General features: G+C 34.3%; 1 protein-coding gene and 1 pseudogene across 1 annotated transcript; one reads left to right on the top strand and one right to left on the bottom strand.

Moving 5' to 3' along the window:
• The first annotated feature begins 1,351 nt into the window (after nucleotides 1-1,351).
• Nucleotides 1,352-6,556, top strand: LOC141549796 (S-adenosylmethionine synthase pseudogene; annotated as a pseudogene).
• Nucleotides 6,557-20,210: 13,654 nt separating this feature from the next.
• Nucleotides 20,211-39,143, bottom strand: CA3 (carbonic anhydrase 3). Its single transcript, XM_074296293.1, is given in 8 exon segments — nucleotides 20,211-21,213; nucleotides 23,303-23,458; nucleotides 26,275-26,337; nucleotides 28,618-28,710; nucleotides 31,491-31,609; nucleotides 38,121-38,163; nucleotides 38,165-38,319; nucleotides 39,021-39,143. Coding segments are annotated over 8 exon segments (783 nt in total). The 5' UTR covers nucleotides 39,055-39,143; the 3' UTR covers nucleotides 20,211-21,093.
• Nucleotides 39,144-58,896: the final 19,753 nt, after the last annotated feature.

The raw sequence follows: 58,896 nt of genomic DNA, 5'->3' as shown, positions 1-58,896 counted from the left end.
TTTCACATAGTAAGAGATCCCAGTGATTTTGTTATGATAATGATTAGGAGCTGATAAAACAGAATATGAGTATTTACATTTCCCTTGTCCTCCTCAATTTACTCATTTGTGAATGGGTTGGCTGAGGTAGAGTGGTAAGTATTATGATCTATTATTTTATAATCTATTTTTTCCCTTTAAATAAAGTTCTATGGCACTTATCTGTCTTACAGAATGAGAGCTCCCATTTCAGCTTAAAGAACAGGATGAGATTTTGTGTATTTTTTGGGAAAGTATATTCTCTTTTTGATTGAAGAAGAATGAATTCTGGCTTTCAGAGTTCAAAAGGACTTTGAAGGATCTCTACCTGTAGGAGAATTTCTTCTATAACATTTCTGACATAATTCCCCAATCTTTACATGAAGTAATTAGGGATATGAGATGTTCCAAGATAGCTCTGCCCAATCAACTTTTAAATCTTTCTCATTTTGAAGGCATTTTTTTTTCACATATCAAGCCAAAATCTGTCCTTGTAATTTCCACCCATTGTTCCTGCTTCTATGGCATACAAAGACTTTAATTGTAGCATACAAAATACCATATTTAACCAAGAGCCATAAAAATATGCATAGAATTCAGAACTGGAAGAGATTTTAAAACTCATCTGATCCAACTCCTTTGCTTTACAGATAAGAAAACCTGAGGCCCAGAGAAGAGAGGAAGTCACTTTTCAAAGGTTACTAGCAATAAATAGCAACAAAAGGCCTTGAAACGATATGTTCTGATTGCATATCCATAGCTTTCATTGCACTTCTTTTCCTGGCTCTATTTATAGTCTTCCTTGAAATTGGATTACATGAGATTTATGATAATTAGGCCTCACTAAGCATGTTCTTTAATTGCTTCTCATTTGGGGTTAATAACAGTTTAAAATCTATAAAGTGTTTAAAAGTTTGCAAAGCACTTTACAGACTTTATGTCATTTGAGCCTAATAGCATCTTTGTGAAGATGCTACTATTATCATCCTCATTTTCATATGAAAAAACTGAGGCAGTTAGAAATTCTGACTTGTTTGGGGTCACATAGCTAATTAAGTTTATGAGGTAGGATTTGAACTCTGATCTTTCTGACCCCAAATTAAGCATTATAAACTCTGTCACTTAACTGCTTTCTAATAATTGTAAGAAATAGAATATCAAATGCTTAAATGGAGGGAAAAGGATGTTAATTTTAAATAGAACTACAATCATAGAACTTCAGATTTGGAAGAAACCTTCAAGGTCATCTGCTTTAACCCAGGTCTAGGCAGAAATTCTAGAGGGCACAACATGCCCAACAAGTAGCTATCCAGGCTCCACTCAAAGATCTGCAATGACAGGTAACCTAGCATGTTGTGAGATATTTCATTCTGCTCAAAGTATTTGAAGTTTTTTTGTGATAACTTGATATTATGATCAATCTTTGATCTCATTGATATGGGAATAGTTCACAAACTTTCCATGTCTATTCTTCTTTGTAATTCTTGTCCAGTCCTTCCGTAGAACCTTTTTAGAGGAGCTAACCAACTCAATAACAGCCTTCTTCTAGAGAATACTTAAACAATTGCTTATTTGTTAATTTTAATACATGGCATTATGTTGATCCTTATTAAATTTAACCTTATCAGATTAATTTATTCATTGATATGGGAATAGCTCATAACCTTTCCATGATTATTCACCCTTATAATTCTTGTCCAGTCCTTCCATAGTGTCTTTCTAAAGGATCTAAACAATACAATAATAGCTTTCTTCTAGGGAATACTTAAACAATTGTTTGTTTGTTTGTTTTTAATCTGAATATATAGCAATATGTTTATCCCTATTAAATTTGATCTTAATTTGATTTATAGAGGCAGTATATCAAAGTGGGTAGAATTAGCTTCAACTTTAGAAAGACTTGGGTTCAAGTCCATATTATGACACATAGTAGTCTTTACCTGTAAGTACTCTGAGCAGCTCTTAATATGCCAATGGGCATTGGTAAAGGAAATTTCCCTACCTCGGTGTTTCTCCCACAACTATCTTTTCCTTATAAGACTTTATGCACTGGTTATCTGTATAAACTGGATCCCAATTCTAGCATGTAATGTGTCACTTATCCCTCCCAATTTAGTGTCAGCCATACGTTTAACAAGCAAGATACACACACACACACACACACACACACACACACACACACACACACACACACGTCTTCACTGAAACCATTGAGATAAATGCCAAATAACTAGCCAATCAGTCAACTAGCATTTATTAGTCCTTACAATGTGCCAAGTACTGTGCTAAACAGAGGAATACAAGGAAAGGTAAGTGATCCTGTTCTCAAGGAACTCACTACAATCCTATGAGTAAAACATGGAAACAACCATGTGCAAACCAGATATCTAAAGAATAGATGTTGGGACCGACTCAGAGGTAAAGCATGAAAATTGAGGATTAAGGAAAAAATTTTGATTATTGGACTTTAGCTGAGACTTGAGGAAAATTAGTAAAGCCAAGAGAGGGAGATGAAAAAAGAATTACAGAACAAGGGACAACCAGTGAAAATGTTCAGTTATGAGAAAGAGTGCTTTGTGTAAAGAGCAAAAAGGAGGCTGCCAAATTATAGTAGGGAATAAGAGCCAAGGACTTTGTATTTGATGCTAGTGGCAATGCTGACTGACTGACCTAATTTCATTTGCTGTGCCATGGATTCCTTTTCTGTAAAATGAGTATAATATCTGTATTGTGAATAAAGTTGCACCAAGGATAGAATCCTGAGTCATACTCATTTCAAACTTCTCTCCAGTTTGATCAAGATCTATTAATCAACATTGTTTGTTCAACCAATTGTGAATACCTAATAGTACATATAATATATATATATATGTATATATATATATATTATAGTCAAGGTTATCCATGACTATAACAATATCATTTATTAGATGTCTTCCTGAAAGCTATGTATAAAAAGACTTGTCTAAGATCACATAGTCACAAAGTAGGAGGTAGAATTTGCAATCAGGTCTTCTGTTTCTAAATTCAGTGTTCTTTCTACTTCATCATGCTTCCTGGTTGGTTTCCCTTTTCCCAATTGTTTTCCTCCACTAACCTTTGAAGTTTCTTGGATCTGCCAGTCTCATAATCTTATCAAAAAATAAAATGAGATTAGACTGGCACTTCTTATTCTTAATGAAGTCTTAGTCACACTAGCTCAAATTCTGCCAGTAATCAGTCACACTATTGCCCTATTGTTTGGAGACACACTCTTTTCTTTTAAAAAAAGGAAAGAGGAGAGAAAAGTGAAAATATTTTTTCCTTCTTGGGTCCTGCAACACCTCTCCCACTCACCATGATCTTTCCTTTTTTTTTTTCTTTTTCTTTTTCTGAGGCTGGGGTTAAGTGACTTGCCCAGGGTCACACAAATAGGAAGTGTTAAGTGTCTGAGACCAGATTTGAACTCAGGTCCTCCCGAATTCAAGGCTGGTGCTCTATCCACTTCGCCACCTAGCTGCCCCACCATGATCTTTCAAAAAAGAAAAAAAAAAAAGCTAAGCTATCATATGGTCCAGTTCTCTCAGTAAGTTAGGATGTAATTAGTCTAAAAGTGGCAACTTGAATGAATCAAGAACAACTGGGGCCTAGAAGGCCCTCTGGAGAGGCCTCAGGAGCCTTCTCATCCATGTTCCTCATTTTATAGACTAGATATAAACCTCAAGATATCTCAGATTTCTTTCTTAAGATCAGACCTTAAATACAAACCAATCTGGTTCTAATTGGCCACTAATAGGCCAACCCCCATTTGGTCCTTGTTTGGGTTCTGGTTGACTCTGATTAAATGTAAATAGCTGTCAATAGGAGTGTTCTCAAGAATTTGGTTATCACTAACCAAAAGCATTCTTAGATCAAAGGGCCTCAATCTCATAGATTCCAAAGCCAGAAGATTTAGAATTACTGACTTAATGTTAGAACAGAAGCCCCCTAAAGTCTGGGAACCTTAAAATTATTGCTGTCTCCCTAACAAGCTATATTACATCACTGGCATCAATTACCTGAAGTCTCAGTCCACTTCAAGAAAGAGGGACAACCACCAACAACAGATAAGCACAGGAGGCCTCCCAAGGTTGATTGATTTGCCTAAGATTATGCAAGTAATAAGAGCAAAGTTAAAAATTCAGCTGAGGTCTTCTAAGGCCAGAGTTAATAGTCCTTTCCACTTTTCAAGTTGAAACCTTGAGTTTCAACTGCTTGTTACACATTTTTATTCTAATACTTCCCAGGGTTATGAGCACTCTCCGGACAAAGAAAATGGAAGAAAGATGATCTTGAAAGTTACTTCTATGATCCTATAATCTGAAGCTCCTAAAGGGAGTTTTCATTGTTAATATCCCATCCACCCTGAAGGAGCATCCCTGAGATGCTCTTATCCCCAATAAAGGTTAAAAAAAAAAAAAAAAAAAAAAAAGCTCAAGACTTGGGATGGAAAATGTCATCTAAATCTAGAAAGAGAACTATGGAAACTGTGAATCGCATGTGAATTGAAACACAGTATGAGAAATGTATGATCATTTGTTTGGTTTCCACAGAAAATTTAATTAGAGAAATGAAATTTGAATTAGAAAACTGAAGCACAAGGACATCAAGGAATAAATCAAGGGTGGAGGTTACTTTCCTCCAAAAGAATGTAAGCTCCTTGGGGGCAGGGATTGACTTTTGTAATCAGGGATTCTGACCTGAGATTTGATAAGAATCTTTTGTTCTTTGTCCTTAGATCTCTATTACCTCCCCCATTCTAGAATGTAAACTCCTTCTAGCCTTGGACAGGCTATATACTGAGGGGTGGAGATTCACTTTGGATAACTCTGCTAACATCCAATTAATGAGGAATCAGGAGAGGGACTTTGAGGCTTCCGAATAGGAAATAAAACGTTGCCTTTGAAGTTTCTAAGGTGTATCTACTCATCTGGCCACCCAGCCTTGCCAGAATGTAAAATAAATCTTTCCTGCATTCACCTGTGAGTCGTTGGAGTTCTTGATATGATACTTTGTTTCTTATCACAGTATTTTCACCTTTTTTTAGTTCATTTTCTTTCTCATGATTTCTTTCCCATTTTGGTCTTATTTTTCTTGCACAACATGACAAATAATTGAAATATATTTAAAAGAATTGCACATATCAGAATCTGTATCAAAATGATTACTGTCTTGAGATGGGGGGGGAACTGGGGAGGGAAGTGAAGAAGGGAGAAAAATTTGGGACATAAAGTTTCACAAAAATGAATGTTAAAAATTATTTTTACATGTATTAGAAAAATAAAATACTATTGAAAATAATAAAAATAAAGTTTTTTTTTTTTTTGTGTGTTTTTTGTTTTTTTTTAAAGAGGCGTAATATGGACTCAAGAAAATCTGAGATCAAATCTGGCCAGACATTTACTAGCTAAGTGACCTAGGGCAAATTATTCACGTTCTGTCTCCCTCAGTTTTTACAACTTCTGATAAAATTTGTGACCAGATTAGTGATGCAGACCTTGATGCTAAAGGTGCTTGTGCAACAGTTGCTAAGGGTAGAATAATAATTGCTAGTGAAATCACATGCAGAGCGGCTGTTGACTATCAGAAAGAGGTTAAGGAAACATTTAAGCATATGGGCTTAATGGGATGATTCTGCTAAAGAGTTACAAGACTTGCAATGTTCTAGTAGCCTTAGAGCAGCAATCACCAGATATTGCTCAAGGGGTTCATCTAGATGGCAAAGAAGATGATGCAACATCTATTGGTGCAGGAGAGCAGGGATTGATGTTTGGTTTTGCTATTAATGAAACTGAAGAATACATCTTAACTATTATGTTAGTTCACAAGCTCATCACCAAACTTGCTGAATTGTGCTGCAAAGGCCTTGGTTATGCCCAGATTCTAAAACTCAAGTCGCTGTGCAATATATATACAGAATAATAGTGCTGTTCTCCCCATGAGAGTCCATGCAAATGTGGTATCTGTTCAACATATTGATGAAATGAGGGATGCTCTAAAGGAAAAGGTGATCAAAGCTGTTGTACCTGCAAAATACTTGGATGAAGATAAGATTTACCAGCTGCAGTCTCCTGACACAATTATCATTGGTGGCCTCAGGGTGATGCTGGTCTAAGTGGAAGGAAGATCATTGTGGATACCTATGGTGGTTGGGGTGCTCATGGAGGGTGTGCTTTCTTGGGAAAATTTTACACTGAAGTAGAACATTCAACTGCTTATGCTGCCCATTGGGTGGCAAAATCCCTGGTTAAAGGTGGTCTGTGTTGCAGGTACTTGTTTGGTTTTCTTACACTACTGGTATTTTCCATCCATTATCCATCTCTTATTTTTCATCATGAAATCTCTCAGAAGAGGGAAAGAGAGCTCCTGGATATTGTGAAGAATAACTTTGACCTCTGTCCTTGGGTCATTGTCCAGGATCTGCATCTGAAGAAGCCCATTTATCAAAGAGATTGCAGGCTATGATCACTTTGGTAAGGACAACTTCCCATGGGAAGTGCCCAGAAAGCTTAAATATTAAGTGTTAGGCTTTTCCCCTCAGACTTATTGACACTGGTTACAGAAAAGCCTTCAAGCTCTGAAGAAAAGGGCCCTTCTCTCTAAACTTCCCCTGTCCTCTTTCAGCTTTTGCAATCACTTTTGTCCAATGATGTGATTTTAGTTTTTGTGGCGGCTGTAAGTTGGACTCTGCTATTCTGTCCCGGTGTTTTGCTCACTATTATAATGGACTTAGTGAGCACAGGTGATCCTTTTAACTGCCTATGGATGGACAGGCAGCATTGTCTAATAAATGATGCTTTAAGATTGAACTTGTGTCCTCTATCTATGTCCAAAATCTTAACTGCATTGACTCGTCAAACGATGGAAAATGTCTTTGTAAGGTGCACATTGAGTACTTGTAGTTCCATTTATAGCCTCTGTCCAAAAATGCCACCGCTCTGTCAGCATGATTTTGTAATGTCTCAGGCTCTATTATAACTGTGAAGCCTTCCTTCCCTCATCCTCCCTGTAACCTGACCCCTTTCTAATTATGTGGCTTTTTGTCAGGGAGTGTTCCCTACCATTTCAATTTGCTTGTAATCAAGTTCCAGTTAGAGTTCTAGCCTGACTTCATGAAAAAGGCAAAAGGCAGTTACTAGTTGAACCACCTTTTGGTGCTTATACTCTTAATGACTCTCTCTTAAATGGTACCAAATCTTAAAATCTCTCTGCTTGGCTGTACATAATAACATGTTTTATTGAGTAAACCAATCCTATGCACCAACTTTCTAGTTAAGCTTGGTAGTCTTTTTTTTTTTTTTTTTGTCTGAAGCAATTGGAGTTAAGTGACTTGCCCAGGGTAACACAGCTAGGAAGTGTTAAGTGTCTGAGACCACATTTGAACTCAGGTCCTCCTGACTTCAGGGCTGGTGCTCTATCCACTCCCCTAGCTACCCTGAGGATCTGTAGGTCATACACTTTAGTACCCATTAACTTTTTCTTTATAAGAAAGATTAGTTGTTCTATATGACACAAGAACTACTCCCATGATTTTTAACTGTTTTATTTTCAAAATCAGGTCTAAAGAGCTTTCTGAGCAGTTGGTGTAGATACAGAGAAACCAGCTTCCTTCAGAGAGCAATGCTTTTGGTGGGGAGAAGGAAATCCTTTCATACTTAAACATTTTCCAATTGCTTATTTATTATATTCTGGGGTGTACAGAGAAGCTATCACCTCAAAGAGCAGCTTTTAAAAAATCCTTAATGATTTCTTGTTGTGCCACAGTTCCCTCTTATTGTCCTGCCTCAGTTTCCCTAAATTGGTTCTGCCTCAGTTTCCCTAATTGTTCAGCCTCAATCTCCTTACTTACAATCTCCTCCCTGTTCGTGAAGACTGATATAATTCAGGGATATTTGCTCTAAGTTTATAATGTGTCAATATGTAAACTCAGAAAGGGGAACTCCAGACTTTGTGTCTGTAGTCAGACACTTTCTTAATTCCTAGTTTGTTAGAATTTATGGTCCTACCCCCCCCCCCCCAACCTGTCAGAGCAGAGTTTGGACTCCACCCCCTGCCTTTGTTTAGCTACTGTTTTAATATGTCCTTGAGAACTCCAATTGGCTGCTGAATGCTGGCTGGATGCTGGCTGGATACTGGCTGGATACTGGCTGGATGCTGGATTCTTGGAGATGATCTCATTCAGCCCTGGGACCAAACCATGGATCCATTTGATCCCAGGAAATATCTCTCTTTCAAATATTAAAATCTCTCTAAGCTCTATCTTGCCTCAGTTTCCTGGAATTACATTCTTTGACCATGTTTCCAGCATTCCCATGTAGGCCAGGATGTCCTATGGAAGGAAGGACCTTAATAACACCTACACAGAGGGCCTGGCTGGTGTTAACAGAAGGGAAGGCAAAGCTGGAGCAGCTGGCCATGGAGGAAGCTGACCTGGTTGGTGTGGTATAGAGAAGCCAACTTGTTTATATATCTAGTCCAGGGTTGCTGCCCTAAGTAGAAAATGCCTTTCAAGATCTGTTTTTCAGAAGTTTGTTATATATTTTTGGTTCTCAATTTCAATAGTTTAATGAAGATCTAAATAAAATGTTAGGTTCTACCTTTAAAAAAATAAATAAACGATTATATAACTACAAGCAATTTTTCCTTCGCATTCATTATTAGTCTTAACACATTCTGACCTATAATAATCCTAATATTCTTCCTGTAGACTTCTGTTATTATTTTATGTTCATTTTTATCTGCCCTTTAATCTTCAACATATATTTAAAAATTGAGCTGGTTAGGAGTAGCTAGATGGTGCAGTGGATAGAGCACTTGGACCTATAGTCAAGAGGATCTGAGTTCAAATTTGACTTCAGACACAACATTAGCTGTGTTTCTTACTCCTGGCAATTATTTAACTTAATTGCTTTAACTGGAATTGCCTGGCAGTGGAACAAAACTTCAAAATCAAGAAACAAAATTGAGTTGGCTAAATAAATTCTCTGTGTATCCACATTGGTTTCTTTAAACAGGTCCCTCTTTTATTCAACATCAGAATCATCTCTCTCAGCCTAACTTTTCTTGTAGAATTATATCCTCTAGGATCCTTCCTACAGTACATACCTTTAAATGCTTTGAAATTTGTTGTCCCAAAATATAGGTTGTGCATCAGGCTGTATCTTCTGCTTTCTCTTCCTTATGGAACTCTAAAATGATATGCTTACTTCCTCCCAAGTTTTCTGTCAAATCTACTTTTATAGATTACATAGATCTTGTCTCCTTCAAAACTCATGTCAGGGCCTACTTCCTACATGGAGCTTTTTATAAGCTTTCTAGATGGCCTATTTCTCTCCTTTTTTACCTTCCCCCTTACACTAATTCACTAATTACCTTTTATTTATTTTGTATGCTTTGTGCATATATATGCATAAATATATATATACATATATATATTTGTTTTAGTTTGGAGTTTGATTTGGTGAGATTTTGTTTTATGTTGTTTTGTTTTGTTTATTAAATGGATTCATTGGTTTGAGGCTGATCAATTCAAAACTATTTTGCTGCCATCTACTGTCCTTTGTGAAAGCAACATACAAAGGTAACGAAACCTTATCTCATTGTATTTATTACAATCTCACATTATATACACACATACAATGTGTGTATATAATACAATCTCATTGTATTATATACACACATTGTATGTGTGTATATAAGTGCAACATTAGGGCAAGTTTTCAAAAATCATCAATCTATTTCTCACAATTTGCATTTTACAGTATCTTCTTTGAATTATTCATGTTTTATCCTGATGCTCCCCAGGCCACAGAATCTCGGACTTTGCTCTTAAGAGCAGAGCTAGTAAGAGGTAGGACTTTAAAAGCTTAAAAGACCAATAATTTTTTTCTAAAATAATATCCCCAAAATTTTAATGCAGTTTTACACTAAATAGTCTTAGTGTTGTGGATAAGACCATATATATACAACAATATGTCATTCAGGCTTTCTTTGAATATATCCAATGAAAGGGGAAACCAATTGCTTCACTAGCAGCCCACATTTGGGCAGCTCCAATTGATGCTAATTTTTTCCTAGAATCAAGCCTAAATTTAATTCTTTGCAACTTCCCCTATTAAATGCTCTGTTCTGAAATAACTACACTCAGAGAAGGAACACTGGGAAGTGAATGTAAATTGTTAGCACTACTGTCTATCTACCCAGGTTACTTATACCTATGGAATCTAATACTTAATGTGCAACAAGAAAATGGTATTTACACACATATATTGTATCTGGGTTATATTGTAACATATGTAAAATGTATGGGATTGACTGTCATCAGGGGGAAGGTATGGAGGGAGGGGGGATAATTTGGAAAAATGAATACAAGGGATAATATTATAAAAAAATTACTCATGCATATATACTGTGGAAAAAATTCTAAATAAAATAAAAATAATAAAAATAAAATAAAAATAAAAAGCTCTGTTCTTTGGGGCTAAGCTTAACAAATTTAATTCATCTCTCACTTAATAATCCATCAAATAAATAAATGAAGGACATGCCCTTCAAGCTGTTTTCTTCCTCAAGCTAAACATCTTCAGTTTATTCTAAGTAACAAATTTATTTTCACTCTGAACCTTTTTTTTCCTTTCTAAATCTTTCCATCTTCCTATCCTCAATGAGACTTATCTTCCTTGCAGTGGATGAAACAGAATTCTCAGTCTTCCTCTTCAGAATTGATTGTACTTTTACTCTTAACTCCCTTACCCTGACTTACTGATCATGGTGGAGAGAGTTGGAATATTCCTTGCTCTATATTGCTATTTTCAACTTCTGTCTCAACTATTAGCAATTAGTACTTTCTCTTCCTTTGAAGAAAATTCAATCCATATTTATCACCCAATCAAGATTCTGATAACTGTTACCTACTTCCAGAATCCTCCCTTCCCTTCCTCAATATCTGGATCATGAGCTATCCTCCCCAACTTCTGACCTGATTCTAGGGGTCTTCAGTATACATGTTGATATTCTCTTTCTACACTTTCTATACTGTCCTACTCTCTCAAGTTTCTTGCCTTCTTGTTCTACTGCTAAATTTTTCTCATCAACTCCCATGGATTTAGTTATCATCTCCAAGCTTCTCAGATCTATTTATCCAGCTATAACCCTTCTCCTGACCATCAGTCTCATTTTTCCAATTGCTTATTGGACATTTCAAATTGGATGTCCCTAACATTCTAAAATTAACATGTCCAAAATTTAACTCATTATTTTTGCCCTTAAACTTCCCTTCTTCCTAAATCCACTCTTACTGCTAAGGGCACCACCAGGATCCCACATATCCAGGCTTCAACTTGGGTATCATCTGCCAAAACTAGTCTCAGACTCTCACTAACCTGAGTGAGTCAAAACTTATCCACTTCACTTTTCTCAATTATAAAATGAGAATATTTATATCATCTACCTCACAGAGTTCTTTTGAGGATGAAAAGAGATAATATTTGTAAAAAGTGCTTAGAGATTCAAGCACATTATAAGTGCTCTTTCCTTTCCCTCACCCCTTCTCACTCCCTTTATCTAATTAATCTTCTGCCAACTCCTGTCATTTCCACCTTTGTGACATCTCCTGTATATACCTTGGGTCCTTTGACACTGCTACCACACAGGTGCAAACCCTCATCATCTCACACAAACACACACACAAAATCATTCAATGAATTCCAATAACCCTCTTATCTCCAGGATAAAATTTAAAACTCTCTAGTTTTTAAGGCTTTTTAACCTGACACCCTCCTACTTTTCTAATCTTCTTACATCTTACTTCCTTTCCCATATTATTCTGTGATACAGTAACACAGACTTCCCTGATGTTCTTTGGACAAGACATTTCATCATCAGATTTTGATCATTTTAATCATCGCCCATGTCTAGAAATATGACATAGTGACATACTTCTCCAATAACGATAAAAAATTAAATATCTACTTTCAAATAGTTAGGTGAACATCATCATATAGTGCCGTAAAGTTTATAAACTATTTTATATATGTCAACTCATATGATCCTCAAAATAACTCCTTAAAGCAGATGCTATATCATTCCCTGTTTTTAGATGAGGAAAATGAAGCTGATAGGGTTTAGGTGACTTGTTTAGGGTCATGCAGCTAGTCAGTGCAAGACAGGATTCAAACTAAGGTCTTTTTGATTTCAAGTCCAGTGCTTTATCTACTGTGCTACCTAGTTGCCTATGCAATGTAACGCTATTTAAATGTGATTTTTTTATTTGATTGGATTTTTCTCTTCTTCATATCTAGTCTCTCAGTAGGACCTTTATGTTAAGCCAATTGCAGACTAATTCAACATTTTTTAGCCCAGCTAGATTTTCATTTAATTATAAACTGTATAAGGATATAGAAGTTTTTACTTTTAATCCCAGACCTGAAACTGTGAATATTGTCCAATATGTTATTTCAATATTGTTTCCTTGAAATGTTTTTTAAATCTTCATCAAATGATAGATAGGGAACAACATTTGGTTTCTGGGAGAAATGAGATAAAAAGCCCCAACTCTCCCAGTTCCAAATGGACTATTACTATTCTTGGTCCTAAAGTGATTAGTATCATAAGGTGAGTTAAATGGAATGTCTTGATTACAGGTTCATTCATTTCCTCTGCAATTTTGTTATGTGAAACTCTGGAACTCTCTAGGGAGTTTAGCAGGAACACAGACTATAACCAGAAATAAAACAGGATTTTAAAAATATACTCTGACCATAATAAAAGATATGTGTCTATAGATGTTTTTATGCACATGTGTAATATATGTGTTGTATGTATTTTTATTTTTAAATACATGTATACATTTTGTACACACAGAGACATATATATGTCCAAAGGTAGCAGAATATTTCAGTTGAATATGTCATTGCATATTTGCATTCAGGTATGCTTTTTGTTACATAATTAGAAGCTACTCTTTGGGGATTTCAAAAGGTAGAGAAACAAATAGCCCCCAGGCTATGCACTAAAATGGCTAAAATCCTAACAGCTGCATTTTAATAAAGAAACCAGAAGATGGCAGCAGAAAAAAGCGCATTGCAAATCCTGTACTTGGAAACAGACATCAATCAAATCAGTTCATTGCCTCAAGACATCAGCAGAGCTCCGCTCTTCAGGGAAGCATCTTCTGATTATTCAGCAAAATAAATGTATTCTTGGTAACTCGTGAGCAATGGTTTTGAGTGGGTGCATGACTTAATCATGAGGTAATTTTTCAAGGGATCCAAGTATGTATATATTCTAAGTATATCCTTAGATACAAAAGATGAAAGTGTCATTTTATATAAATAACATATGACATGTGAACTTTCATTACATTGTCTTACCTTGATTACTACTCATGATGTTAAGGTGATTCTCAGTTTTCAAAGGCTCTGTCAGGCAAATTCCTAGACTAGAAAGGCATCAAGAATGGTCCCAGTGACCAATATGTCTATTGTCCAAGGTCCAGATTAAGCAAGTGAAGACAGGGACTAGAAGGATTCCACAGGGTTGAGGTTTTCAGCCTCAGATATTCTTGAAGACCAGTCAGAAAGATGTCAAATGTGAGATGGGGTTGGGGGGGGGGTGATGTATGTGGAGGGGAGTTCCCACACCAATGAAATCACAGATAATTGAAGGAGAGTTCATTTTTTAAAAATGCATTTACTTTAACATTAGGTTAAATACTGGTACTGATAGCTGAGGACACATCACTTGATCCTTTAAAGTCTTAATTAAACCAATAATTTTTAGGGTTGAAGTATAAACAGATGATATATTTTATTATCTCTTGAAGATAAGGAATAAGATTACATATTTTATTGACGGTTTTTAAAAGAAGAAATTAAGTGTTATATTTTAAGCAGCATGTCCCCAAACTCTTAGTAACTAAGACCTCAGTAACTCAGTAAGTATTGACTCTGGTGACTTCACTTTGAACATATAACACAAGAAGAAAGGTTATGTATAGGAGATAAGGTATTTATAAAGGAAAAGTGAGAGTTCCAGTGGAAGTTGACAGTAGGAGTTGATAGCAACATCCTCATATCTACTTTCAGCCTATATCTATTTAAATAAAAATTAATCTTATATTTTCATATTTTATATGATTCTTAACCCTGGAGCAGTCTACCAACTATGGATTACTTCTGAGACTATTTTTAAATGCATAAAATAAAGATTTACAAAGAATACCAATTGTAACCAAATTGAATTATCCAAAAAAAAAAAAAAAAAAAGTTTGTAGATCTTAGATTAAGAACCCTGCTTTAAATAAACTATAATGTGCCAAAAAATAGGCAAGTGGAATTAAAGAATTCCTGCAAAAGAAACACAGATTGGAGATAATACCAATAATATGAGAATAATTAAATAATAAGAAAATGACAATCCTGACCCTGAGAAAATGACAGACCTGACCCTGTTTCTTCTCCTAGTGCAAATTCTTTATCAATCACATGATGAGGTAAACAGTGAGGATCTAATCTGATCTCTGAAGAAGAGGAGCATAAAACTCTAAAATGATCAATGTCATCTTAAATATGAATTTTAGTCACTATTATTAAGAATAAACTTTTCCCTAGGTATGTATTAGCTGATGATGTTATCTAGGATTCAAAATTAGAAGACATTTAGAAACTAAGCTTTTGTTGCTAAAAATCAAAAAATATAAAAAAGTTTCATTTAGAAACTTTAAGAAGTCTCATTTTAAAAATTATATTAAAAACATGGAGACTTTTCTAATCTTCTAAAAATTCTTCCAAATAAAGCATTTCTACAGGCATTGAACTAATTTAGTTTAAAAAAATTAAAATGCAAAAAATCTACTGAGGAGTTTCCAGGAGCATCTACTTGACATCTGGGGAAAATGGAAATTTACTAGTCAGATTTCAATGAAAGTCTTTGCCCTGGTGGCAGATGGTGATTAAACATGCTTTAAATTATGCTTTATTAAATGTAGCCACACTGAACTTTTTTCATTTGGTTCTAAACATCATGATGTGCTGTTTTCTTTCAGTTATAATAACCATTAAAGTTAAGTATCAAAAGAAAGTGAACTTAGAACCACACTCTCAAATTACTATATCACAAATAAAGCAATATGTTTTTTAAATAATGGACTACATATATATTATTGAAATTTAAAATATTATTAATAACATTTTAGCAACTACTATAATAATGAAAGAAAAGTTTTTATATTGCCAAATACGTTAACTTTTTAAAAATATATATTAAATTTATCTTGACCTTATCTTTTTAATCTGTTTTGTACATTATTATAATGAAAATATATGCAGTAGAACATTTATAGCATTGGATCACAGGATCCTAAGTCAGACCTGGGAAGATCATCACTTTTCAAATTAGCAAGACTCGGACTGTCAAAGTAACTCACACCATTTCAAGGATAGGATTTGAACAGATATCCTAGTCACTCCAAATTCAGTGTTCTTTCTACCATATCATAAATAAATATACATATATCAGTGTTTTGTGCTGAAAAAATTAACTGCTATATGATTTTTTAAAAGTTTGGAGACCATTGGATAGATGTCTAGTCAGTAGTCATACATAGTAACTCATCAGTTTTGTCCCAATAGAACACACTTTCAGAATTTCAACTAAAATTTCTGAGTCAAATGCATTTTTATCATTTGTGACTATCAACTATAACCATAAACTACTATCCTGTTGTTCAAAAAGACAAAATATTGGAGCTACATAGACACAATCCATTTGTTCATTATCTCTATTCATGACACCATATAATTGTAATGCTATTAAGGTAACTAGGTGTGCTATGTTTGCATTGAACTTTGAACTTGGAGTCAAAAAGAGATCTGAATTCAAATCTCAATTTAAATATTGATTGGCTGTGTGAGCCTAGGAAAGTCATGTGATCTCCTCTCTAAACTTCAAGTTGCCTCAACTTCAAATGGGTAAGAATAGCACTTAATTTGCAAGATTGTTTGGAGGATTAAATGAGACATCAGGTAAATTGCTTTGTAAACCTTAAAACACCATGTAAATGCTGGAAATTATTATTTTTTAAAATTCACTTTCCTATAACATTTTACAATTTTTTAAAGGTCTTTTGCATAATATTCTTTTTGATTTTTGGACACAGCTACTTGAGATTGACAGAGATTACCATTTTTCCCCTCTAAATTTCACAATGTCAGGGACTTTATTTTATCTCTATTTTTCTCTCTCAGAGCATAGCACAATGCTCTGCACACAGTAGATATTTAATAAATGTTTGTTTAATTCAATTGGATTCCTTATATAAGGAAACTAGGAATACTAACTAGAAGAGATGAAACTTTCCCAAACTTATGGCTGATGTGTGTCAAAGAGTTAGTTCTAGAATCCAGAGCTATGCTCCTAAGCCAGTATTTTTTACACTGAATTTAAATGTGTATGGGTGATTTCATCCTATCTCTCCAAAAGTATTTTATTATAATGTCACTATGTTACCATCACCACAAAATAGTATATACTGGCATTTACTGTCTCCTAAATATCCTTTAACTTATCAGTTGTTGCCATGAAAAACTTTTAAACTTTTAAAATGTAAACTATGGCTTAAGTGTCTCTAGAAAAGCAAGTAACTTCCCCTGACATTAGATAAACTGTGAATACCAATTGTAACTCCAACCTACCATCCCTGATTTAGGAGTCCAGTCAGTACTTTGTCTATTAGGCCTATTGCCTAAAAAAACAAAATCCCAAACTACTTTTGTTTCTATTTTACCATTAGCACCCTTTGTTGTCCTGTGAGAGGCAAAAGTCAGTCAAAAAACATTAATTAAGCTTCTATTTCATGGCAGACAGTGTGCTATGTGTTGGATTTTTTTTTTTTTTTTTTTAATAAGGCTAAAGACAATTTCTGTTGCAAAGGATTTCAGTCTATTGGGAAAGACAACAAACAAATAATTATGTACAAGCAAGAAATGGATAGAAAAAGTTGGAAATAATCAAAATGGGGAAGAAGACAACATTGTGATTGATAGACAGTTGACCCCAATCAAAAAGACCCTCATTCAAATCCTGCTTCTGATACTGACTCTGCAGCTATAGGCAAACCTCTTAACCAAAGGAACTCCCTAAAAATATAAATTCAGAGCAGTTTCTAATCTGAATTGATAGAGAGATTTCCCTATACATATAAAACCATGTATGTTCAGGATTTTTTTTTAAGCCTGATATAAACACCTACACTTATGCAATAGAATTTGTAATTACCCAAATGTTTTTTGAAAATACTTTTGAATGCTCATTATTTCCCCCATAACAGATATTGGGAGCTGAATATCACAAGAGAAGAATTAGCCTTCCACATTAGCACTAATGATGGAAGTTTACACCTGCTAATTTCAAGGGATTTAATTAAGACATCCAATTTCACACTGACCAACCTGGTTTCACTTCACCCAAGTGGAAGATAATCTATTAAATGACTTTAGCCTCATAGGAATCTATCACCAGATTTAACTCCAGGGCCCCTCAGGACTCTTCTGACCCAATATCTTCTCATTCCTTGGGGCAATTAAATTATTATTTTTATTTTTAAAAACAGTTGGCATACTAGCTGATGATGAGAGGAGGACATTTCAAGGCATTTTATACTATTCCGTGAGGACACTAAAGTTCTAGTGATATTATGTCAAGATACTTTCAGAGGAATAAGACCAATTAACTCATGCAAATTTAAGAAGTTGTAAGGAATATGACTTTTTACTGAACCAAGTAGGTTATTGTCTTATTCTAAAAGATTGTCAAATGTCCCACTTGCTTTTGCTTTATTCATTCAAAATAAATTGCATTTATTAAGTGGCTATTATATACAGGGCATTGTGCTAGACCCTAAGGAATACAAAAACAAAACAGACTCCACCCTCAAGTTTACATTTTATTGGAAAAAATATGACTATGGACAAATAAATTCAAAATAGAAAATATAAGATAAAGTAATTTGGGCTAGATTAAAAGAACATTAGCCTTTGAAGGACTCAGGAAAATGTAGGGGATAGTATAAGAGCTTGGCTTTAAAGGGTCTTAGGGACCCTCAGAACTGAGATGGAGATGGAGTGGGTTTCATGCATGAAAATAGTCTGTGAAAAAGCATAGTGATGAGAGACAGCATGTTATGTTATATGTGTGTTATGTTACGTTATGTTATATGTGTGTTATGTTATGTTATATGTGTTATGTTATGTTATATGTGTGTTGTGTTATGTTATATGTGTGTTATGTTATGTTACATGTGTGTTATGTTATATGTGTGTTATGCTAGGATATATATATCTTGTAACAGCATATAGATCAGCATAACTGAAACATAGAGTATGTAAGAACAATTGTAATAGCTGTAAATTTAAATTAGAACTAGATTGGGAAGAGCTTTAAATATCAGAATGTGTATTTGCCCTACAAGCTATTGGGACTTCTTGTACTATGGTCAGACTTCTGCATAAGGTATATCTACTCAGCAACTATATACAGGATGTTTTGGAGATGAAAAGGGGCCAGTTAGAAGACTGAAATACTTAAAGAAAAAAAGAAGGTCTGAATTAGGGTGTTCTTGTTGTTCAGTAGTTTTTAGTCATGTCCAACTCTTTGTAACCCCATTTGGGATTTTCTTGGTAAAGATAATGAACACATTTGCCATTCCCTTCTCCAGCTCATTTTTACAGATGAAGAACTGAGGCAAACTGGGTTAAATGACTGCTAGTAAGTATCTAAGGTCATAGTTGAACTTAGATTTTCCCTACATTAGACTGAGCACTCTATTCACTATGCCAAGTAGCTACAACCTAATTTAGTTACCTTGTCAATAGAGAAAAGGAGATGGGTCTAATGTAGAGGTGGAGAGAGTCAGTGGAGAGCTGAGGATGACTCCCAATTTGTGAACCTGGTTGATTGGAAGGAGAATGATGTCCTCCAAAGAAATAGGGAAGTGGTGAAGAACTAAAGCAGACAGCATTTGAGGTCCACCTTCCAGTTTTAAATCTGTGGTCTGAACTCTGAGGTACCACTATAACACCTCTCAGATTGGCTAGAATGACAGGAAAAGATTAAGATAAATGTTTGAAGAGATTGGGGAAAAAATTGTTGGAAGGAAAGGGACATTAATACATTGTTGGTGAAGTTGTGAAATGATCCAACCATTCTGGAGAGTGATTTGGAACTATGCCCAAAGGGCTATTAAACTGCATACCCTTTGATCCAGCAGTATTTCTACTGGGCCGGTATCCCAAAAAAATCATAAAAAAGGAAAAGGACTCACATGTGCAAAAATGTTTGTGGTACCCTTTTTGTAATGGCAAGAAACTGAAACTGAGTTGATGCCCATCAGTCAGAGAATGGCTGAATAAGTTATGGTATATGAATATTATGGAATATTTTTGTTCTATTAGAAATGATCAGCCGGGATGATTTCAGAAAGGCCTGGAGAGGCTCCCATGCTAAATGCTAAATAAAGTGAGTAGAACCAAGAGAACATTGTACATAGCAACAAGAAGAATATGTGATGAGCAATTCGATGGAAGTAGCTCTTTTCAACAATGAGGTGATTCAGGCCAATTCCAATACATTGTGATGGAGAGAGCTGTCTGCATCCAGAAAAAGGATTTGTGGGACTAAATGTGGATCACAAGATAGTATTTTCATCTTTTTTTGTTATTTGCTTGTGTTTTTTTTTCTTTCTCTCTTTTTTTTTCCATTTTGATCTGATTTTTCTTGTGCAGCATGATAAATGTGCAAATATGTTTCCAAGAACTACATATGTTTAACCTATATTGCTATTTAGGGGAAGAGGGTGGAAGGAGTAGGGGGAGAAAAAATTAGAACATAAGATTTTGTAAGAGTGAATGTTGAAAACTATCTTTGCATGTATTTTGAAAATAAAAAGCTATTATTAAAAAAGTATCTCAGTATCTCTGAAGCAGGTACTTAATAAATATTTGTTAAAGTGTAGTGAACTGAATCAGGACAAACAACAAAATTCACAAGATAGGAAGTATTCTGTGTACCTTATTATTAATTATAAAAGAGATTTAAATGAATTTTCTGGTCTAGCTTTTACCTCATTTCCATTAACATTTTTGACCATCCATTAAAAAAGCAGGCAACTGAAACCATTATTTTCAATACGAGTCTTTATTTGGGTTGGCACTCAGTGGCACAATCATACAATCCTGTATGGTGCAATCAGATCAAAAAGGCCAACAGAATCCAGAAGTCTATTATAGTCAGCTGTGTATAAGCATGCAAAGATACAGGTAGGAGGAGGAGTAAAGCTCCATGGCCCTCATGCTGGGCCAGAAAGTCTATATAAAAAATCATTCACCATTATGAAGAAGAAACACCAATGCAAATAATTCTGGGATTAAACCATTTCTTTTGATAGTTAACTTCGATGATTAAGCTAATGTCAATTATAGTAGCTGCTATTTTTTTTTCTTCTTCTGATTTATGTGTTTCTTTTTTTATTTCATTTAAAACTTCAAAACATTGTTACAATTTGTACCAATTTAGTTTAATTCTGACATTTTATGATGATTTGCTCTTCACATGCTGCTATTCTTACATGGTGGATTACTCATTACTTCTGTGAAGACTGAAAACTCATAGTATGAAAACAGTAAAACTGAAAACAAAGTTAAAGGCTGGTAAAAATGTACTTAACCAACCATCAATTACAACTTCTCTTTTCCTTTTCTTTTTCCTCTTCTTTAAAAAATTTCCAGATGTGTTACTTTTCATTATTGTTAAAGACAATTGTTACAAAATCAAACATTGAACTTCACTTTTTTTTTTTGTCATTTTAAGGTTAGAGACTGAAAGTTTTAACATTGTTTTCTTAGGTGGTGACAATCAATGATCTGTGACATTTCTTTGCTCAGTTTTACACTTGGAAAAAGAAAATCTGCTTTGAGTGTAGAGCAGTAATACAAGGTGCGCACTTAACTAAGCATTGATTATGGGATGGATTCCCTTTGCTTTCCAACCATTTCAAAGATGGCTCTACTTGAAGGAAGCTCTCACAATTCTTCCCTTCTGTGGCTGAGGGGGACGCCAATTATCCACCATGGGCACAGGAGGCTCATTCTCAGCACTGAAGAAAAGACTTCGCAACTTGGCCATCTGTAAGAGTCCACACATTCAGTATTAGCATGGTCTGTAACCTACTTTTGCTACACTTTATGAAACAGGGTATTAGGAAACTAGATATTTCAAGAATCTCTCTCCCTCTCCTTCTGCCCCTCCTCTCCCTCCCCTCTCTGTCTGTCTGTTTCTCTCTCCCTCTCTCTCTTCTCCTCTTTCATCTCTGTCTCTGTGTCTGTATCTCTGTCTCTCTCTGTCACTCTCTCGCTCTCTCTTTGTTTTTTTATATATAATACATATTAAATTAAAAATTTAATTTATTTTTATTTATTAAATTTTTAAAAATTCATTTAAATTTATTTAAAATTTTAAAATGTTTAATTTATTTCACATTTAATTATTTATTTAATTATTATTATGTAATATATTCGATATTAATTATGTTATATGATATATATTATGCATAATATATAATATAATAAACAATATATAATAATTATATATAATTAAATATTTTAAAAATCTATTTTAAAAATGTATTAAATTAAAAATAATTATATATGTATATAATTTATTATTAATATAATAATATTATAATTATGAATAAGGATAATTCAATCCTAAATAATTAATCTTTCTTGGGAGGTGCATAAAGAATTTTTTCTTCAATGATCACCATCTTGGCCCAATCCTTTGCTTCACTATAATAGAAGATAAACATTGACTACTGCCAAAATGTATTTCCCCCTGATTTATACACTTATTTGTAATTGTATCAGCTTGGAATTTCATGAGAAGCACAAATATACATAGTTAGTGATGGCATTTTTGATAAGTTATGATAGTAGGATGGATGGAAAATGTCAATCAAATCCAGAGAAAGAACTACAGACACTGAATGTAAATTGGAGCATAATATTTTCACCTTTTTGTTGTTCTTTTCTTTCTCATGGTTTTTTTTCCCCTTTTAAGTATGATTTTTGATGCACAACATGACAAATACAGAAACATGTTTAAAAAAATAGCATGCATTAACCTATATGAGATTGCTTACAGTCTTGGGGAAGGGGAGTAAAGGAGGAAAGGAGAAAATTTTGAAACACAAAGTTTTGCAAAAATGAATGTTGAAAACTATCTTTACATGTATTTGGGAAAATAAAATACTATTGAGAACAGAAAAGAAAATAAATAAAGCAATTTAGCACCAAAATAATAGGATAATATTTTTATTATCATCATCTTCTTCCTATTGTAATACTCACAACTGAAAGAGCCCTCTGAAGTTCTCATCTAATTTTAGGCAAATTAAGCACCCCATCTTGAATATTCTTGACAAGTGTAGATTGGTTCATCCAACCTCTACCTAAGACTCTTCAGTGTCAAAGAACTCATAACCTCCCAAAGCATCTCATTGTACTTATGGATAGCTCTAATTCATAAGGTTCTTTTCCTTGTATAAAGAAAATGTATATTTTAATACATTCTATTCTATTCTAGTTTTATCTACTGGGCCACAGCAAAAAGAGTCTAAATCCTCTTTGATATGAGAGCCCTTCATATTCTTAATGCCAACTATCACATCATCCTTAACATGCCTCTTTTCTAAATGAAATATGCCCCCTTCCTTCTGATGTTCCTTATATGATGTGTTTTCAAATACCCTCATCCATTATTGTCTTCCTCTAGAACAGGATATAGCTACCTTGACAATATCCTCCCAAAATGTAGTGCCCAGAACTGAGAAGAATGCTTCAGATAGAGTCTGGAAAGAAGAATGCAGATAGACTCTCACTTCCCTTATTCTGGGCACTAGGATCTTTGTCAGTGAAAACACCTTGATATAGCAGTAATACACTCTATTTTCCTGGAGGCCTTTGCTTGTGAATGATAAGGTCTGTCTAACATTTTCTATAGCATCCCCAAAGCTTAGCAAATGATTAGCACTTAATAAATACTTTTTCCTTCTTTCTTTCTCTCTCTTTGATTCATTCAAATTGATTGAAGGTGACTAACTAGGCCAAAATACTGATTCCTTAGTCATCCAGTTTTTGTGAAACAAGATCACCAAGAAATTGTAAGCAAAAAATTTAATAGTCTCCTTTAAAATTCTTGTTAGATAGTTGTTTACCTGGTCAGAGCTCACAGTTATTGGTTCCTTCAGAAGAAGCCAGACGATGCACTCCTCACAAGGTGGAGTGGTGAAGGAGCCATGGTAAGTCCAATAATCCCGACAAGCAGGGAAAAGACAGGATGGGTCAAAGTGTGTGAAAGGAGCATCTTTGCCCTAAAAGAGATTCAACAAAACAGGCCAAGTATAAATTTACATCTTCATATCAAAATGTGTATATGCAATCATCTATTTAGGGCACTGAGTTCAAACCATGAGCAAATTGTCTTCAAAATTTCAAGGAAATTAAATTTTAAGAGATAGAAGCACTTTCATAAAATTACCACTTGCTCTGAATATATCATTTTTAAAAGGTAGTAGGAGGGGACAGCTAGGTGTCGCAGTGGATAGAGCACCAGCCTTGAATTCAGGAGGACCCGAGTTCAAATCTGGTCTCAGACACTTACTTCCTAGCTGTGTGACCCTGGGCAAGTCACTTAACCCCAGCCTCAGGAAAAAAAAAAAAAAGGTAGTAGGGAAACTGTAAGATTTAAATAAGGCACATGGAGTTAATAGTCTAGGAAGTGAGAATCAGATAATTTAAAAGACCCAATATTACATCATTCGGTCATTTGAAATTGCAGTACCAAGTTCTTGTTGAGGTTGGAAAGGGGAATTTTAAGTCAGTGAATTAGAGAAGATTTAGTTGAAATGAGGCCATTTCACTTTGACTCTAGAAAATAGATAAAAATTCAATAAACATGAAAGGTAAGAGAGGATATTCTAAGTACAGAATCAGTACAGATACAGAGATGGGAGTACATAAGGCATGGGGAGCAAAGGAATCTGTTAAGATTCACCAAACTCTGGAGTACCTTAGTGTCAGGCAGAAATTTATTCAGCAAGAAACAGGGAGATATCTGGTGTTTTATGAATAGTTTATAGCTACGTATGTATATATATACATACACACATATATACATACATTGCTATATACTTTGTGTGTGTGTATATATATATATATATATATATATATATATATATATATATATATATATACATATATATATATATATATATATATATATATATATATATATATACATATATGTACATAAAGTACTAACAGTAGTATAAAGGCTAGGTTAATAGGAGAAAAGAAAGTGGAGGCACCAAAAACTGTTAAGAAGATATTTTGATAGTCCAGAAAGGAGAATAGAGTCTTATAATGGCAATGGAATAGAGATGAGGAAGGAAATTAAAGAAATATTGTAGAGATAGTTAAGATATACAAAGTATATGTGAAAAGATAACCTCAAAGTTTTGAACATAGAAAGAATAAATGTTGGTTCTACCATCAAAATAAAAACAGAAAGATCAGATTTAGGGGAAAAACTGATAAGTATGGCTTTTATAAATGGCAAATTTGATGTTACAGTTAGAACATCTAAATATAGTAGTCTTGTAAGTAGAGATACGGATTTGGAGCTCAAAAATCTAGTCCAATCTTGAAAAAGAGAATTGGGAGTCATTTGCATAAAAGTGATGGTTGAAGTACACTGATGGTTGCTTAAAGAGGTAATGCAGAATTGGAAGAGAATCTTGGCAGAGCATAACAGGGGGAACATTCACATTAAGATATTTGGAAGATAAGAACTGATCAAAGAAAACAGAAAGGGAGCAATACTAGGTAGGATAAGAGCCAAGAGATTGTTTCTCTGAAGCCAAGAATAGAGAACCAACTGTTTTTCAATTTTCATAGTAAAAGGTGGGAAAAGAGCATAAAAGACCACTGGATTTAGGCTTTTTTTAAAATAGTTATTACCTTTGAGAGAAAGAATGGTGCAGAGAGGGGTAGAAAATAGTTTTCCGAAGTCTAAGGAGAGAATAAATAGGAGGAAAGTGGAAGCATCCAGTAAAAGCAAATTTGTTCAAGTAATTTGGCAATGAAAGTGAGGAAGGAATATGAGAGTAGCTGAATGGAGTAGAAAAAGTCAAGTGAAGGATTAGTAGTAATGGTAGTACCAGCAGCAGCAGTGGCAGTAGTAATAATAGACGTATAGTAATAGCAGCAGCAGCATAGTAGTAGGAGATGAAGAAGGAGAAATAGGAGGAGGAAAAGAAAGAGGAAGAGTACTTGAGAATAAATTTCAGTATAATTCTCTAGCTACTTTTTTTTTTAAGCTGAAAGATAGTTGAGGAGCACGTTGATAGGCAGATAATTATGATTCCATATCTACACAAATATTTTTAAAAGTTGGATTTGGACATTAAACACCACTTCCCATAATAAATCATATTGATTTATTTCTAGCCAAAATGTTTATTTTCCTGAACATATAGCTAACATTTAACCAGGATTTTGATAGCCCAAATTTTAGGAAATAGAAAAATCTAAGCACTAATTATGTTGGTATTATTTTATCATGCATTCACTGTAAGATTTCTAATAGAAAATAGACATTATTCCATTTAGATATCACATTTAATCTCTACAATAAAATTATTTATGAAAATACTCCAAAATAGAATTCAAAATTATCTTTTAAAATTAAAAATGCCTATTGATCAAAGTTATAGACTATAAACTTGAGAAGGATTGTTTCATTTTATTTTTTTTACCTTAGTATATATGTGATACAATGCCTAGTATATATAAGCATTAGCTTGATGTTTGAATTGAATTAGCTTCATGATTGAAGATATATATTCTTGATATTTCCTCAGACAAAGACGTAGATTTGAAGGAACTTTGGAAATGTTTTTTTGTTTTTTTTGTTTTGTTTTTTTTGGATGAGGCAATTAGGGTTAAGGGACTTGCCCAGGGTCACACAGCCAGGAAATGTTAAGTGTTTGAGACTAGATTTGAACTCATGTCTTTCTGACTTCAGGGAACATGCTCTATCCACTGTGCCACGTAGTTTCTCTGAAATGTGTTTTTACAACTGTAAATGTACATCATATTCAAAGAAGAGAGCTTTTTTTTTCTTTACCTTAGTCTTAATTTTATCCAGTGCATCAAGCAATAGCTGAAATTCCCCTTTCTCCCGTCCTATCTGTAATGCAAAAAGAAAAACAAAAAACAATAAATCAATTGTTATGGAATTCGATTGTCTGAAAAAGCTGAACTTGATAAAGCTTTTTGTTTATAATTGAAATGTAACTCTCCAGTTTCCATTATGGTTTTAGATTATATGGTTTTCTAATCTAAATTTGAACTCCAAGTCATAAAAATGCAGCAGGCACAAATTATAGGTCTTTTTGCTGTATACTTTGGGCTTCCTTCTGTCCAAGTCTGTTCCATGGTAGGGAATTGACAGACTTAAATGTGAAAAAGCTTTTAGCAGTGATATGATAAACTATGGCCAGGTTATATCTATCTATACTATCCCATATATATTTTACCTTTCTCAGATACCTCTAAATGATATTTGGGCAAATATGATGGCTATTTATCTTTTTCTAACAATTCCCTAGATATATTCAGTCAAAGCATACAAAATTATCATGAAGAATTATATATGAAGAATATGTCATGAAGAATATCTACTAGGGCATTAATAGTATATAGCTGATATTTGTGTAATGTTTTGAGATTTACAAAGCACTCATTTAATCCTCATACTAACTCTGTGGGGTGGATATATTACAAGTATTGTTGTCTCCATTTTTAACTGTGAATACAGATTCAGACAAGCTAAACTATTTAAAGTCATAGAGCTAATAAGTAATAAAAGCAGCATTTGAACCCAGGGTTCTCCTAACAAAGTCTGGCATTTGTTCTACTACACAAGCTGAATTATCCTGTCCACCAAATTCTATTAAATACTCTTGTAATTCATTGCAAGTATTCTTAAAGCAAGAGGGATTGTAATGAAGCAGATAGAGTATTAGGATTGAAGCCTTAATGTGCTGGAGTCAGCTTAAACCAATTTGGGGAAGCTAGTGGTAAAATCTATGGGCTGAACATTTACAACCAAACTGAAGATGTAACAAAATTAGGGTTTGATTTATTGTTTTGTTGATTGTTTATACTAAAGAAAGCTATGCAGAGAAAGTATTAATACAAATTAAGCCAAAAAGTGTTCCTGGGGTTTGCACCACCCTCTATTGATCCTATTGTTAAACATTCACCAGCACATCTTTGGCTAGCAATCAGGGTCAAGTGGAATTAGATACCTCTTCTGACCTTTAGCTCTTCAAGCCTGGGCAAACCATTTAGTCTCTTTGCCATAGGCAATTAATTCCCAAGGACTGATCTACTATATCCTAGAGAAAGTCTAATGTTGAGGAAGGGAGTTCTCACACTAGGAATTTTCAACACTAAAGAAATCACAGATTGTTCACATAATCATATCCTCCTGAAAACAACTCTTTTTAAAAAGTTATACCTGACCAACATGGTACTTATATCCTGTTTTCAGAGCTGATGCTTCCCATGCTACAGTCCCTTCCTAATAACATGTGCTTCATTCTCTCATTGGCAGACTTCACAAAATCATAACGAAGTAGCTCCTTAATAATGTAATAGTTTTGTCATCCTGTGTGTAGCATTAAAAATTAACTTCTGAATTTACAGCACATAACAAATTTGGTCATTCAAAAAGAAAAAAGAAGCGAGATTTTCACCTCTGGTTTAAACTCTGGATCTTGTTACTACTACATTCATGTGAGAATGACACTTAAGTACTCATTAAACCAGGGTTGGCTCAACAACACAAGCATTCCGTGTGGTTATCTTGGCATGGTCTAATGTGCATGGTGGCTAGTCTGGGCTGAGTGAATAGCAAGCCAGAGATTAGAGATCAAAGTGTTGATCTTTCAGTTTTTTAGGGAAACTAATGGAGTAGCAAGAGGGTTCAGGGAGTAAATGTCTCTAATGTTCCTGAATACCAATAGTTATACACAACACACAAACAGATGCCTTGCAATTAAGTGGTGTGCCATGGGACAAGCAAATTTTTTGCAAACAGAAAACAAAACACTTCTTGGCCTGACATTAGTTGACTTAATTTGATTCATAGTTTTATACATTACCCCCTGTTTCTATTCTTCTTTGTACATGGAACTGTTCAGGATTTGGGTGTTTAGAAGAGAAAGGTTTTTTTTGTTGTTGCTTTGTTTTGTTTTTTGTTTTTCAATTTAAAAATAACTTGATATATGGGGTGAATACTGAACTGAAGCAGGAAGAAAACTTTGGGAGTTCCTATTTCCTCCTTTGCAGATGGAAACAATGTGGCAGCTCTCCAAAGGGCAAAGACAATTCACTGACAGATAAGATACTAAACTTAAAAAAAAAAAAAAAAAAAAAAAATTATGGTTACTGTTTACCAGACCTTCAGAAAAATGCCCACAACAGCAATTCCATCAGGTTGTTTCAAAGCTTCTCCAAAAGTGCCATATTTGGGATTCCAGTGAACCATGTGAAGCTGAAACCATACAATAAAAATATGTAATAAATAAGCGAGAATATGAATGTACATCAACCAAGTACAAAACTCCATTAAACATGTATATAGATCCATGAATATTTGGCCCTTTAAACCAAGAAATATTTCCTTAGCTTTGTGACTAGGGAGAAATTTCTTAAGTTTTTGGATCTCCAGACTCCTAATCTTCAAAATGAGGATTGTCTCTAAAATTTCTTCCAATTGTAAATCAATACATTTTGAATGTATTCTACCCTCATCTAAGAGTGAAAGGTTCATAGGGAGAGGGAAGTAGAAAGGGGGAGGGAATTTTAATGAGAATTAAAATTACTTAAAATTGTAACAAATAGATTTTGAATGAAAAATTTTATATTTATAATTGCACAATGGCAAGTAAAAATGACATTTCTTGGGGAATCAAATCCCCAAAACACAGTTTGTATGATGGGTTGTGATTGCTTTCGAAATTACTCCATTTCTCCCATCAATTTAGAGTTGTATAAAGAACTTAAAAAAAAAAAAAAAGAATATCTAAGACTATGAAATTAAAAGTGATAACTAGGAGTGGAAAAATGAGGGGAGAAACTATCTTTTGCTTTTCAAATATGGCAATTTTCAGTCTAAAGGAATTCAGTAATTATAATTTTGAGAAAAAAGAGGACTTAGTGGCAAAGCAATTAAATTTATGGTCATTTTAAATTTGAATACAAGATTCAAAATACATCAAAAGTTTCCTATGGAATTCTACATAGAATGTATTGGTATTGCTATTCTACAGTGGTTAAATTTATTATTTCTTAATGTAAAATACCTTGCTCTTTGGTAGAAATACTTTGCCTTAGATTAATTATAAACATAATCACATACAAAAGTTTTATGTTCAGAAAAAGATAAAATTGCATATCATGTCAAAATCTGAAGTCAATAAATTGATTTATCCTCCCTTCAAATTGGGAATAATGGTACAATAAACTCATGTGAAATTCATGCGTTTTTGAAGAAAATATTGAAAGGGAAAAAAACAAACTTTTTATTCAGTACATTTCCCACATGCCCTTAACTGAAGCTTGATCTAATCTTAGTTTTACAGATAAGAGAATAGAATCTACTACAATAATCCTTTTAGAGTTAGATTCTTCTAGGCTTTGTTCTGGCTTTTGGATTTTTGCCAGCTCTGCTTGCATTATGAATTTGCTTAATTGGAACTAGGAAGAGTTTGTTGCCAGGAGTTTCCTTCTTCACTAGCAATATTCATGACTTCTTATCACCTCTCTAGTACCTTCTTTACCTCCTAACTTATAGAAACTAACTTTCTGATCCATAAAATTAGTAAAAGAATTAGTAAAAGAGAAAAATCACAGAAATGTCCGTTGCATTTACATCAGTAGTATGCAAAATCATATAGCTCATTTATCAAGCCATGAAATATTTCTATTTGCCCTAATGAATAAATTAGTTGGGTGTAGTTTAAAATGACATTCATATTAAATTGTTTCTATAACAACCATCCTCTCTCTCTCTCTCTCTCTCTCTTCTCTCTCTCTCTCTCTCTCTCTCTCTCTCTCTCTCTCTCTCTCTCTCTCTCTCTCTCTCTATCTCTTTCAGTTATAAACACAAACAATATCACAAAATATATTTTATAAAAATATTTATAATATTAGTTTAGAAATAGAAAAACTGGTTTCACTATAGTCTCTCTCTCTCTCTCGCTCTCTCTCTCTCTCTCTCTCTCTCTCTCTCTCTCTCTCTCTCTCTCTTTTTTCCTTTTTAGGGTTTTTCTCCCTTTTCTCAGACTTCTACCTTTCTCTTCAGTGTATCTAGTGTCTGCCTACATTTCGGCAGCTTCGTTCAGGTTTACCCTCTCTAAATAGTAGCCTTCTCTTAGTCAGCATCTTCAGCTATTCTTAATTACAATTTATTTGATATACTGGCTTCTTAAGTGGTGTGACATTTCCTTTTCCAGCTTATTTTACAGATGAGCAAACAGGGTTAAGTGACTTGTGCAGGGTCACACATTTTATAAATGTTTTAGACCAGATTTGAACTCAGGTCCTGACTGCAGGGTAGGCATCCTATCCACTGTGCAACTCACCACCCCAAATAAAAAAGTAGCATGATTGAATGGAAAGAGCACCAAATCAGAAGACCTGGCTTCAAATCTCATTTCTGGCACTACCTATGTGACCTTGACCTTCAGTTTCCTCATTGTATAAAATGAGGAGGTATTTAAAATCCTTTTCAGTTTTAGACCTATGATATTAGTACAATCCAGTAACAAAAGCACAAAGCTGAATCAGGAGATCTGGATTCTAGCCCTAATTTTGCCACTAATAAGCATTTATTAAGTGGTTTATTCTAGGGCCCATGCTAAAAACCTGCCCTCAAGACATTTACATTCTAATTCTAATAGGATATTTGGGGTTCTAAACAGCAAGGGGACAAAAATGAATACAGTGCTGGGCTGAAGTCAGGAAAATTCTTCTTCCTAAATTCAAATCTGGCCTCAGACCCTTATTAGTTGTGTGATCCTGGGCAAGTCACTTAAATCTGTTTACCTCAGTTTCCTTATCTGTAAAATGAGCTGGAGAAGGAAATGGCAAACCACTCCAGCGTCTTTGCCAAGAAAACCCCAAAAGGTGTCACAGAGTTAGACACTGAAATGACTGAACAAAAACACTTTGGGAATAAGGAACCTCAGCCCTCTGACTCCCCTTTCCTCATATTTAAAAAGGATTTAATCTCTAAGTTATATCTGGGAGAGACTTAAAGGTAGTTCCTACCTCAGCAGCATATTTCACTCCATCCACAGTATGCTCTGAGCCATGGTCATCAGATGAGCCCCAGTGAAGATGAAATTGGCGCAGTCGATAAGGTGCAGAGAGTGGCCCCCCTCTCAGCACTGTAAAGATAACTTGGGTTAATACTGAATTCAGTCCACCTTTACAAGCTTTCTCCTAAGCAAGTATTTCTGCATTTTTAGACCTGATTCAGAAACAGAGCCAAATAAGTCCAAGAATCCTGTGCCTCCATAACCCCAAAGCTAGTCAAACTGTAATATGTGGTATCTATTGAAAGACTGGTCTTATTTTCTTTCTCAAATTGCAACAATGCACAATATTCATGAGGTGTTATTTTTCTTCCTTCCTCCATCCTCTCTAGCAGCACTTATTTTTACATAGGGAAAAGTCAGTCCCTCTTCTGCTAGTTCAGTGCTATTTTCCTAACCTTATTTTCCAAAGTCCTCTTTATATCTTGCCAAGGATTTGATTGATGGACATCTTCCACAGTGTCATAGAATGTTAGGGACCCTTTTGATATCTCACATAGACTCTGAAAATATTTTCCTCTCAGAGTCCTAAGACATTACAGCTTGTTTACTGGTGAAGAGAATGAATTATGTAAGATAGTTGGAAATAATACTATGTACAACAGCATTTCAGAACTATAAAATTACACATGAGAACATGAATTAACAAGCATTCCTTAAGCACTTCCATGCCAGGCATTGTCCTACGTACTGAAAAAAAGGACAAAGATAAAACAGTTCCTACCCACAAGAAACTTACAATCTATCTGAATGAAACAATATTGTATATAAATAGGTTTGTGCAAAACAGATACATAAAAGAGTTGTAGCTCTAAAGTAATGAATTTAATTCTGCAATTCATGACTAGAAAAATTACCTCTAGTCACATCTCCTGTGTACACAGTAACATATCCCTTCCCACAGATAGATTAAAAAAAGAAACTTACCTTGTCTTGTATAAGGATAGATTTAATTCTTATGTTTTAATTTCAAAGTATTGATTCTTTCCTCTAGATAAGGCATTCATAAAGTCATTTTCCTTAGGATAATGGCTCCATTACAAATATTTAAAAAGTTAATCCCTTTTGTGACAGGAAATTTCAAGACAATATTTAATGTATGTCATCATAGTTGAGAAAAAAAATCCTACAGAAGTAACTGTAGAGTACTAAGTTTATGTGTTATATATAAATACACACACACACACATACACACACACACACACACAGAGTCATTATCTACAGGATAAAATACAAAATAATGAGCCTGACATTCCAGTTCTTCACAATCTGGCTCCTTCCTACCTTCTCTTCCAACTTTATTCTATATTATTCCATAATATACTCTATATTCAAGTCAAATTGAACAACTCTATTCCCTTATTTTGTCTTGCTCTCTCCCATCTCTGTGTTTTTGTCCATGGTCCATCCCTGCCTGGAACAGATATGGCTTCACCTCTGCTCGTTGAAATCCCTCCCTTCTTTCAAGGTACAGAACAAGTTTTAGCTTGAAGACTTTCTTCATCTGCTTCTCCCTTCATCTATGATCTTTCCCTCTCAGGTCTTTCCTATCATCTTCACCTTTCTTATGCATGTATCTTACATTATAGTTTTTTCATGTACAAATTTTATCCCTTCTACTAAACTGTACGTACTCTCTTTGAGAGTAGAGAAATGTTGTATTTCATATTTGCATTCTTAGTGTCTAGAGAATAGTTGGAAGTTCATAAGTGCTTATGAAATCCAACTGAGTCAGTAATCTGCATACTAAGGCTGCTTGGAGATTTACATGTGCCCAGCTCTATTACAGAGTGACAAGATGTGGGAACGGGCCTGTGGTTTCATTGATATAGAAAATTTTAGATAAGAAAGCTCCCTCTACCAAAACAGATCTGCATCTTTTCTTCAAATATGAGTCTTAGACAGTATTTTAATACACTGAAATGTTCAGTGACTAGCTCAGGGTCACATAAACAGTATATATAAAAAGCAGGGCTTGAATTTAAGTTCTCCCAGCTCTGAGAACAGCTTTCTAGCCATTGCACCACACTGCTTTTTAAAGAATGATGAACTGTACCATGGAAAAATTGATTTTATTAGTCCTGGACAAGAAACTACAAACTGAACCACAAATAGAAAAGCAGGTTATAGCAATTGTCTTAATTATTCAGTAAGAATATTGGTTGGAATACTATATGATGATCAATTCTGATGGACATGGCCCTCTTCAACAATGAGCTGAACCAAATCAGTTCCACTAGAGCAGTAATGAACTGAACCAGCTACACCCAGCGAAAGAACTCTGGGAAATGACTATGAACCACTACATAGAACTCCCAATCTCTCTATTTTTGTCCACCTGCATTTTTGACTTCCTTCACAGGCTAATTGTACACGATTTCAAAGTCTGATTCTTTTTGTACAGCAAAATAACTGTATGGACAAGTATACATATATTGTATTTAACTTATACTTTAACATATTTAACATGTATTGGTCAACCTGCCATCTGGGGGAAGGGGTGAGGGGAAGGAGGGGAAAAGTTGGAACAAAAGGTTTTGCAATTGTCAATGCTGAAAAATTACCTATACATATATCTTGTAAATAAAAGCTATAATAATTTAAAAAAAAATAATATTGGTTGGCCCAAAACAACTCAATACTCAAATGTTATGAGTTCAGAAAAGTAGATTCAACCTTTATAAGGGATGTTGGTTTGCCATGGGAATACTGTCTCAGAAAAGAATACACAGCCAGGATAGTCGGATAGTAATGGTTTTCTGATGTGAATCAAAGCAGTGTGTGTTCTATTAAGTGCATAAAGCTACAGGTCAATATTTGGATTCCGTTTGTCATCTGCTTGAGGCTGGAAAAAATCCATCAATGTGAACTTAGAGGCTGTGAGGCTGTGATGAGTAAATTTTAAGTAGGTGTAAAAATATCATCTGAAAGAATGTGGGGAGAGGTAGCTCCATCATTAACATTTTCCCACAGCAATTAGTATAGTAGAAGACAAGGACAGATTCTACAAAATGCAATCTTGGCTATTTCTTGGCATCAATAATATGAAGAAGCAATAGTGTGGCTTTTTCCATTTACAGCATTCTTGCTTTACAAGAACCCTCTTTTATAGCAATATGATCTACAAAATCAGATTTCTAAAATTGTCCATCACAAATCTCTCCAAAAAAAATCCACATTTCTTTGAAATAACCAGTACAGTGTTGTTAGTGATAGAAATTAAAACATAATAAGTGAACTTTTGAAGTTTTTTTAGTGCATGTAGCTGATGTAATAGGTGAACTTTTGTAATGAATACTAGACAAAATTAGAGCACTAATCTATTTGGGGGGGAAAAGAAAGTAGAAAACATATGGGAAGTTTGAAGCTTTGTATATATGGAGAAGCAAAAAGCTTTACTCAAACCATTTTGTCTCTGCTGTGAATCCACTAATTGCATTATCCAAATAATAGGCTTAGAGGAGCATGCTTTTTAAAAAAACATATTTTAAAATCTGTATTACCCCAAACTGGAGACTGACTTTTCTTTTTGGAAGGAAAAAAAAAGAAAAAAAGAGAGAAAAAATGGGAGCTGTAGATAAAATGTAGGCAAAATATTTTATTCAACTCCAGGAAAATAAAGTTGGGAACCCAAGAAATATCTGATGGCTGTTGGAAACATACTCCTCAATGCTTCTTTCATTTATTTTAATGTGAAGTGGCAAAACAAAACAAAACAAAACAAGATTTGGACCTAAAAGGACTAGATTCAAATCCTAACTGTTTTCTGAGTGACATTAGGCAGGCCATGTTACATTTTTAGACCTCTGCTCCCCCACATATAAAATGAACCCATGATATTCTCTGAAATGCTCCAACTATTTTCAGGTTCAGCCTCGGTGAGGATATATCTTTACAACCTCCACCCTCTTCTTCTCCATCCTTTTCCCTTTTCTTTTATGTTATCCCTCTAACCTCTTACCCTCCTTACCCTATACATTTTCAGCTACTTTTTGCACTTCTACTTTCTCTCTGACTTCTTTATCAAATTTGTTCCCAAGAAAGCATTCTATATCAGTTATTTGGCCTTGTGAATTAAAATTAATATGCTACCTTTCTCAGGGACATTTGTTTTTCCTGCCTTGTTTCTAATAATGGTATAAAAATAAAAAATAATGCCATTAAAGGAATTTTGGCATCAGAAAATTGGTGAAAAATATATTTTGCAAGGGAGAGTATTATTGGTAGATAGAAGGCCTCCCCTTAAACATCCCATGAAGGTAGTTACAGGCTTAGCTTATGAGTGGGATCAGCTTTGGGATAAGGCCACCCTTAACCATATCATCATCACTTTTTTTACTTGCAAAAATGGATTCCTGACATGATGAATTCAAAATAAATATTTTCCTCTGATTTCCTTAAAATAATAATTTGACATTCATGAAAACTAGTGCCCAGCACAATAAATATAGTCAAAATAAAAGAGGAAAACTGCCTCTTTTATTAAGATGCTTATTTGCAGTTATCCTACTATTATACTGATATGTAAATAAACACTTTCATCCAAGTCTACTTTGAATTCTTCCTAAGTAGATAAGAAGAAATCCAAGATTTGAGAAGTTTCCAATAAATTCAATAAATCCAAAACTTAATCGATAGTTTGAGCCTGGATCTGAATGATCCGATTAGCTACCTAAACTTGGCAATTTGTTTTAAAGAATCAAAAAAGTTAGAAGGATTAAAATCCTCTATTCTCACTCTTCTCCTTTTACAAAAAATAAATTGAGGCCATAGGTGACAGAGTGGATAGACTGCTTGGTCTGAAGTCAGGAAAATGGCCTCAGATGCTTACTAGCTGTGTGATTCTGGGCCAGTCACTTAACCCTGTTTGCCTCAGTTTCCTCAACTGTAAAATGATCTGGAGGAGGAAATGTCAAATCTCTTTAGTATCTTTTCTAAGAAAATACAAAATGGGGTCATGAAGATTCAGAAAGAACTGAAAAATGACTAAACAATAAACTGAGGCCCATCGAGAATAAGTGATATGCCAAGGATCACAGAGGAGAAAATGACAGAGCCAAAATTCCACTTCAAGTGCCCTATCTCCAAATTCTCCCCACCCATGCCACATTACCCACAGTACCACTTTGTTTGCTTGATTTAAAGATGAAGGGAAAGTAAGTGAAGAGAAATACAATTTGAAAGTTAACATTATAAATTGGTTCAATGTAAGGAATAATAATTCAGAGGTAATCAGAAAGTATGTCACAAACATGAAAGCTACTGCAGCAAGCTAAACAAAAATCATTTCATCTATATGAGTTTGACCAGAGTAACCCAATATCCTTAACTTATCTGATTTGCTCTGACTTTTCTATATAAGTACTCTGCAGATTATTAAGTTGGATACCTTGACTGAGTAGAAATATTGGTCCAGCATTGGCACCACACAGAAATATTTTCAAATACTTTGGATTGATTTTTATAAAAAAATAAAATTCAATTTAAAAGAACAAAAAACTGAGTTAAGATGAAATAACATTTAAGAAAAATTCTATCATAGTCTTTACCTGTAACCTGGGATACAAAAATTGTTCTCTTGCTCTATACTACAACTAAGAATTTTTTTGTTAATTATGATCATGATAAGATAGCAATCATTATGGCTAAATATTCATTTAACATTACATAAACAACATAAACATTATTGATGTTTGAAATGAATTTAGAAATTGTGTTGTATCAGGTAACATAGATGATGGTGATAGCATGATTTTCCCTCACCTTACTGATAGCAAAACTAAATCTTTCTCCCAGTCTTCTTATAATTCAGTTATTTGCTTAAAGCTGAAGGGTAATATGGGAGACTTTTGATAGAAGATCTTCCAATTTCATACAAAGATATGATTGAAGTAGAAGTTCAAGAGAAACTCAGTTTCTCATGAAATTCTGTTTCATACCTACTAGGTGCGAGAAATTGAGCTATATGCTAAAATAAGTCCAATAGTCTCTATTGGGTTTCAAAAAAAAAAAAAATTAGTTGAAAGTGATTAAGTACTTAGAACACTGTCTTCAACATAATAATTGCTCAATAAATGTTTCCTGACTTACTGATGAAGGAAGTAAACCTGGAATCACACAATGGGTTGATTCTTTTGTGGGGCTTGACACCCTCCCAAGGACCCAAGAGGAAGAAATCTATTTTGTCTCCTTTTTGGATTCTTTTTTGCACATACTACTAACCCAGAACTCTTACACAGTTTAGAAGTGACAAAGAAGAGGGACATTATGGGAGGGACATTATGGTAGCAGTCCTATAAGATTGGGAAAAAATCCAACTGTACATCCTTACATGTTTGCCTTGTCCTAGATAAGCCCCCTTTTAGATATAGGGACTCACCTCAGTAGCACTATGTCTGAACTTGGACGGTGAGACAATTTTACTTCATTGTATAAATGTTTCCTGGCATCTATACGTGATTTGCCTCTTTTCACCATTAGATCTACTATATAAAAAAGTCCCTTCAGTTCTAGCTTACATTGAAAATATATGTATTTACCTGTTGAGAATGGATGCAAAAATTTTTCAAGAACTTAGACTTACTTGATCGATCATAGGTGTCATCAAACACAACTCGGCAGGTTTTTTCCATTGTTCAAAATGGTCTTTGCAGAACCTGGGTCATAAGAGGCAGACCAAGGCTGCAGAGAGGGATCATACTTGATGTCTTTGGTATGCAGTTCAATAGGTGATTGGTTGTCACCCTTAGCAATTGGGTAAATTTCATGCCAATGATCAGGTCCTAGGGGAAAGAAAAGTTAAAGAAGTTATTCATTGGCATCTCTCTGATGCCATTTGCTAGTAGGTGAAATGACAGAACATAGTGATGACAAAGCTACATGTTTTAAAAGAGATCTTCCAGTTAAATTTGTAAAGAAGGAATCTCATCATTTAAATCTTGTCTCAGGGATAATATAGAAGGCATAAGTTAGAATTAAATTTCTATATAACTTTGTTTATAGAAAAAACGACTTGAAGAGGGTGGAAACCATTGTTTTCTATCTTCTGGTAAAGGTTAAGGGAAAGAACGCCTGGTCCTGCCCATAAAATAGAAGCAAAAAGCATCTTATATTTGAATAATGAATTTACAATTTTCAATAAGAATTCTGTTAAATTGCCTTATTTAAATTTCACAACAACCCTAAGTTATGTTAAGTATCTATATTTTGTAGATGAAGCCTTTAAGCCTTCTAGACATGGGCTTTCCCAAGGGCCATAAAATCAGTAAAGTGGGAGATGTATTGATTCCCAGCGTCAGGGTCTATCACTGCTGACCTGCAATCATAAACACCTGAAAAAAAAAATCACAGCAATATGGAAAAGATATGGGGTACTCCTAAAGTCTGTCAAAAGTAACTTTTTTTTTTCCGAAGGAATGAGCTTTAAAAATATGAGAGGATTCTTCTGGTCTCATCAAACTAGACAAGTTATATCTCCACTCACCATTGTGGCTGGCGTAGCCCCACTCCTTGGCCATGGTCTTCTTTCTCAGGACTTGCTGCTTCCTAGTCTCTCCTGCAGGACGTCCTTCTGTGTCTGTCTGAGCCCGAGACTTTTATAAGTGCCCGCCAATACCATGTCCCTATTAGACCAGGGGAAGAGGGTGGGGCAGGGGGCTGGATGATACGGACCTGACTCCTGTTTAGGATAGAAAGAGGAGGGGTGGGAGGGGAGAATTTCTGACAGTTTGACTGATGGCGGGGGTAGGAGGGGGAAGGCATTGACTTAAGCTCTAACCTCTGCCCCGAACCCTTGCTCCCTCTGCCTTGGCCCTGCAGCTGGCTCTTTACAGCGGGGGAGGGAGGGGGCTTTAGGAAATCTGCCTTTTCTCCATGCTGCACAGTGCAGAAATACCCTTTTCCATTAACTTAAAAGTTAATGGAAGGTGCTGGGCGGTGGGGGCTAGGGGAAGCTAGAAAGTAGAGGTTTAAAAATTCCTTTTTTCTCCTTATCCCTTCCGACACTCTCCCCCTCTCCACCCCCCACGTCTCTCTCTCTCTCTCTCTCTCTCTCTCTCTCTCTCTCTCTCTCTCTCTCTCTCTCTCTCTCTCTCTCTCTCTCTCTCTCTCTCTCTCTCTCTCTCTCTCTCTCTCTCTCTCTCTCTCTCTCCTCTCTCTCTCTCTCTCTCTCTCTCTCTCTCTCTCTCTCTCTCTCTCTCTCTCTCTCTCTCAGAGAGTGAAGGGAATGTGCAGGAGCAAGGGTACACTTTTTCATTAGCCCTTACCAGAAGACTAAAAAGAGCGGTCCTTCCAATCCCTGAGTCCAAGTCACAGTCAGGCTCAGACCTGGATGTCAGCCTCGATTTCTTCCCATGAGTTTATTATTCTCCTTCCCTAAGATTTCTATCTGTGAAAAACAGGCTGGAGGCTTCCTTTCCTGCTCCACTGAGCAGAAGAGGGAGGCAAAGATAAAAAAGATGGGGAGAAATTGTGGAGATTACTTTGTCAGTCTTATGTCTGAAGGTCCCATTCTGCAGCTATTGCCCTGGAATTAAGACCAGCTCTAGGAATGATTTCTCCATCCTACGTGTCTTGGAAAGGGCTGCACTAAGTGTGGGAAGGAGCAGGGAGAAGGGTGTGTGAAGATGTTGCGTTGCAAGCCAGCGGGCGGCTGGTGCTGCCAAAGTGTTAGTTCCCAGCTAGTTTCCCCTTAGTTCTCTGAGGCCAGGGGAGGTCGGGGAAAGCGCAGATAGATTTAGGAAGAATATGCGTGCAACAAGGGCCGCCTCGGGTTTATTTAGACTTCTTTTTGCTCGCCATGTACTGAGCGAGTCTTTGGGACAAAAGAAAGCGATGAGGCAATCTTGCTCTGCCCTCTGTTTTTTTAGCCAAAATTCAAAGTGGACCGTTACCAGGACATGGGCATTGTAGTGCATTAACGGCGCTATATGTATAGAAAAACTAAGCTGACATCTGCAATGGGAGAAGTGGGGAGGGTGCAAAATTGAGAGAGTGCAGATGTAGTAACACTGCAAAAAATTGATTTCCACATCTTCCTCCGAGTTTTAAAGTCGACACGTGGCAAACAAGGCAACTTTGAAAAAGAAATCTAAGCTTAAATGTATTTGCCTCATAACTGCAAAAGAATTCTTCCTGAGTTTGACATACACTACATATAGTGTATACGTATTTGGAGAATACAAAGGTAAAAAGGAAAATTATATCCCAGAATGGAAAAGATATTTCATATCCAAGATATGCAGAATGTATTACCACATTCACATAGAGTGCCAATCATGAGGGTAGGATATTTATACCACAGCTAAAGGGTTAGAAACTCAAGTCTACATTACCAAAGGGATATCAGGAACTGAAAGAATTGTTTAGCTAATCCACAAATGCATTTAGAAACAAACCCTTCTCTCTAATCCTCATACCTCCTCCCCCCCTCCAAAAAAAAGCCCAAAACAAAAAAATCTTACATCCCAAACTTTAAACTCTTTTCTTGAAATATATCATTTGGGGACACTTTTGGTCTAAATAACTTTTGAAATTTCCTCAATTCTTGTCATTGATACTATAAACCTGACTTTAATGATTAATCTTTCTGTTTATAGAGATTTTTAAAAAGTCTTTGGCATTATTAACTAGTAATTTCCATCACCAACAACCCAGGTTCATTCTGTTGTTTTTTTTTTTAATTCTCTTAGATTAGTACACATAATTAGAAACATAATTGCATTTAAGGTAATAATGTGGGGTCTCTTTTATACCATCTTTATCTCAAGGCCAATCCACCAAATTGTTGCCATTTGTGCATTAGGACAGTGTGCATGCTAGAAGTGAGAATAAGGATATACAAAAATAATAAATTATATTCAAATAAAGAATATGCTCATGTGGCAAAATATTTCCCTTAAAGAGATAGCAGAAAACGGAAATACTGCTACATATATTTCATTGTTAGATGAATTCTCTTAAAAATGGCAACTCCCACATTCCTTCTTAGCATCAATGTTAAAAACAAACAAAAAAATGATATTTAAATGCATCTCAGGAATGGCTGAACTCCTCCTGAGGTTTCAAATGAAATTATATGATTTTAGAGCACAAAAAATTATTTTGTTTTATAATGAAAACAAAAGCTAACTGTTATCTCCTCCTCCTTTCAGCTAATTTCTCCTTGACATATTTGTCAATGATAATTCTTAAAAAAATTTTGATCACAGAGAAAAAGAACACTGTGATCTAAAGCAGGAACTTGAGATTCCTGGAGTTGGCTTGCTTTTTCCAATGAGTCTTCAGTTCATACTGAGCTAATATTGGAAAGACAACCACTAACCCCTTATCTAGTACTGATCAAATAGCACATTGACACTCCCATTCTATCTGTGGAAAATAGATCTCTTGACTTACTAAGTCATAATAATAATAATAATCCAAAAATTAGCTTGTCCTTATATAGCACAAAGTAATCTAGCTATATGGCCATCTAAACAAGTTAATATAGAAAACAATGCTTCTTATGAGGGTGATCTAGTAAAATAATACTTTCAATGCCAAAAATTATTTCATATATTTATGGGTATGATTTTCTATCTCATTATGTATCAAACCATGAGCATGAACTCAAATACACCAAAAGCTGTCATAATATCTTATATCACATCACAATATGATAGAAGAAAATAATCAATTTGGTGGTCTCTAAAATTACTAATTAGTATTTAAGATAAAATATGGATTCCATAATTACATGATCTTATGGAACTTTTCTAAGGACATATTTTTCTTAATTTAAATTCCTATTTTTATGAATTTGGAGACTGAAGAAAAGAAAGAATTAAGAGGATCAACCATAACTTTTGAAAGAAATTCTATTAAGGTTTTTATGCATAAATTAATTTGTGATATTTAATTTCATTCTGATAAGGATTTTTTTCCTTTCTAAGTACTTTCAAATAACTTATCTGATAAAAGTTTACTTAAAAGATAGTTTGTGTACTCATCTCTTTCTCTCTATATATATTAATGCATGCATTTATGTATATATGTATGTGTGTATGTATACATGTATGTTTATATTATGTATGTGGATCTCTCAGAGTTTTTTAGTGGTTAAATTTGACAAGTATTTGGCCTAAATTCCTTTTTTCCCTCAAATTTTTCTTAATGAACTATGATTTTCTAAATAATTCTTCTTCCTCTTTGGTAATAAATAGAGTATTCTCATAACACAGAACATATTTGCTAATCCTCCTTCATATGTCTCATATATGTAGGACACATGGACACTGTGTCACTGAAAATATTTGTTCCTGGACAACTAATCCCATCCAACAGTCTCTCTCCTCTATGTTTAAAGATATAGAATGCCAGTTCATCACTCATTTAAATATACTTGAAAATCTGTAATCAAGGGAAGTTTTAATAACTAGTAAATTGATCATTTCCTCAACTCTCCATGTTTGCCTTCAAATAGAAAGAAAAACAGCTCAATAACCACAGATGAAAAAAACTATTTCACTATAATATGTTTTATTTTTTAAAGCTTGTAGGTAGGAATGGCTAAAAGTACAATGAGAACTGTCTTACCAAAGATAAATAAAATGAATGTATATTACTAAGAATCAAATCTTTGGGAGCACATTATTTTGGCTAAAAAAAGTTAATTGAAGAATTACTGAGCAAAATGTTTTATTTCTTTTCAACACAGATGATTAAGATTATCATTATGAATTTTAAAAAAAGAATGGTTTTAAAAATATGTCAATAATATTCAACAAATATTGCAATAGACATTTCTAAAGCTCCTATTTGGGTGCTGGACACCTGAAATTCAAAAACAAAACCTAAAGTCCTTCCCCACAAGGAGTTTATATTCTTCTGATAGAATACAATGTATGAAAAGATATATAAATGCAAGTTAAGTCATGAGGAGAGAAAGCAAAATGGGAAAGGTCAGGAAAGGTTCCTGAGAACCTGGAACACTCTATTCAGTACTCTCCAAGAAAGCAGCAACAGGTTCAATCCAGGCCATAGAGTCTGGCTTTAACATGAAGTTTAAAGTCTGGAAATAGACTGGAAGACTAAGTAAAGAAAGAGAAAAAGAGGAATTTTACCACAAAAGCTATTGCAATGACAGAGATACTTAAAACACAAACTCAGAAAAAAAGGAAAAAAAAATCTATAAGAAAAGTCTTAGAGAAAAAAAATAATTTGGGTACAAATTTTACTAGAATTCCTAAAAGAGATAAAGGAAGAGTTTATCCTCTCAGTGTTAGGATTAGATTTGTTGTCCAATTAATTTTAAATCTATACTTTCATAGCCTTTATTGAATGTAATTTTTATTGCATTACAATCTTAAAAGAGTGCATTTAATATTTCTATTTTTCTGCATTAGGTTGTAAAAAGTTTATATCCTAAAACATGGTCAATATTTGTGAAGGTGCCATGTACAACTAAAAAGAAAGTAAACTCTTTTTTTATTCCCATTTGATTTTCTTCAGAGGAATATCCTAAGTTTTATAAGATTCTATTCATCTCTTTCACACCTTAAGTATTTATATCGTTTACACAATTCTGACAAAGGAAAGGTGAGGTCCCCTACTAGTACAATTTTGCTATTTCCAACTCTGATTTATTTAACTTTTCCTGTAAGAATTTGAATGATGTGTACTTTGGTGCATATATATTTATTTTCAACATTATTTCATTGTCTATGGTGCCTTTTAGCAAGATGTAGCTTGTTTATTCTCTTTTAATTCTATGTGTGTTTCTTTGTTTCAAATGTATTTCCTGTAAATAACATATTACTGAATTCTGATTTCCAATCCATTCTGCTATTTACTTCTATTTTATGAATGAGCTCATCCCATTCATATTCATAGTTCTTTTGCTTATCTTTCTCTTTTTATCCTGTTCTTCCTCTAAAGTCTGTTTTATTTAAGATCACTACTTACCTTTATTAGCTTTCCTAGTTATTACCCATCCCCACTTTCTCTTTATTCCCTTCCTTCTTACTTCTCTTGAGTAAGATAGATGTCTTTGAGTATATCGACATATTTTCCTTCTTTGAACCAATTTAAATCATAGTGAGAGTCAATTATTGTCCATTTCCCATCATCATTTCCCTCCAGATCATTGTAAAAGCTCTTCCTTATATACTTCTGTTATGTGAAATAACTTTGCACATTCTTCTCCCTTTCCCATTTTCACAGGCCATCCCTCTTTCTCAACTTTCCCTTTGTTTTTACATTATTCCAACATAATCATCTCACTCCTCTGCCCTCAACCTATGTATAATCCTTCTAAGAATGATAAAATTCTTAGAAATTACATATAGAACCTTCCCATGTAGAAATATAAGCAGTCTAACCTTACTGAGTCCTATTTTCCTTTTCATGTTTAATTTTTTAATCTTCTCTTGAGTCTGTCTTATAGTTGTTTTTATCAAGAATGTTTAAAAGTTCTCAATTTTATTAAATTTCCAATTTTTCCCTTGAAGGATTATAGCCAGTTTTGCTGGTTAGTTATTCTTGGTTGTAGTTTTAGCTTCTTTACCTTCTAGAATATCATATACTAAGTCTTCCTCTTCTTTAACTTGGTAGCTGCTAAATATTCTGTGATCCTAACAGTGGCTCTACAATATTAGAAAGGTTTCTTTCTGGCTACTTACTATGTTTTTCTCCTTGACCTGGATGCCCTGGAATTTGGCCATAAAATTTCTTGGAGTTTTCATTTTGAGATCTCCTTCCAGAGGTGATCAATGGATTCTTCCCATTTCTATCTTTCCCTCTGTTTCTAGGATGTTGGGGCAGGTTTCTTTTATAATTCTTAAAATATGTCTAGGCTTTTGACCATAGCTTTCAGTTAGTCCAATAATTATTTAATTATCTTTCCTATATTTTCTAGGTTAGTTGTTTTTCAATGTTCACATTTTCTTCTATTTCTCAATCTTTTGGCTTTTTTTAATTTTTTGATATCTTATGCATTTGTTAGCTTTCACTTGCCCAGTTCCAATTATAAAAAAAGATTCTTTTCTTCAGTGACCTTTTGTACCTCTATTTCCATTTGGCCAACTTTGCTTTTCCAGGAGTTATGTTCATAAGTGAATTTTTGTACTTCTTTTTCTCATTCGTCCAATTTTGTTTTTTAAGATATTATTTTCTTTAACATTTTACTATCTTTTATCATTTTACTATTGGCTTTTCATAATTTTCCTCCATCACTTTCGTTTCTTTATCTAATTTTTCCCCTCATTGTTATTTGATTTGAATAATCATATGTTAGCTCTTCTAGAAATTATTGTTGGGCTTCTGCCCACTTTGTTTTCCCCTTTGAGGCTTTGCTTATAGCTGTTTTGACTTCATTGTTTTCTGAGTTTGTGTCATGATCTTCTCTGTCATCAGTTTTATATAGCCAAGTTCAGTTGTTTGTTCATTTTCTTTTTAGTCTTGTTTCTTTCTTTTTTTTTTTTTTTAATGATAAAGTTGGGTTCTGTTTCCATCATTCTCCATAGAGAGTAGTAGTGGGAAAGGCTGTCTCAAACTTCTGACTTTTTTGAACATTACTGTTTTCAGAGCTAGTTTTGAAGGGTTGGAAATTTTCAGTGCTTTTAAGGTGGTGTGATCTGAAGAGAAATGTGGTCACTTTTCTCCTGATTTGTTCTCTGGTCTTTTCCCAGGAAGGCACCTGATCTCTTACGATTGAATTGATGCTTCTTCTGTGTTTCTGCTCCTTTGGAACCAGAAGCAATATTGTTCTTCAGGGCTGTTGCTCTGTCTTGACCAAAAATGTTCCTGTTAACCCTTGAACTGTGACCCAGAAATGAGTATAGTCAATGGAATTGCCAAACAGCTATTAGGCCTCTGTCCATTGCTAGTATGAGTCCCATTAATATCTTTCTGACCAGTTGTTCTTTCTGTCTCTGATTTGAGTGATCCCAAAGCCACTGCTACTTCTGTTCCCACCACTTCACCATTTTGTCCCACCACTGGAGTTGCATCTGTGGAGTCTAAGTCAACTTATACCTAAATCACCGATCTCTCTTTCCAACCCTTTATGTTGTTTTGGATTAGTAGAATGTCACTCTAACTTTTTATTAATTCTAACACTCCAGATTTTGATTTGTCATTATTTAAAGTTCTTTGAAGCAGATTTTTAAAAGAGGTCAGCTAAGAGTTTCTTCTACTTTACTATCTTGACTCTGCCCCCCCCAAAGGAAGAAATTTTAAAAAATAATAGCTTTTATGATTTCAGAGAGGCCTGGAGAGACTTACATGAACTGATGCTGAGTGAAATGAGCAGAACTAGGAGATCACTATACACTTCAACAACAATACTATATGATGATCAATTCTGATGAATGTGGCCATCTTCAACATTGAGATGATACAATTCAGTTCCAATTGTTCAGTAATGAAGAAAACCAGCTACACTCAGTGAAAGAACTATGGGAAGCATTTCCACTCTTTCTGTTATAGCCTGCATTTTTTGCTTTCCTTCTCAGGTTATTTTTACCTTCTTTCTAAATCCAATTTTTCTTGTGCAGCAAGATAACTGTATAAATATATATGCATATATTGTACTTAACATATACTTTAACATATTTAACATGTATTGGACTACTTGCCATCTAGGGGAGGGAGTGAGGGGAAGGAGAGGGAAAGTTGGAACAGAAGGTTTTGCAAGGGTCAGTGTTGAAAAATTACCCATGCATATGTTTTGTAAATAAAAAGCTATATTAAAAATAGCTTTTTATTTTCAAAATACATGCACAGATAATTTTCAACATTCATCCTTGCAAAATCTTGTGTTTCAAATTTTTCTGCCTCCTTTCCCCTTATCCCCTCCCCTAGGCAGCAAGCAATCTAGTATATATTAAACATGTGCAATTCTTCTATACATATTTCCATAATTATCACAAGAAAAATCAGATCAAAAGGGAAAAATTGAGAAAGAAAGAAAAAAAAAAAGCAAGCAAACAACAAAAAAGGTGAAAATACTATGTTGTGATTCACATTCAGTCCCCAAGTCCTCTTTTTGTATGCAGATAGCTCTCTCCATTACAAATCTATTGAATTGGCCTGAATCACCTCATTGTTGAAAAGAACCAAGTTCATCAAAGTTGTTCATTATATAATGTTGTTGCCACTGTGTACAATGTTCTATTGGTTCTACTCACTTCATTTAGCATCAATTCCTGTAAATCTAGATCCTTTTTGAAATCATCCTGTTGATTGTTTTTTATAGAACAATATTCCCTAACATCCATGTACCATAACTTATTCAGCCATTCCCCAACTGATGGGCATCCATTCAGTTTCCAGTTTCTCGTCACTACAGAAAGGGCTGTCACAAACATTTTTGTACATGTGGGTTCTTTTCCCTTTTTTATGTTCTCTTTAGGATGCAGACCCAATAGAAACATTGCTGGACCAAAGAGTAGCCTTTTGGGAATAGTTCCAAATTGCTCTCTTGAATGCTTGGATCCTTTCACAACTCCACCAAAAATGTATTAGTGTCCCAGTTTTCCCTCTTCTCCTCCAACATTTATCACTATCTTTTCCAGTCATTTTAGCTAATCTGACAGGTGTGTAATAGTACCCCAGAGTTGTCTTAATTTGCATTTCTCTAAACAATAATATTTTAGAACATCTTTAGTAGAAATGATTTTAATTTCTTCATCTGAAAAGTCTCTGTTCATATATCAGTTGGAGAATGGCTTGCATTCTTATGAATTTGAATCAGTTTTAGAAATGGGGCCAAAAGATTTTTTTTTCTTTTGCTGAGGCAATTGGGGTTAAGTGACTTGCCCAGGATCACACAACTAGGAAGTATTAAGTCTCTGAAACAGGATTTGAACTCAGGTTCTCCTGATTTCAGGGCCAGTGCTCTATCCATTGTGCTATCTAGCTGCCCCCAAATGAAGAAATTTTAAGACTTAAAAATGTTTTGTCGATGAAATGAGAATGGTAGGGGAAAATAATTGAAAAATAAATGAAAAGATGTGAAAGAAAGAATTAGAAAGGAATTTAAAATTTGGCACAAAAGTATAAAACCTTGCACGGACAACAAACTCTGAAAATTGGAATGAACCAAATAGAAACCAATTGATTCCATTAGACAAGAAATATTTTTTCGAAAAGCCAAAAATTCTAAAAAAAAAAAAAAGCGTAAAGTATCTCATATCCAAAATAACTGACTTTGATTTTGCTTAAGGAGATCAAGCAAGAAAAAAAAAAATTTAAGGAAAAAAATTTAAGAATCATTGGATTATTTGAATGCCATGACCAAAAACAAAAAGAGCCTAGATTTCATATTTGAAGAAATCTTTAAAGATAGTTGCTCAGACCTCTTAGAAGCAGACAGCAAAGTGAAAGTAGAAGGAATCTCTCAGTCATCCTCTGAAAGAATTCCCAGAATGAGAGCTCCCAGAAAAATTATAGCCAAAATCCAGAGTTTCAAAAATTATTGAAAAAATAATGCAAGCAGCCAGAAAAAGAGAATCCAAGCACTAAGAAACCACAGCCAAGATCACACAGAGTTTAGCATTGTAAAGGAGTGCAGAGCTTGGAATGCTGTATTCCAAAAGGCAAAACATAAAGGCTTACAGAAAATAATCCTACTAGGTGGAAAATGAATCTTTAGTGAAATAGAGGACACTCAAACATACTTGATGAAAGTCCAGAACTATGTAAAAATAATTAGTTCACACACATTAGTTAAGAAAAAGATAAAAGGTAAGCACAAATAAACAATTATTGAAAAGTCTAAGCAAATATGAACTGCTTATATAGTAATATGGGAAGATATATATTGATATATATATATATATATATTTATAGAGAATATATGTATTCTCTATAAATTCTATCATCATCAGGAGTCATAGAAAGAGCCTAACCAATAAGATATAAAAGTAGTTCTGTTATAACTCAATGAAAGAAATATAAAGTGTGAAGAAGAATACACTAAAAGGTGGAGAGGAGAAAAGGAAGATTAAGGGGAATTACTTCACATAATCAGGGAGACCACATAGACATCTCTACAAAACATAGGGGTGGGAGAAAAGATAAAAACTGAACATCATTATGATTTAACCTGGTCATAGGAGGAAAGAACACATACACAAAAAGTTGCATACAAAAATACATTTCACTTAACAGGGAAATGCGAGAGAAAGGGAAGAAGAAAGAAGAGGAAATTACAGGAAGGGTGCAGGATCAAAGAAATCAGTTCTAAGCAAAACAAACCCCAAAGGGAAAGTGAAAAATTATGCTTCTATACTCTGTACATCAGTTCCCTCTCTGGAAGTAGATAGCACTTTTCAAAATGGGTCATCTGAAATTATTTTGGATCAACATGTTGATCACAGTAACTAAATCTTTCGAAGTTGATCAACATTACAATATAACTTATTATTACAATACTCTACTGCTTCTGCTCACTTCAATTTATATAAATGTATATAAATCTTCTCAGGTTTTTCAGAAGCTATCCTGCTCATAGCACAATAACATTCCATAACAATCATGTAATACAACTTATTCAGCCATTCTCAAATTGATAGTTATCCCCTCAATTTTAATTATTTGAACAGGCAATTTTCTTTTTTTTTTCTTTCTTCTTTTTTTACATAATTTTTTTCCAATTGCATATAGTATTTGACATTTCCTTTTATAAGATTTTCAGTTGAAATTTTTTTCTCCCTTCCACATAACTACTTCCTCTCCTGATAATCTGATATATTATACATGTATATTCATATCAAACATATTTCCAAATTAGTCATGTTGTGAAAGAAAAATCAAAACAGAAGGGGAAAAATTACAACAAAAACAAGTGAAAATAGAATTCTTCAATCCTCATTCAGTCTCCATAGTTCTTTCTTTGGATGTGGATGTTAAAGCACATTTTGTATAATATAAAGTGTCCCAGTCTTGGTAGATGAACATGGAAACAGAATTTGGTAAAGGAACTACGATGACAGATTGACAAAAACGGAGAAATGGAAGTAGTAGTAGATGATACAAATCAGAAAATTCTTGTACAATGTACAATGTACAATGTATCCTCATGTAATAAGTAACAATGATACAGTCCTTGAAAATGGTAAAAAGAATTGTTAAAAAGTATTCTAACAAAGAGACTTTTCAAAGTTTCTCATGTGTACCATTTGTATTCATAGAAGTGAATGCCCTAGTCAAGAATGAACATCTGAGCTAAGTTTTTATATGCTTCTGGCACTGTTCAGTTTGTTACAATCCAGCAATGCACATTTGAGCTCGTGGTATGCTTTTATAAACTTTGAATGTGTCTGTTCTGAAATTCTCTTCTTGACTAGGGTATAAGTTTGATTGCTTTTTTTTTTTTTTTCCCAATCTCCTAGTGATCTTGAAAATCATACAGCTTATAAGTGCACATGCAGTCAGCTGGAGTCATTTCAAGTGTGATATTATCAATTGATAAAAGCAAGTGAAAAGGATCATCTTTTATAATAGTTATGTTTATAATGCTGTCTGAAACAACCCTGTCTGGCTACTATGCAAACAAGTCAGAACAAGTCATTCATAGCAACTTGCTTCATGTTAAAAACTCACGTCGATATTTTTTCTCATCAACTCAGAATCATCATATGAATTTGAGAGATACTGAGAAGCTTAAGATTCTACAAACAATTAAATTTATATGTAGGGGCAGTATTTTAATTTCTGTATAATATTATTTTTCAATTTTTACTTTTTTTGGAATATCATACAGGAACTAAATGGAACTGAAAAGGATATTACTTATATAACATGTGAACATAGATTATAAAACTTCCTAAATTTAAGAAACTTTTTTAGCAAAGAATTTTAGGCCCAAGCATCTGTGATGTAATTGTTGTCTTTTGACATTTAATTATATCAAAAAAATAGATGAGCAAGCCTGAAAAAGGCTCAGCAAGCCCTCATACCCTTAGAAGTATTAATCCTCCCTGAATATTCCCTCTACCTGAGCACTTTTCAAGGCTGCTCATCCACCTTTGGTGTCTCTATTTACCCAGTTCTCACTTGTGGCTAAAGAGTATGCTCAGGAGCCACATCCTAGTAAAATGTCTTGAGAAATGGTCTAAACCAAGTTGAGAGTCACCAATAAGCCTCAAACCCGTGAATTAGGGGAGTGTCTTCCCTGGTTAAATGAACAGTTGACAACAATTTGTTCCAATGATCTTGAAAGCAGCTGAAATAGGAGCCTGTGCATTTAGAGCTTGATAATCAGACATTGAAGTTGACAAAGTCATCTGTGCATCCAGAACCATCTCCACTTATCTTGACTTTTGTTTTGCCCTTGGATTTCAATGAATCCGGAAGAGACAGTAAGGCTGGCCATTATGTGTAGCTCTGCCTTACTTAAATCCATTTCATTCATGAATCAGCACATCCCTCTGTGATGTCATTGATCTTCTTCAAAAAGCGGAAAAAAGTAGTATGATACATAGGCTATATAAATTTTAATCACAGGACCATAGAAAGGAGCTAGAAGAAACTTTGGCTAGAGATTATCTAGTCCAAGCCTTTTGTGTTACAGATGAGGAAACAGGCCTAGAGAGGTAAACAGACTCTTTAAGAGTGGCAAAAGCTGTTTAAGGAAGGTTTTACTTAAACAATTTGTCTCACAGTCCATTTTGAAGATGAATTAGCAATGCAAGGAGTTACTGTCAACAAGCTGAAAATTAAGTTGAGAAATGGTCATCCCTGAAATTTTCACTTTTTTTTTTTTCTAGAAAATTTGGCAGAAATATTTTTATCCTTGGATTTATTTTTTACTTTGTATAATTTTTGCATTTACTCATTTATGTTTTTGTGATACTCTCCATCCAGTAAAACATGAGAACAGGGATTGATCTGCTTTTGGTTTTGTATATATAGTGTCTTGAGAAACAAAATGGCATAGTGAATAAAGGAGTTGACCTTGGAATCAGGACAACTTGGATTCCAGACCTTACCTGACATGTATTAACCCCTCAATATCCCTTCTCCAGTCCCTTGAGTCTTTTAGTAATTGCTTTGCAATTTTACAAAAAAAAAATTCCTACTTGGAATGGAGAAATCCCAGATTTTGGTTTTTTTTAATATCCAGGGACTGGCATAGCATAGTCATTTTAATGCTTGTTGAATGATTGAACTCTTTAATAGATTGCATTTCCAAATATCTTTACCAAAATGGCAAAATATATTATTTTAATCTCATAACACATATAACTTTATTATACTTCATGTTATTATGATTGCTAAATTTATTAACATTTTTGTTTGTTTGTTTTGGTTTTTTCCCCTGAGGCTAGGGTTAAGTGACTTGCCCAGGGTCACACAGCTAGGAAGTGTTAAGTGTCTGAGACCAAACTTGAACTCCTCCTGAATTCAGGGCTGGTGCTCTATCTACTGTGCCACCTAACTGCCCCCTAAAATTATTAACATTTAAACAAAAAAGTGTCTTTCCAGGAGTATGTTTAGATTATGAATATGCTGGGCATGTTGGTTACATTTTCAGGTAAGAACAAATTCTTTGAGTTCAGAATAGCTCTAGTTTTGCTTTATAAAATAAAAGAAAAGGTTTTTGTTCTTATACCCTAAAAGCTGTTTGCCTGAATTAAAGTTACAAAAATTAAAAGCAGAGTAAATAAAGGATCATTCTGTATTTATTAATACTACCAGTTTTGTAATATTTTTAGTTCTACTTTTAATCTACCCAATTACTATGATGTAGGGGGTTAGAGAGCTAGGGCAACTTTGCATGATGACCATTTGTTCTAAAATAATTTTTCCTATATCATCTCTCAGAGAAATTATGGTTCAAGCTTTATGACATGGCATACAGAAAAGACTAAAGCTTGGCATTTGTTTTTATTATGGCACTATTAGTTTATTATGCCAGATATCTATTATTAATATCAAAGGTATTACTGGTAGCTCCTTACTCTGTGAAAAAATAGATGAGGTAAATGCAATATAAAAACTTCTTCTACCAAAGATATCCTTATTTGAACAAGATGGATGGACTAACTACACAGTCCATGTTGGGCAAAAGCAAAGATATGAATACCTTGCTCACAGCCAGACTATGTACATAACTCTTCCAAAATAAACAGAAGGGGTAGATGCTTTGAATTTGGCGCCTATAGTATGCAAAGATGCAATTACTTTTCCAAGGCATTTACTTTTTTTTTTTTTTTCCTCACACTGGTATCATCGCTGAGCCCAAGAGGAACAGCTGTTCAGATCCTTTCATCTTTGGCCTAAGTCGCAAACTTCCTACACTGATGTTTGATTGAGAGGATGAGTAATGGGCATTGTTGACTCAAGCTAGAGACTCAGATTGCAGCTAGCTACATGTTTAGTGTGGGACAGTGTGACAAAAGAAATAAATGATATTCCATGGTGTCAGTCTGACATTGCACATGCCTTCTCTTGACCATCCTTAAAGGGTAACATGCCCTATTTAAAAAGAATAATTAAAGTTGCATATCTTGGTTCAGGAGTAGCTATTACTTTATATTATACCTTTCACATTAGTGAGTTTTTACTATCAAACATCTCTCTTGATCTTTAGAATGTTGCATTATTTTGAGGAATTTAGAAGTAGACTTTTGCACTGGTTGGCTAGGAAGTGCTCACTATAGGTTATCCTTTAAATAACTTCATTATTTCATTAAAGGGGAAAATTGTAGATTGAATTATTTAATTGAATACATTGTTTAAATTGCAATTTTTTTTTACAACAAAGAAATGTTTTTTCTTTTCATTGAAGGATTAGCTATGGCAATAATGATGATGATGATGACGATGATGATAAATCACATTTATGTGGTAATTTAAGACTTATAAAGAACTTATCAACAATTTTCAAATATTCCTCCTCAATTCAGTATTTTATAAGAGAAGTTGACCACTGACACTTGTAGAAAGTTTAATTCATACACGTTAGCACAAGTGCTAATCCCTCAGAAATGGCTTCTTTATCACTTACTGACAGGCAGAAACATCTGAGATAGTCACATTCCATTTCATCCAGCTCATGGTTTTTAGGTCACTATTGTGCACAAATGCATTTAATCTTGCTCAGCAACACATCCAATTTACTATTCAAAAGCATTAGATATAGGAAAATGCCATTTATTTTCTAGACTGTAAAATTACAATGTGAAAAACTGTACCAAACATGAAAACATTTCCATTGGCTTTCCTTTTTTCCTTTTATTAGATTTTCTTAAATAATTTATTGAAATATTGTAAAATAATTATGAAATCTCAAAGATTGTAGTTTCACATCAAAGTATCCAAAGTATCTGTATTCACTGCAATGAATTTCCATTCATAAGAAGGGGGAGAGGGGGAAGGCAAAACTAATAAGAAAACTTCCAGAATTAATAGTCTAGAAACCTGTTTGTTTCAGTTTGGGAGGAGTGAAGGAGTGAATTTCTCTTATTTGAGAGTAATGTGATCATAAAGGCAGTCACCTTTCAAGGGCTGTCCTAATTCTGTTACCTTTTTTTTTAAACTAATAAATGCTTTTTACATTCATAATCCTCTCATATGTTAATAGTTACTCCTCCCATTGATGCAGACTGAATAACCTTTGAGATCTTTCTTTAATGGAGGACAGATTTCATCCATTAAAATTTAAGCATCTTGTTCAACAGTTAACCAATAGTCTTGAATAACACTTTCTTGGCATTCCTCATTAAAACAGTAGCTGTAGTTAATTTGATGATGTGAATAATGTGATTCTTTTCATTGTGCTCATAAATATGTTTATCATCATAAGTACACTATTCCAAAAATAGTCTTTACTATTGCTTATTGGCAGTGCATGAAACCTGGAAGTGAACTCCAGAGGCTTCCTTGTAAGCCCATTGACATTGCATACAGGTCAGTGTGCATGTGGTGTATGTTTGTGAATTGAAGAGCTTACATTCAGACTTTGCCGAAGAACCACCATAATTAAATCACGATTTATTAAAAATGCATCTCAAACTTTCAAATTTTTAAGTAATTATGGGATTTCAAACTTAAAAATGTGCTACTATAGTCTAGCACTAGATATTCAAGTTCATATTATCACCAGGTACAATAGATACAAGGAAAAATTATGACATACTCCAAACAAAGGAATCTTCTTAATATACCAACAAACATGGTAGTTCTTCTAAGTGACTTACTATTCTTGTTTTCTCATGGGCAATTGCCTACATGGCATGCATTTTGAAACTCAGGTTCAGGAATGAAAATCTGAAACCAAGTTATCTGTTTTTATTTATTCTGGCACAACCCCGCTTTAAATAATCCAAGAATAAAAATGTGAGCTAAGCTGTTTGCTTTTATAAACACTGAACGTGTCTACCCTGAAATTCTATTCAACATTTATTCTCCATGAAGCTACAAATCATTTTGACCTTGAATATTCATTTTTTTTTTTTTTGGTGGAGGCAATTGGGGTCAAGTGACTTGCCCAGGGTCACACAGCTAGGAGGTGTTAAGTGTCTGAGACCAGATTTGAACTCAGGTCCTCCTGACTTCAGGGCTGGTGCTCTAACCACTGAACCACCTAGCTGCCCCCAGATTTTTTGATAATTCAACTACATATGTTACATTTTAAAAATTTATTATACAAAAGAATGATTCTAACTAGGTAGAAAATGAACTATATTTCTTTTTTTAAAATAATTTTTATTTACCAGATATATGCATGGGTAATTTTACAATATTGACAATTGCCAAACCTTTTATTCTAATTTTTCCCCTCCTCCCTGCCCCCCAGATAGCAGGTTGATCAATACATGTTCAATATGTTAAAGTATAAATTAAATACAATATATGTATACTTGTCCAAACAGTTGTTTTGCTTTACAAAAAGAATCAGACTTTGAAATCGTGTACAATTAGCCTGTGAAGGAAATCCAAAATGCAGGCGGACAAAATTAGAGGGATTGGGAATTCTATGTAGTGGTTCATAGTCATCTCCCAAAGTTCTTTTGCTGGGTATAGCTGGTTCAGTTTATTACTGAACTATATTTCTTTTAAAAATGTCTATCACTATCAAAATTCATATAAAACAAATGATAATCTCCAAAGGAAATTTTATTTACAGAGGATAACAATATTTTATATCATCTTAGAATTATAGAATCTCAGCATTAGAAAATATTTTAGAGGCCATCTAGTTCAATGCTTCTCCTAATATAGGAATTCCTTCCATAACATTCCTGGCTAGGGGATATCCAGTCTTGCCTTCAATACTTCCAGCAGTAGAGAGTTAACTTTTTGGGAGATTATTCCATGTTTAAATAGCTCCATTTTGGATCATTGTTGTTTGTACTTAATTTTCAAAGAGAACCAATAACAGGGTGATATCTTGTATTTAAGTGAGACAGAGTTGCCCAAAGACTTAGCCTCATGATCTCTTCCTGAATCACTGAAGTCCAATGGTAGGACAAAAGTCAAGATGACTGACAATGGCTCAGGATGCAGTGGATTATCACAGCATCTTCAATGCTTGACCAAGCTCTAAGCACTCCATAGAACTTGCTTCAGCAGTCTTTATGGCTCCATTCCACTGCTGAAAGTTTTCACATACTTGTGGTAGACACCCCTCTAACTCACCAGCAGGTTTAAGGTCCATTGATAATCCTCAATTTTATTTAGCCCATCTTTCAAGATGGTTTACCAGAGTGTGTCTAGTGTGCATGCTATAGCTTCTTGAGCCACAGGTGAGAGATGGATGGCAGCTGGATACCAAAGATGGATAAGCAGCCCTGAAAAGGACTAAGACAAGGTAGCAAGGAAATTTAAGTGCCGGGTATAAAGTAAAGTTGAAATGGCTCATTGTTGAGTTGAGATGCAAGAAGGAGAAAAGTACTCAGGCTATTATTTCTGCTATGAGGAGCTCATTCTGCAGGGAGAATGAGAAACTGTAGGGGTACTGGAACACACGAGATCTTGATGAACTAAAAGAAGATATCTAATGGAAAATTTCTTCAAAGATTCACAGAAAGGCACAGAAAAGAATTGTACAAATTAACAATGAGAATAGAAAGGCTAAAGCAAACAGTTAAGGGACATCTGAAGCTTGAGTTGGGATAATTAAGGGAGTAGAGCATTGGTGGATAGTGTGGAACATCCTTATGTGTGACAAAGATTCAAGAAATGGCTTTAAGGGGGAAGCAAGTCATTTGGAGTTTAGAATTATTCTTACCAAAGTTATGCTGGCTTTCAGTGCTATTTCTTTGTCTAAATTCTCAAAAATAATCTGTTTAATGTACATTCTAGCAGGGATACATGTCAGGTTCTTCAATGTGTAATTTTTGGAATCTACTTTTTTTCTGCAATTTGAAAATTATATATATATATATGTGTGTGTGTGTGTGTGTGTGTTACATATACACACACATTCATCTCTAGTTTTCTAACACCTTTCTTCTTTTCCATGATTTCACAAAGACCATCAACAATGATTGTATGATCTTTCAGAAGCCTCAAATATAGTTCCTATGCATTTGAAGGCTCAAACTCATGGAAAGCCTTTATTCTTCCATTAACTCTTCTTCCATCTCAAGTCTGAAATTCCTCTTCACTCTGTTTGCTTTAGGCTTTCTAATTTTAAAAAAATCCTGAGATCTGATGAATGTATTGACTGTTTTCTTGTCCACCTCATGCTGCCTCCAAACCATGGATCTATTCCTGCTTAATTCTTCTCTTTTTGATATTGGCTACCAAGTTCTTTTTTTCTGGTCCTGAGAACATTTTTTTCAGGCATCACTTGTTGCCCATTTTTGTTGTTCCTTGTCTTACTTATGTATGTATCCCTCTCTTTTTTGGTATTACTCTTTGGTGATGTGCCCTTCCCATCTCCAATTAGAGAAAATCCTGAATTAGATACCTGGATAGATATGTGGACTCATTGCTGTTGTTCACTCCGCCTGTACAGATCATAAGTCTTCTATACTTTTGGCATAGTGAGTAAGAATGCTGGATTCACAGTGAGGAAGATCTGAATTCAAACCTTGCCTCATATACCTCCTAGCCCCATGTGACTTTGGACAAGTTATTGTTTGGATCAATACAATTTCTTTACTTGTAAAAGGGAGATAAGAATTGCATCTACTTCTCAAAGTTGTTGTGAAGATCATATTACATCACTTTGCAAACTTCGAAGCACTATATAAATGCTGGTTAGCTGTGATTTCTCATTCTCTACAATTCTTTTTTTTTTTTGTATACTTTTCTATAAGTTCTCCAAAAAGAAACACTCCTTAGAGACATTCCTCTGCCTCATCAATATCTTCATTGTTAAAGTTTGCCTAGAACCTCTCATTTTCCCTACAGAACTAACTCAT

The sequence above is a fragment of the Sminthopsis crassicaudata genome, chromosome 1 (assembly GCF_048593235.1).
Source record: "Sminthopsis crassicaudata isolate SCR6 chromosome 1, ASM4859323v1, whole genome shotgun sequence".
In the NCBI taxonomy this organism is placed as follows: Eukaryota; Metazoa; Chordata; class Mammalia; order Dasyuromorphia; family Dasyuridae; genus Sminthopsis; species Sminthopsis crassicaudata.
This window is presented reverse-complemented; position numbering and strand designations above follow the sequence as displayed.